The following is a 72,089-nucleotide window of genomic DNA, read 5'->3' as shown; positions in this document are numbered from 1 at the left end:
TTATTTGAAAATCACAAGCTTTCGGAGCTTACCTCCTTCGCCAGGTGAGTGACTCACTCACCTGACGAAGGAGGTAAGCTCCGAAAGCTTGTGATTTTCAAATAAAACTGTTGGACTATAACCTGGTTTGACTATAGTCTTGATGTGATGCAGTTTTGCTCTCAATGTTTATCTCATTGGCAGAGACTTATTGCTTAGTTTCCACAACTGCTGTACAACATTTGCCTAGATAAAATGCTCTGGCCACTCCAAAAGCTCATCTAAGCTGTGCCTCTCCAAGAGCTCAGCGGTACAGAATATCCAGTGAATATCTTTCCATAATCTGTGCTCCGCTTTCATGACCTGTATCAGTGGAATTCCATTTTGCCGCTTGGTGACATTGAGCATGTGCAAAAAAATGGCATCTACTTTCTTGTACTGTGCAGGTTGTCAAAATAGGATTGTTTCATATGTTTTCTTGGTTTGGGAGTGAAATAATCAGCAATGGCATTCTGAGCCTTATCATAGTCTGCCGCATTTCCAGTATCCAACTGTGTGTTAAATATATCTTGCATATGCTCGCCTCCATAATGCAAAAGCAAAGCTCCCTTTCATGTCATATTGATATGAAAACCCATCGTGATACTTGAGCCATTTTGCCCATTTCTCCCACCTTGAAGGGGCTGATATAAAAACAGAAAATGCCAGAGAAGTTCAGCAAGTCAGGCAGCGTCTGTGGAGAAAGAAACAGTTTTTTTTTAACGTTAACGTTTCAGGTCAAAGACCTTGCGTGAGAACTGGAGGATGTTAAACAGTTAAAGATTTTAAGGAAGTAAAAGAGCGGGGGGAAGGGGGGGAGGGAGGGAGGGGAGGAAAGAACAAAAGGGAAGGTCTGTGATAGGGTGGGGGGCAGGAGTGATTAAATGACAAAAGGAATGATGGTGCAAGGCAAGGAGGGTGGGAATGGGACAGGTAAAGGAACAAAAGATGGGTCTAGAGTAGCTGTAAATGGCAACAGCAGAATCATTACCAGCACCTGCTGTCCGAAAAAATGGGAGCAGTGGTTCTGATCTGAAGTTATTGAAATCAGTGTTGAGTCCGGAAGGTTGTAAAGTGCCTAAACGAAAGATGAGGTGCTGTTCCTCGAGCTTCCGTGGAGATTCATTGGAACAGTGTAAGAGGCCGAGGGCAGAGAGGTCAAAGTGGGAGTGGGACGGGGAATTAAAATGGCAAGAGACCGGAAGGTCAGGGTCACACTTGCGGACAGAGCGGAGGCGTTCAGCAAAGCGATCACCCAATCTGTGGTCTGATCATCCCTTTTGTCATTTAATCACTCGTGCCCTCCACCCTATCACAGACCTTCCCTTTTGTTCTTTCCTCCCTTCCTCCCCTTTCCCTGGCTTTGTACTTGCTTAAACTCTTTTAACATCTTCCAGTTGTGTCGAAAGGTCTTCGACCTGAAACGTTAACTCTGTTTCTCTCTCCACAGATGCTGCCTCACTTGCTGAGCTTCTCCAGCATTTCCTGTTTTTATTTCAGATTTCCAGCAACCGCGGTATTTTGCTTTTGTTGAAGGGACTGATGTTGGGCTATTGTATCACTCACAAAGGAGTTTATCCTGTAGCCATTTTACTGATTCGAGCTGCATTGTTATTTAGACGGATATGGATACCTGGGATCTTTGGTTATTGATTCATTCCAGACATCCACGAGTCTGCAGCTCAGTGGAGCCTGCGTAATGTGCAGGAATTCATCAATCCTATTCATAAGAAGGAGGCATATGACATGCATAGGCAGCTGGGATCAAGTGGATCCCTTGAAGAGTATAGAGATTGCCGGAGTAGAGTTAAGAGAGAAATCAGGAGGGCAAAAAGGGGATATGAGATTGCTTTGGCAGATCAGGCAAAGGTGAATCCAAAGAGCTTCTACAAATACATAAAGGGCAAAAGGGTAACTAGGGAGAGAGTAGGGCCTCTTAAGGATCAACAAGGTCATCTATGTGCGGAACCACAAGAGATGGGTGAGATCCTGAATGAATATTTCACATCGGTATTTACGGTTGAGAAAGGCATGGATGTTAGGGAACTTGGGGAAATAAATAGTGATGTCTTGAGGAGTGTACATATTACAGAGAGGGAGGTGCTGGAAGTCTTAACGCGCATCAAGGTAGATAAATCTCCGGGACCTGATGAAATGTATCCCAGGACGTTATGGGAGGTTAGGGAGGAAATTGCGGGTCCCCTAGCAGAGATATTTGAATCATCCACCGCTACAGGTGAGGTGCCTGAAGATTGGAGGGTAGCAAATGTTGTGCCTTTGTTTAAGAAGGGCGGCAGGGAAAAGCCTGGGAACTACAGACCAGTGAGCCTGACATCTGTAGTGGGTAAGTTGTTAGAGGGTATTCTGAGGGACAGGATCTACAGGCATTTGGAGAGGCAGGGACTAATTAGGAACAGTCAGCATGGTTTTGTGAGAGGAAAATCATGTCTCACGAATTTGATTGAGTTTTTTGAAGGGGTAACCAAGAAGATAGATGAGGGCTGTGCAGTAGACGTGGTCTTCATGGACTTCAGCAAAGCATTTGACAAGGTACCGCAAGGTAGGTTGTTACATAAGGTTAAATCTCATGGGATCCAAGGTGAGGTAGCCAATTGGATACAAAATTGGCTTGACGACAGAAGACAGAGGGTGGTTGTAGAGGGTTGTTTTTCAAACTGGATGCCTGTGTCCAGCGGTGTGCCTCAGGGATCGGTGCTGGGTCCGCTGTTATTTGTTATTTATATTAATGATTTGGATGAGAATTTAGAAGGCATGGTTAGTAAGTTTGCAGATGACACCAAGATTGGTGGCATTGTGGACAGTGAAGAAGGTTATCTAGGATTGCAACGGGATCTTGATAAATTGGGCCAGTGGGCCGATGAATGGCAGATGGAGTTTAATTTAGATAAATGTGAGGTGCTGCATTTTGGTAGATCGAATCGGGCCAGGACCTACTCCGTTAATGGTAGGGCGTTGGGGAGAGTTATAGAACAAAGAGATCTGGGAGTACAGATTCATAGCTCCTTGAAAGTGGAGTCACAGGTGGATAGGGTGGTGAAGAAGGCATTCAGCATGCTTGGTTTCATTGGTCAGAACATTGAATGCAGGAGTTGGGATGTCTTGTTGAAGTTGTACAGGGCATTGGTGAGGCCACACTTGGAGTACTGTGTACAGTTCTGGTCACCCTATTATAGAAAGGATATTATTAAACTAGAAAGAGTGCAGAAAAGATTTACGAGGATGCTACCGGGACTTGATGGTTTGACTTACAGGGAGAGGTTAGACAGACTTGGACTTTTTTCCCTGGAGAGTAGGAGGTTAAGGGGAGATCTTATAGAAGTCTATAAAATAATGAGGGGCATAGATAAGGTCGATAGTCAAAATCTTTTCCCAAAGGTAGGGGAGTCTATAACGAGGGGGCACAGATTTAAGGTGAGAGGGGAGAGATACAAAAGGGTCCAGAGGGGCAATTTTTTCACTCAAAGGGTGGTGAGTGTCTGGAACGAGCTGCCAGAGGCAGTAGTAGAGGCGGGTACAATTTTGTCTTTTAAAAAGCATTTGGACAGTTACATGGGTAAGATGGGTATCGAGGGATATGGGCCAAGTGCAGGCAATTGGGACTAGCTTAGTGGTATAAACTGGGCGACATGGACATGTTGGGCCGAAGGGCCTGTTTCCATGTTGTAACTTCTATGATTCTATGATTCTATGATTCTATGATAAGTCCTGAACTCATTCTTAATTCCACAAAATGATCCACAAGGTCAATAATACCTCAATCCCATCTTTATTCCAAAGTCTAATGTTTGTCTTTATAAACATATTCTTATTTGCAGGAAAAGTCTTTGGTTGTTACAAGTTAGCATGGTCTTTGTTCCAACAGAAAACTCAGTTTCCTCTCTAATGTCTGGATGATACCCCACAGTTCTGTTTTGACATAAATGGGATATAAACTATTGAAATGAATAGGGAATGATTTTGAATTGTATCATAATAAGTGGGTTATCACACTTTGGAAACAATGGTGGAAACAGCACAAGAAAGAAACAGAAGAAAGAAAGATTTGCATTTATATATCGCCTATCATGATTTCAGGATGTCCCAAAGTGCTTCAGAGTCAATGAAGTACTTTTGAAGTGTAGTCACTGTTGTAAAGCAAGAAACAGGGCAGCCAATTTGCACACGACAAGGTCCCACAAACAGCAATGAGATAATGACCAGATAATTTGTTTTTTGTAATGCTATTGGTTGAGGGATAAATATTGGCCCAGGACACCAGGGAGAACTCCCCCTGCTCTTCTTCCAATAGCACCCAGGGATCTTTTACGTTCACCAGAGAGGGCAGACGGGGCCTCGGTTTAACGTCGCAGGCTCTTTACATCATTTTTCCAGGCTTTCTGCCAATCTTCCCCCCAAATAACAGCAGGAGATCAGACGAACCCCCCACGGAAATCTCAAGTTCAGGCATCTATCGAGAATAATTAGGGTTGATTTCAAAGGAACGTCCCCAATACAAAGCTGTGTAATGGCTTATGCCCCCTTGAATATCCTGCTTATAATAATAACCCCATTAAATAAATAAATAAATACTCAAAATACATTTTTGAAAAGATCTGTGCTGTGTGTCCTGGTCTGAACCACAATCATTTAGATTAAAGAGTAAGGGGTGACCAGGGCTGATGTTGCAACACTCTGTTGTCTAACTCAGCTTGTCTATGTTCAGTGCCCTGTAACCAGCCTCACTGAGCCACAGACAGATGCTTCAGATAGGACTGTGTTCAAAGCTGTCTTTATGTCATTAAACATTCAAATAGCCAATCATTTGAAGTAATCTTGAAAGCAAAAAGTTCCTCTAGCTAGATTAATTTTTTTTTCGAAATTATTATTTAAGGATTGTTTATTTTAAAATGATTTTCAGCTACTGAGAAATGCTCCAGACAGGACAGCAATCAAACTGTCTTTATATTATTAAAAACCATTTTTTAAAGGAATCCCCAAGATGGACATTTCCTCAATTATTTTTTTAAAATTTCAGTTCTAGTCTGCATTTGGTTTCAATCATATTTTGTTCCTCTCCCCACAGGTTTCTCTTAATATTTCCCTACAATATTTTTGTTTCAATACTAAGTGTTAACGCATTAGGAGAAGGTGTTCTCATATGCTGTGTGTAGATGGATTTACAATTTTATAGTCCATAGCACACAGAGGAAATCTTCCTCTGACATCAGGGAAGCCTCACTAATCATTAGGCAGAGTCATTAACCCAGGGGTGTTTCAATGATCTGGACATTTCAGCTGCAGCTTCTAATTCAACCCCCTCATACCGTCAAACTTAGTCTTTTCTCCATGATAATGTCATCAATACTCACTCTTCAAGCGAGTGTATTCAAAACTAACAGACATAAACAAAAGGAATTTAAAGTTAAAGAATGATTTGAGCCATTTGATTTTGAGCAGGAGTAACGAGGCTGGCTCTTTATGCCACGGAGGGAATCTATAGTGTGATGGTTGGGTATGAGAGGCCTGTATTATCAGACTCTGCCTATGACTGGGGGAATGTGCAGTGTGCGGGGAGCCTCCGTACAAACAGCACAGGGCTCGGCACAGCTCCGATCTTTACGATAATTAGGGGCTTCCCCACATTGCAGCTAAAGCACCCGAATGGAAGCCCCAAGTGCTGAGTGTCCATTTGGAATGGATGCTTCAGGGAGGCCCATCTACAAAATTATTTCTTTTTCTCCTGGGTGGCACTCTCCTTCTGCAAGGATCACCCTTCCTTCTTCCTCATCCTTTCTTTGGCCACCAAAGGACAATCAACCAAAGGGGTCTTTGTGTCCCAAACCAATTTCCTGTTGAATGAAACATGGCAGCATTTCAAACGCAGGTGGCAGGGCTTTGGTTAGCTGCTGGCCCCTGACATTCTGACCCCAACCTCTGATTTCAACCAGAAGTGGACTCAGGGCGGCCAATATTCACCATGTCGGTTTACACTTGATGAACAGCCACTTGAGCGATGTACCATACACCAGCAAGAAGAGGAGTGGGGGAAAAATTGAAGAACGACTGGCTGAATTTAGTGTAAGGAAGGTGAATGATGGCACTAATTTTTCTCGTATGTGACAGTGCAGTGATCAAGGGGCAAGAGTGAAAGCACATCTGGAGCCTACTGTAAATAACGAGGGATCCTGCTTATCATAAGGGCTCTTGGTAGAACCTTAAGCATGTGTTTAAATGAATGCTAGAATACAGTGTGTGGCTGATTACTATTTACAGGTAGGCTCAGTGCATTAGAGCACCTTCAGGCTGTGCCACAGAGTGGGAAGACATGGCACGTTCCCAAAGTGGAATTCCTGCCCTTTCCCACTGGCGGGGAGGGAAATTCAGAAGGGGAGTCTTGTGTATCTCAAAGGGGCTGATTATACAGCAGCACTAACACAGTAACCAGGGAGCAGGCAGCCTGGGGTTTTAACTCATCTGGTTTTGGATTGTACAGTGAGCAGGCTTTCTGGAAATTACTAAGATGTAAACCAGACACTAAAAAAAAAACCCTTTTCAAACATAGAAATCAGCTTTATTTTTCCTTTTGTTGCCCCGTTTAATATTTCTGACGTGCAGTCATTAGTTACACGTTTTCGTCGTTTGGACACCAAAAAAAAAAATCAGAATTGAAACCACGGTCCTAGCCTTTATCCTGTTCTCTCTCCGGCTTTGGCATTGGCGAGACGTAGCAACCCTAAGATAGCCTCTCAGACTAGGTACGATACACAGCGTGGCTGATCTTTAAAAAAAAACACAGGGGAAAGTTCAAAACAACAGTAATTTTTATCTTCACACATGAAAAGTTAACCCTGTGATGGATGATCAGCCATATCCGTGCAAGAAATGAAAGCTGCTTCACATTACACGATGAAATACTATTTAGTGCACATTTTTTTATAACAAAGAAGTAAGTAATACAGTTACAGATCCCCCCAACCACGCGCCCTTTCATAAAGATGGCATCCCATGGCGTTATTCACTTGGAATAACATCCTGTAATATCGGCAGCACGAACGAGCTTTTAAAGTCAGCACATTTCCAGCAGCAAGGTGTTGTTTATTGTCAGGGGAACAGTGCTCAACCAGCGAGATTCCAAAATTATCCCAGTGAAAAAAGAAAGGCACCGTTTAATTTATGAAGCGGAGAGATCTTTTCTTGCCGTAGCATTGTAATTCAGAGCCTTTAATCCTTCAGTATAATCCAAACCGAATGGCCTATTCACGGTGCTCCTTCCCAGAAGTTTCGGCCCAGATCTTATTGGGTTTATTTTTGCCCATCATCCTGGAAGGTCACTCGTCCCCACACATCAAACTCTCAACCAAGAGCACAATCTTCTGTACTTTCCCCCATTTTTTCTTCCTTATCCTCCCCTCCTCTCCGGAGGGCAGCGACTCACGCTATCTTATGGTTCCATGGATGCAGAGGCCTCACCAAATTGGTCCATTCATCATGCATGAGCCTAGATAACGACGGTGGTTAAGCTAGTCAGGCATGGGGGCACTATAGAGCCACATAAGGAGATATTAGGACGGGGAAGAGGTACGTTTTAAGGAGCATCTTAAAGGAGAAGAAAGAGGTAGAGAGGCGGAGAGGTTTATGGAGGGAATTCCAGAGCTTAGGGCCTAGGTGGCTGAAGGCACGGCCGCCAATGATGGAGCGATTAAAATCGGGGATGCGCAAGATGCAAGAATCGGAGGAGCGCAGAGATCTCGGAGGGTTGTAGGGCTGGAGGAGGTTATGGAGATAGGGAGTAGGCGACATTCACTTTAAAATATCTTTCACCTTTCTGCCTAAACTGACAACAGTTTAGGATACCTGAAAATACACACCAGGCCAAGAGTCAGGATAGCACAGAAATAAAACCAGCATATTTATAATTCTACCAAAGGGTAATTCCCCGAATATCAACATCCCAACATTACACCATTCACAAACAATATAATGGTTTGATAATAATTGTCTTTTAAAATATACAATAAAAATAAAGATTATAAAACAACCTGACCGTTCGGAGGGAAAGCAATGAGCTGTGGAAAAATGGCTATCGCCTTACATCTGTTGTAAAATGCATTCTCTTTGCTCAGACTACATCACCTTAAAGGCACAGGCTGATTAGCATAATGGCCACTGGATAGCAACCAGGGGGAGCACTGGCTGATATTTGTCCTGCATCCCCTTGTTCTTAGCCCAATTATAGTGACAACCATCACAACCTCCCCCCTCCCCCATCCCCTTCTCCAACCCCCCACTCTGTCCCAGCTGCTATCGTAAGGGCTGAACCTGGGATTTTTCTGATCCGCGAGTCTCACACCTTCAAATCACCTAATGTACCCCGAAAATGTTGAAAGTCATGAAACAAGCAGGGAGCGTTCGTAATGATTATAACAATTTTATTTGGATCAACCAATTTGAACTCAAATACTTACAGGAACTCGGGAGAGAGAAATCCAGATACCACGTCCACATAGTTAGTGCACGTACAGCACTTATCAGTCATTTCCAAATCTACATTGGGCCAACATGGACCATCCCATGTAACTGCAGTAACAGGTGATACGAACAAGAACACCCGGAAAACAGGCCTCAAAGCCAACAGGCCCTTTGAGAAATCCGAATCCTTTTGCTTCACGTGGAATTTGTATTTGAATTTCAAAAATTTGAACGTCGGAATCCGGACTTGAAAGTCCGCTGATTTTGTTCGGTTCTGGTGCCAATGTTGCCCCTCAAATGGCATCAGGGACTAAAAGGTACAGGCCCATTTCATAACCACCACAGCACTGAAGCACGGGTCCTATTCTCACATTTCTGAACACACTGATGCCATATCTTGCCGCGTCAATCACACCTACTGCTTCCCGGTCTCCAGGAGCACAAACCAACATTGAGGGGGTGGAGTGGGGGGGAGGGGGAGGAGAGTTGGGGGGTGGGGGATGGGGGAGGAAGAAAACATATTAGTCCAGTTTTAGTCTGGTCCAGTCCACTGCCCCCTGTCACTAATCAGGATGTAACACCCTGAAAACACCCCATTGCATATTACTGCAGAGCTGATATGTTTTCAAATGACTTCTTCTGGAGGTTTAAAAAGAAACAAACAGTCTCAAGTAAATCACTTTCTTCCCTGAGTGCTTACAGATAAAAACCAGTTTGCAAGAGCTGAATGTTGTAAAATGCCTGCGCGTTCTGATGGAGCCCAAGAGCTTTGATTTTAATGAAAACCTCTCTATATTATCGGCTTGGCTCCTACTGGATACGGGCCATATTTGCCCCTTGAGTTAGGGTGGCTTATGACAAATCATGATGGGGAATCAATAGACAGAAGGCAATATCTGGAGAGATACCGTATGAATGTGTGAGATAAATTATTGACCAGAGGTATAGCCCAGTCTCCTCTCTCAAAGTGTTCCTATCCCATCTCACTAACAATCTGAAAGAAAATCAAATATTTTGTTTGGGCTTCACAAATATCAGCAACTTTTACTGTCTTAATGGCATTTTTATTGATTCTTCCCTTAATGGGAGCTGTATATATTTGATGTTGGTCATTTAAAGTAGATGTGAGTAATAGACTTTCCCACCCAGGATCATAAAGCAGCCCCTTGTCTGACAAGCAGTGTGAACCGAATATAAGAAGGCATTTAATCTACTGTTGCCTGCACTTATCGGGGGGAGAGGGAGAGAGGAAAAAAAATTAAAAATTAAAGGTTCCCTTCTCACATGCCCGAGTCTCGAGCAATCTGGCCATCAGCAAGAAAACAACAAAAAGACGATTGGTAGAATGACCTTGGCTGTGACATCATGTGCTGTTGGAAAGAAATTAAGCCATTAGATTGAGGCAGCAGAGGGTTATAAATCAGGCCATTTCCAATAAGCTGCCTTAGTGGTCATCCATCATTGCCAGCCCCAGCACACAGCAGACTATGGAGACATCGGAGCTGCAAAAACAGAGACATAAACAATAATAATCCCGACTTGATGTTTCAGCCCTTCAGGAAATCCAGTAACATTTTCTTTTTTTTTTGTTTGTCAGAAGTGATATTTAAAGGTTGAGAAGTAATTTATGAGCAAAGTCGATGTGTAATTGCGGTCACGAGCACACCAGAGTGGGTTCATTAAATGAAGCTATCATCAGATATGTATGATGTATAAACCACTTTAGAATACACTTTTTTTTAATCTGGCTTTTCGCAGTGTTTTCTCAAAGCCCTGATTTTCGTGACAGGAATCCTGGGCAATGGCTGTGCCTCCATTAAAAGCAACCCACTAACCTGGTTTACCACTGTAAACGCTATTTATTTACTCTCTAGGAATTGCTGCTATTTTCTTCACACTCTAAACAAAACCTGTTGCCCCCAATATTTCTCCACGTTTTTTTCGTATATTAATGATCGAGGAGCATCAGAAACTCCTAGCTTGCCAACCAGTTTAAAGATATAGCCAGGACTCTCTAATCTAATCACAATAGCCTCAGACAAAACAAAGTCAAGGGGATGAAGAAATCAAATCGGAAAATAATGCAGCATAATGTAAAAAATGTGACAGAATATTAGAGAAATTTGATTAACAAAGATGTGATTACCTAGACTAATCAACAAGCATTAGCAGGGCTCTTTTGCATCGACAGCATAGCAAGGACGTGACTCAGCCTCCTAGAATGATGGCAGTAGCATTTCTGGTCTGAAATAACACATCCATAATGTGACTATTTGTTTCTGTTTATTCTGATAGCATTGTAAATGAAGTAATGTAAAGTGTGGAATATATACAACAGCTTGTAGATTATTTCAAACAAACTGTCGAGCACTGCCAGCAATACGATTGTACAGATTTTCAGTATGTTTTTAGCCTATATTTTTCTACATTTTATGTATATACGTGTGTGTGTGTGTGTGTGTGTGTGCGCGTGTGTGCATATATACACATGCGCACATGTACATGAATTTGTATGTATGTGTTTCCCACTAGTGATGAGAGATCAGTTGCGAGACGTACTGGTCTCACTCCATTAGATGCATCAGAGTAGAAAACAGTTCACGCCAAAGCTCAGGCGCAAGAGGATCGCACAAAACCGGCCCTCTGGCTCGACCAGTGATCTAAGGGGCGTTGGTTGCCCCCCCTCCCACCCCCCAAGAGGCCGTGCAGAGGTCCTGATGAGGGCGAAGGCCTGCGGGGTCACGATAAGACGGGTCGGGAGAGGGGGGAGAGGAGAACGGGTGAGGGGGGAGCAGGAGTGGTAGCAGGCAGTGGCTCACGAGTTAAATGTGGAGGATGGGGGAGCAGTCCTGCTCCTCCTGGCTCCACATTCAGGTAAGTAAAAAAAAAAAAATGCTTTTGTTGGCGGCCTCCAACGGCCACCTTTACGAACCACTAGCTTGGCTGCCTCGAGGGCCAAGGAAAATGACCGCACCATTCACATCGCACACTGCAGTCAGACGCCATACAATTTAGCAATGGAGCCATAAACCGGCATTAGGACTTCCATTTGCATAGGCAACGGACCTAATGTATGTTTCAGGCAGGGCGCCCTAACCAAGATGGCGACCGATGCACTTCCTACGTTTGTCACGCCCGAGATCGGTGACAAAAATTGCGAGGTTGTGGACCTGTTTCGTGTCCCATAAAGCCAGGTCCAATTTCGTCCCCAGCTTCTGCTTCTTGCCAGTTATTAACAGATCCAGTACTAACAAATGCTAATATTAAAGTGAGCAACAGTGAGACGAAACAAAAGGGGCAGAAATTGGCCCTCGTTGCGCCCATTTTTCTGGTTGGAAAATGGAAGGGGGAGAAAAGGACCAATTTCAGGGCGCGCGGTCCTGTGACCGATCAACGCCTGCGTTACCGGTGCCGCCATGTTGGCGTAGGCGGCTTTGCAGTCGTTCCGGGCAGCCTCCTGGAACAAACTTTCCTTCTGTAAAGGAGGGGGGCCTAACGCCTGCTTTCGGTCTTCCCGCCGAAATTGATTGCCGATCGATGGAGCCGGTTGCCGGGATTTTTCAACGGCCGGCATAACTGCCAATGAAACGAGGCCCGAGGCTCACTTTAAGGCCGGCCTCAGGCCTCCCGGTTGGGGTTGTTGTGCTGCTGGTTGTGGACCCACAAACAGGCCATAACCAATTTCTGCCCCCCAAAAATCTCCAAGACAGTCACAATGCTCTGTACAGAAAATCTGTATCTACATCTACAGTATTGTCAGGCCCAAATGTGGAACAATACATGTGCTTCCAGTTCCAGTACTTAGCTTGGTATTTATACGAGTTTACTATTAGTTTACACAAATTAAGAGAATTTCTTTTCTTACGCAATATGTTATGTCTACTGTTGAAATATAATTCTGCTCAGGTTATGCAGAATCTCTGAATAAGCCCATTTTTTGAAAACACAAAATACCCATTTCCGCATTCAAAGAAATGTTACAATAAAGAATGAAAAAGTATATCAAAGTGTGCGCCCTCCTGGATTTTATCTGCTTATAGCTCCACAAATGCATTGTTGTCGACAGGGCATCGGGTTGCAGTCTGCTCTGCAAATTCAGGCGCAACAGAAAATGCTGCAACGCCCAGGGTAAAACACATCGACCTTCCAGAAAGCAGCGGTCAAATTCAGTCCTCTGTAGCTGAAGTGGCTTTGGAGAACCAACTGCCCCCTTTACGTGCACCAATCAACGAGTGGGTCTCTGCAGCTCCTCAGTCCGGCCTCAACTGCAGCGAGAATGAAAGGAGACAACCTTTAGGAGCACAAGCGGTCACACATGGCTGAAGAAGAGGGGGACTAAATAATCGGATCCCTCCAGCTGGATTGTTTCGACCAAAAACGTTAAAGAAATTTTTTTTAAAAAACACTGTAAAGTTGCAATGTCATTTCCAAGGACACTTAAGGAGGTGAAATTCCCCGTTTAATGAAAAATGGGGAGAATGCCTGAAGCCAGAATTTAGGGCCTGCCAATGAAATCGTGGGAAATGGACAGCTTTTGAGTCGTGTAATTTCTAAGCCTGTGGTTTTTTTAATGAGTCTATAATTATGGAGGAAAAAACAGCATTTTCTCACGCTTTTATGAAATATTTTATATGTACGTTAAATAAAATGAAGAAAAATGCCACCCACTGGCCATTTTCTCGACTGGAGTTTTTAAAAGTTTAATATAAGCCACACTTTTCTTAAGCAATGAACTGTTGGGTCAGTTTTCCCCTGAGCTCCTGAAGGCAGCGACTGTTGCTGAGGTACAGCTCCCCCCACACACCAGCCATTCTTTGACACACCTTCCAAGTGGCCATTCTCGATGCGTAAGTCTGGACGATGAATGTTAGCAGGCTGCTTGATTGTCCACAGCCAGGTTGTCCACTTACATCCAGTGTCCAGTCCAGGTCACTGGACAGGGGTTAGGAGCAGGAACACTGGGCTCTTCCCCCCCCCCTCCAACTCTCTAGTACAGGGGCAGTGGGGCCAATTGTATGTTGTTGTACCTATCAATGTCCTGACTGAGATCAGCTAGCTTAGCACAAACCAAGGATCAAACTTGGGACCCTCCTAGTTTGAATGGTTCAGTTCCGCATTGGGCAGAATATTTACCAACAGGACTAACAAGAAGGCAAGTTTGCTTATTTGTTAATTTATTGCATTATAGAGAACTATTTTTGTGAAAGTCAATAAATCCTCATTACATCTCCAACTGAAGCACAACTATTACTGTGCTGATAATATATCTGACCTTCTCCCTGTCCACATGTCTGATTTTCAAGAGCAAACTTTTGATTCAAAGTATACTTTCTGAAATGAACTGATAGCGAAAGCTCATGTAAATTGAGCACTTAGATGCTTAGGGTCGCAAAGGCACTATAAGGAAACAAACCTCATAGGATCGGTGAGCAGATCATTTTTCAATTTATGAAATGTCAGTAGGCATCATGTAATTTGTAATCCAAATAAAGCTCTCGAGAAACAACACACTGACATTCTACCATGTTTTAAAGCCATTTGAGGTTTTCTTAAATACAAAGTGAAATGTCAAAAAGTAGGTTCTGATCATAAATGTTATTAGCAAAAAATAATTCAATCCCAATCTCATCTTGTTTTCAGCTTTTAAATAATCATCTCAGGCCCAAGAGTTTGTCCTGCTACATGGATCCAGTGTGTCCAACATATCCCAGGGGCTAACACACTCATTCATAAGTGACAGTTTTAACGGTAAATATTTCAGTATATGTGTGATGTCATTCTAACTCAATATAGCTTGGCTCTCAATTATGTCCTGAAATTTATTGCTTCTATTTTGGTAAACTGAGGTGACACTACAGTAAATTAAAAAAATAAAACTTACAGCAGCGAATGTTTCTCTACACAGTTGTCAGTAACGCATTCAAGATGTGCGTCTGCCCTAATGAAAAGATGCAACACTTGCAGAGAACCACAAAAGAGCAGTTGTGTTAAAAAGTTAGGTAATATCGCACAACTGGGGCAAGGTCCTAATTACCATCAGTTTCCCAAGTCGCACAGAGTATGCTGGCGAGGGGTTAATGCTCCAAGTAGGCTTGTATATAAAAATAATGATTTCAGTTTTCTGATTCTCCTCGTGCATTACAGTATTATCCTCAACTAGCCTTGTTGAGGTTACTTGCTGAGATTTAACTCACTAAGGAGAGGATAATGACAAAATAACTGTAATTTTCAGACTGTTTAGGATTACAAAAGAAGGTTATCCGGGCAGCACCGCAATTATAGTTTGCTACATATTGTGACTACAACCTGTAACAGTTTAACCTGGCAGCGGAGGCTCCTCTTTGGTTTCGAGAGATCCAATCTGATGATTGGAATTTTAATTCTGTTTCATTATATAATCAAATCGAAACCATCCAATCAGGTGAGCGGTTATTACAAACCAGCTGTCAGGTTAAGTTGTGATAGGGTACGATTCACACAGGCCGACAGAGGACCCAAGGCTAGTGTCTAATGTGCCAGCTCTGATTTTCTTGACATTACAACATATTTTTGATAATTAATATTGTATAATATTAATTCAGATAATAAACATCCCATATCAAATATTACAAAGATCTCGGTACATCTACTCCTACATATAAACATAAGCTCTACCACATGAATGGAATAAGATATTGGATTAATCATTTTAATCTTATCAAGGACATATTTCAACTGCTAGCTTTTGTCATTTTAATTACTATCAATAAAAATGCTTTTTTATGCCAGGCAATCTGGTTTACTTCTTAAAAATTAGCTAAAGCAGGGCCCTATTGGTTATGTTATAAATACACAATGAAGAAATAAATAGCAAGCCACAACAATGTAGGGCAAAGATTTAAATATACGACAACAGTGGAAATACACGGAGACAATGGCGCAGAGGGTCAATGCGTCACACAATGTGGCATACCGAGCCATACTGAACAGGAAGGTCGCAGCTCCAATGTCTGAGCTGTACTGAGTTATCTGATCTCCCCCAGAGTAGCAGTGGGGAGCCCCATAATTGTCCTCAGTGCCCCCGGGTGATAATGGGAGGAAGGGTCGGTCGGGGTTCCCGCACCTGATCGTTATCCAGCCACCTCCTGGATTCGGCTGTTATGCACCACTGCTACCAACCCCCCACCCCCCCAACTCCCCCGCCCAACCCCCCCCTCGCCTCTCATGGCTAAATACCTTGGCGACATTCAATGACTGGGCTCACACATGACAAATGAACAAGTGGGTGAGTTACTGGTGGGCTCCTGGTGACTGTGAAACAGCAAGTTCCCACAAACAGCAATGAGATAAATGACCAGATAATCTAGTGAAGTTGGTTGAGGGGTAAAAATTGGCCGGGACACCGGGTAGAACTCCCCTGCTTTTCTTCAAAATACTGCCGTGGGATCTTTTACGTCCACCCGAGAGGGCAGGCGAGGCCTCGGTTTAACGTCTCATCCAAAGGATGCCAGCTCAGGCAGTGCAGCATTCCCTCAGTACTGGCACTGGGAGTGTCAGCCTAGATTTTCAAGTGTAAGGAATCTTACAACACCAGGTTATAGTCCAACAGTTTTATTTGCAAATCACAAGCTTTCGGAGATTATCTCCTTCGGATATAATCTCCGAAAGCTTGTGATTTGCAAATAAAACTGTTGGACTATAACCTGGTGTTGTAAGATTCCTTACATTTGTCCACCCCAGTCCATCACCGGCATCTCCACATCATAGATTTTCAAGAGAGGAGATGACAAAATTGGAGCAAAGAAAGAGTAAATTTCTGTCTTTAGCGCTCATGCGAAGAGCTTTCCGTGCTCGGAGCACATGTCCGGAATTCAGGCTCCCGCCTGGTTCACAGGCTTGCAAATTGGGCGCTTGCCTGAATTCTTAATGTGCACTCCCAGAATGGGAAGCCTTGCACGGGATCACAGAGGAAAAAATTGAACCCTGCAGTTAGAAAGTAGGATGTATTAGAATGATTACCACTGCATTTTTATTGTTGATTAAAGAGTTGTTTCAGAAGCTAATGATGTGGTGTAGAATTACAAACTGAAGAGCCAGTAATGTATTTAGTAAATGATACATTGGAAAGGAGAAATCAGCCAGTTCAATACAATAAACACGCTCTTTCCAACAAGTACATTTGTTTAAGGCCCGTTTTGCTTTTGTTCGTTAATTTAAACAGTCAATGCATGGGATATATCACTATCATTTTAAATATATTATTATTATAGTGAAATGACCACTTTGATATCAAGTAGGAAATATATTTGCAGAGCCATTTCACGGGACTGTATGAGCTACCATGTTACCCACTGTGGGACTGTGCATTCACATTGAAATCCAACTTTAAAACAAGTTCAAAAGAACTATGGAATATAATAAAAATGCTCATGTTGTAAATAAGATTTCTAATACAAACGGTGATATTAACTAGTTTAAATGCATCTTGTGGCTTTGCCACTCCAATTTTATTTGATTAGGTATCAATTGTAAAAATATGGCCAGGTAGCTTATCCGACACGCAGAATGCCAGTGAGACCCAAGCTAATAACACAAGCTCTGCGTGCGATCAAATTATTGTTCTGCTTTTTATAACAGATTTCTTGTCACTACCACACTTGCATGAAACTACTGCAGTCATGCAATGTCTTTCACCTCTGTTCACCCCACCATTGGCGGCCGTGCCTTCTGCTGCCTAGGCCCTAAGCTCTGGAATTCCCTCCCTAAACCTCTCCCCACCTCTCCACCACTCTCTACACCTTTAAGATGCCCCTTAAAACTTACCTCTTTGACCAAGCTTTTGCTCTCCTGTCCTAATATCTCCTTATGTGGCTCAGTGTCAATTTTTGTTTGATAATCGCTCCTGTGAAGCGCCTTGGGACATTTTACCATGTTAAAGGCGCTATATAAATGCAAGTTGTGATTGTTTTCTCTTTCTGCCCCCTCTATTTTTCCTTCTAACATGCCTCCTTTATCACTTCTCTTCCAAAGATGGCAACTTGAGGTGGTGTATGGTCCCAGAGGTAGAGCAGCTCTGCACTATCTCATCCAAGAAGCCATTCTTCATACTTGATTCTGGACTGTCACAACTTCAGCAGGCTATTCAACCAGGGGCCTAGCACAGTAATCCTGATCCCACCCATTTACAAAGGCACACTGTCAGCAGGGCTCATTAGGTGTCAATCAGGAGCAGGAATCCTGGCCTAATATCTCTTCTTGTCAATCCAGGGACACTGAGGCTAATCGTGGAGTCCCTCACCAAGCTGGGAACAGTATCAGTCCTCAGAACGGACATATTCACTGAGTCATCAGGGGCTATTGGCACATGCTGTACGTTTCTCCAGGTAAACCTCTGCCAGTATAATATAATTAAAATAAAGACTGTGACAATTCCAATAAACAACAATGACAACAACTTGCCTTTATATAGCGCCTTTAACATATTAAAAACCCAAGGTGCTTCACAGGAACATAATCACGATCGCATTTTATTAGTTTACATGATGATTAATCAGTTATTAACCACTGATTGAGCAACATCTTTGCTGCAGATGTTCCAGGTGCTTTATTTTGGATCCACTCAAAAAGTTTACATTAAATCCAGACTTTAGGAGGTGTAAGGGAAAGCATAAGCATATTGAATAATAATAAAATAATTTTCGTATTCCTCAAGTTGAGAGATATCAATACTGCAGAATGGAACATTTACACTCTTGTTAAAATCAAACACTCACTGGTCAGGCACAGCACAGGTGAGATGCGAAAGAAAACTTGCATTTATATAGCGCCTTTAACAACTCTGTACAGCCAATGAAGCACCTTTGAATCGACAAAGTGAAGTTCCTGCTACTCTGTCCCAACTGCCCAGTTGGGTTTGTTGTTTGCACAGTGAACAATGAAATCATAAACATGTTGTTTATAAACAGACTTATGATTTTATTAAATATAGAACACTGGGGAAATCTCCCCCCGATATGCCTTAAACCCGTTCTTGCCCCATGTGGCAAGCAGAAAACCTTAACTGGGTGGTCACAGGGAGGCAAGGAACACTGAAAGACGCCTCAGAAAATGAGTCATCCTAAGTCTGTACACTCACCTTCCAGTGGTCGAGAGAGAGAGAGAGAGAGCAGATAGAGAATGGGGGTGGTGGCAGGAGGTAAAGTAAAGGGGATAGGGAACATAGCAGAATTATTATAATTCAGTGAATGAGCTGAGGTATTGTCTCCCTTGTGCTTTCCAAAAAAAACAAATTATAACATTTTCATAAATAAACAGCACTGAAGTGATTTGAAAATTGATGTTTCACTATTAGGTTTACGAGTTATTTGTGTGGTTTTAAAAGAAACAGGAACTCTTGAACAGACTGAAAACTGGTCCCTTTGGTTATTTGCAGTAATAAATCAATAGTGCAGATGTAATCTTAGGTGTCTAGAATGCATGGGAGAGATTTTGGAGCATAATGGCTTTGGTTGTCTATTGTCATTCAGACATGAGCTGCATCAGAAAAAGGCTTGTGCGAAACTGATAAGAGTTGTTCAAAAGTGGGTCATAAATCATGAGGAAAGAGTATTTTGCTGATTTCAGACACTCGCTGGAGAAGTGATAGATACACAATTTACTTCTTATCGTATCTACTGGAATATGCTTTCTAAAAAAAAAAGCCTGATTTTCACAGATTAAACATCTTACTTTTTATACATGCTGCCGTCTGCAAGTCATGTCACTCGAGTACACACATGGAGATGGAAGCTCGAATGGTGCAGAGGCAAAGATAAATTGATCGATCGAACACAAGAACGACAGCTTCGAGAAAAGATCCATCAGCTTTAATTTATATCGTGGTTTAATTCATTTTCAAGCAGCGGAATATTTGCTGACATCTAATCCTTGCTTGTTCTTTCTTTTTTTATTAAAGAAGTGGGTTTGTAAAGGCTTGAAAGCCATTTCATTGCACCATTTTTGGGGGGTGGGGGGTGGGGGCTTGTTGGGGGGGGGGGCAGGGGGGGTGAATGGATATCTTCCTTTAAAAAACAAATCAAAATGTGATGAGGTAAGCAGCCTGCCATTTGTTTGAAGTTTTACTCCGAGCTCGGGGAAGGAATGTGAAGAAGTGCTTTCTCTCAATCCCAGACCACATTTTTCATGTAAAACATTTTACAGCTTGTCTCATTACAGCATTTGTAAAAACACTGCCTGAAAGCAGTGGTGCATAAATGAATTATTTAAGGTTTGCAGCGAATAACCATGATGCTGTGTGCGCATTCTTAATGTGCGCTAAGTGAGCCCTGGGAGGCAAATCATGGCAGACAAGGGCTATAATGTAAACTAAGTTTTATTAGCCACGAAAAGCCACAGCTATAACATTTATTAAGTAAGAAGCCAGTACGCAAAGGTCCACTGCCTTTTTGCAGAAATAAAGCAAAATCAGCATTTGTCACAATTCTTTTTTCCAAATTTATGCTGGCTTTTAAGAATTTCCAGCAGGTATTGCAATTAAAGTGGCTACTATCATTAATAAATCTGTGATTAATTTCTCCTTTTATTATTTTTATTTTAAAAATTGTTTCAACGTTATTTCAATAAATAACCCTGAGCGTTTGAGGTTCTGGCATTTACTGTGCCAATTCCATACTTAAAAAGACCATCGTACCAAAATTACAATACATCACTTGCAAAACGCACAGGAAAAATCACACTCAACACTACAAAATATATTCCATGACTATTTAAAGAAGAATAGAATTGCACTATTCATGATTAGCTCGACTGCCATCACATTTTATTTACTCCTAACATTTACCTTTATTGAGAATCTGTCACTACTATGTTCCAGTGAAAGTTAAATAATATTTATTTCTTAAATGTTTCGTCACAATATAGAAATAGTCGCTGTGTGAAATATTTGTGGCATGATAACACAATATTGAGGTTTCCAGCAGCTGAGAAAAAGAGCCTCGGGTATTTCGAGGATAGAATCGTTCAGAAATGTGACAAGAAAATTTAGACAGCCCGAAAGTCGTGTACATTTCACCTTGAAAACATTACTGGATGATGCAGTTACCCCTTCCATTTAGAAGCACACCATTCAGCCATTTAGTTCTTTTGAATAACCCGTTATCTTAGATGCTGAACCCCCAATTTGCATATCCAGTGTATGGGTTCAATCATTTGATCATTTTGTACGTTTGGGAAGAAAGTAGCTGATTGTCTTTTCTCATCTCTCTGCATGCTGGCTGCTGGACCTTTCTCTTTGCAGCTGTTCGCACTTATATCGTTTGGTCACTCCTTGCTTGCTTATCAGTGAGAAACTTGGGTGAAGGGCCAAGGGTCATAGTTCGGGACGGACGGGACTGGAAAGAGTAGGAGAGAAGATGGAGTAAATCAAGGTGCAGTGATTCGGTGACACCAATCTTCGATTTTTATAAACGGTAAAGGGAGAGAAGGTGGAGGGAGCCAAGGGGGGTCGTAGTACTGAGTTTCTGTTAAACATAATATTTTATTTATATTATGTATTATAGGAACATATTTATAATCATTAAACATGTTTTTAAGAGGAGGAAGAATTTAATATAAAATAAATGGTACAATTTTAAAGGGGGTGCAGGAACAGAGAGACCTGAGGGTTCACATATAATAATCTTTGAAGGTGACAGGACAAGTTGATGAAGCTTTTAACAAAGCGTACGGGATCCTTGGCTTTATAGAATATTAAAAGCAAGAAAGTTACACTAAAACTTTATAAAGCACTGGTCAGGCCTCAGCTGGAGTATTGTGTCCGATTCCGGGCACCACACTTTAGGAAGGATGTCAAGGCCTTGGAGAGGAGATTTACCAGAATGATACCAGGGATGAGGGACTTCAGTTATGCGGAGAGACTGGAGAAGCTGAGGTTGTTCTCCTTAGAGCAGAGAAGGTTAAGGGGAGATTTGATAGAGGTGTTCAAAGTCATGAGGGGTTTTGATAGAGTAAATAAGGAGAAACTGTGCCAACAGGCGAGTGGGTCAGTAGCCAGAGGACACAAATTTAAGATAATTGGCAAAAGAACCAGAGGGGAGGTGAGGAGAATTTTTCTTATGCAGCGAGTTGTTATGATCTGGAATTCACTGCCTGAAAGGGTGGTGGAAGCAGATTCACTAATAACTTTCAAAAGGGAATTGACTATGAAGGTGAAAAATTTACAGGGGGGTAAGAGCGGGGGAGTGGGTCTAATTGGATAGCTCTTTCAAAGAGCCAGCACAAGAATGATGGGCTGAATGGCCTCCTTTTGTGCTGTAAGAGTCTATGATTCTATGTTCTTTCGCATTATTAACAAAAGGATAGTAGCAAACAAAGCACCAGTTACATAGAGATTACAACACGGAACCAGGCCATTTGCCCCAGTCCGTGCCAGCGTCTAGCCTCCGTGTGAGGAACCAGGTGCTAATCCAGCAAGTTTTACAAAATGGAAAGCGTAACCACATGTATTGGATCATTAAATGTACTGAAATCCCAACAACTCATTTGAATACATGAATACATAGCAGAAATCAATCATTAGCAGCCTAAGAGTTAAACACTCACAAATAAATAACTATGATCAAAACTGCATCTACCAAAGCGGTCATTTAATATCTAGGGTCTACAGGGCTGGAAAAAAAAACTGAATACTGGTCTCATTACAAATAACATCTCTGAGCCACATTATTATCAATACTCCCATTTGGTGGTTTTACATCTGATAAGGTATCTTAATTAAGCACAACCACTAACAAAGCTTCTATTAGAACAATTTATGTATGGTGCTATATAAGCATTTTGCTTTCTGCAACTGTTTAAGGAATCACCCTGATCGATCAGAACAGCACCGTGGGGAGAGGACTCAAAGCAAAATACGGTGTATCTCTGGCTGGAAGTATGATGGAGATCTTGCCAGGTTGTCAGTATTTGCCTCAGTCAGCACATATAGTGTTTCTATTTGTGAAGAATCTATCTGCCATGATAATTAATGCACTTGTCAAGGTTATGTACTTAACGGGAAATTCACAGTCAATTATAGATGGTCAGATATGTCAACTCCGATTGGTTAAATACCACTCCAATATACAGAATAAACTCACAAGACTTGTTTCAATACTCAAAAGCAACTCTGCCTCATTGTGTCGGTGAAGAATTATTTCATCAATGAATTTCCACCCATCAGGATCAGTTAGGCATTTGATTTTCATTAATGGTGGTTCACAGAGCATTGGGGATGTCCAATGCCACCGGCCGAGGGATTAAGGTTTTGAATGGGTTCCATTTCAGGGCTGGAGTTCACCAACTCCGACTACTGACCAGGAAAGGGTTGTAGATAAATTTCCCACAGGCGCAATACAAGACAAGGATAGAAGACAAAGCAATAAGGAAAATACTAAAGCAGTTGGCTTGCATTGTGTGAAAATCAGCCTTGTAGGTGCTCCACACTATTGCACCGCACTGATATACTGCAGGATAAAAAGCCCATGAGATTCTACAGTTTTAATCATACCATCTGTTTGTTTCCTATTGTGATTATTATAAATCATAATAATGATCATACTACCATAAAAAAAACTGGGTTAAACAAAGTCTTAACATGGTCAAAGGTAGCCACATGTTCAGGGAATTAAAAAGAAACATACAACTGAATTTTTGCTTATTGTGATTATTAACGATATTGGATAATAGTTGGCACTGAGTTACAAGACGGTGGGGTCAATTTTGGTCTGTAGCTCAGATTGGGCTCTCGATGTCCATCCGATGATGTCGGCAGGAGGCCAGACAGCAAGATGCTGGCCAGAGCACCCCAGTTTTCTGATGCGGCTAGCGAGATCCTTGTGGAGCAAGTGAGGAGCAGCAAACATGTTTTCTCTCCTTCAGATGGGTGACGGTGGAGAGAGGTGGCTGGGCAGGTCAATGCCAGCAGCATAGCTTCTAGGACCTGGCTTCAGTGCAGAAAGAAATGTAATGATCTTACCAGAATTGCCAACGTAAGATACCTCTTTACATCTCTCTTACTCTCTACACAGTCCTGCAACACCAGACTTTAGTCCCAGCACCAGCAAATCTTTCCTCCTCCGCTTCACAAGCCTCTCGTTTAATTGCAGTGGGACACTTCACAACATTTCCTTCTACTTGCACTCGCACACTCAACACCTGCTACTGCTCCCATAATGACTTCCCCCTTTTGCCCACACCTGCTTTTTCCTCTCAGCATCTACACAAAGCTGAATTGCCTCTATCATCTTCAGAAGTTTTCAACAGGGCACACACTGACCCACTCCCACTCTTCTTGCAGGAGAAGCTGGCACACAATTGGAGGTTGACATCAAGGACAGGAGTAGGTCTCATCATGTTGCACACGTTGACTCCAACGGAGGAGGCCGCCATCGAACATCATCAGCAGAGGGAGGATACACCCCTCTGGAGAGGACGAGGCCGGAGGTCACACACAGCAAGGTGTTTGGGCATTCTCCCTTCTTTTTCTCTTTCCATTTAACTCGCTAGCTCAGACACTCACACGCACCAGCATGACAAACAGCCGTAGGAGATGTGGTCAGGGGAGCGGAGACTCGTGAAGAATCACGGGGGGGGTAGAAATGCGTCGTGTGGGAGGTAACACAAAACGGGCAGGATGGCTCCGTCCACCGGGTATACGCCCCGTCCTACACCCGGTTCCAATGACTGCAATATTGAGCGGGCGTGTAACTGGGGGCCAAAAGCCACCCCGCCCATTTGCGTTACTGCCCCCACGACGAATTTCTACCCCAGGCTGCCTTTGCACAGGAGCCAATGGCCCCAACAAGGCATCTGGGTCTGGGGCTCTGATGTTATTTCCTCCTCCTCCTCCCCCAGTCATGACAAGAGCCCAAGCTGAGACCTTAGTGGGGCAGGTGAACAGCAGCAAAATTTAAAACTCTGGAGGGGGTCTCAAGAGGGACGTTTAAACTGGGATGTCGGCCCTGTGGATTTGTAGCCCGTGGATTCAGGCGGTGCCTTATTGCTAACCATTGAAAAATATGCTTTCTTCTTCTGTTACTCTAGGTGATCAAGAGGAGGCAGCGTTAGAGTTCAATGACCAGCTCCAACTGAGCACCTCACGGTGCCCACAGTACCCACACCGACAAAGGCAAACACCAGGACACCAAGGGGTCAGTTAGTGCACTGAAGAAGGGAGCATTTAGAAAGAAAGAAAGACTTGCATTTGTATAGCACCTTTCACAACCTCAGGACATCCCAAAGAACTTTACAGCCAACAAAATACTTTTGAAGTGTAGTCACTGTTGTAATGTAGGAAACGCGGCAGCCAAATTGCGCACAGCAAGATCCCACAAACAGCAACGTGATAACGACCAGATAATCTGTTTTTTAGTGAGGGATAAATATTCGTCAGGACACCGGGGAGAACTCCCCTGCTCTTCTTTGAATAGTGCCCTAGACTCTTATACATCCACCTGAGACGGTAGATAAGGCCTCGATTTAATGTCTCATCCAAAAGACGGCTCATCCAACTGTGCAGCACTCCCTCATTACTGCACTGGGAGTACCAGCCTTGAGATCTTGTGCTCAAGTCTCTGGAGCAGGTCAGTGCAAACTCCAAAGGTGAGCGTGCTACCCAATGAGCCAGAGCTGACAACGTAGAAGCATAGAGCGCAAGTGAGGAGGAGCAAGCGCAGGTGCAATTAGAAGAGGCACAACCTACTGAGCAGAGAGTCAGCTCCAGGGCTCCAGCAGCTTTGTTCAAGGCTGCCGATGATCCGTCCCACCAAGACCGTGGTCGCAATGTGCAGCTCATTATATTGTTCTACAGGACTTGTTCTTGGATGTCTCAATGGGGCCAAGTAGCCATGGCTGCAGTTGCTAATCCTTCAGCCATCCATCCAGTTTTTGTGGCTCTTGAAATAATGGCGGGACTGTGGATTGGTATAAAATTAAAGAATCACAGCAACTGCCAGGGTAGCAGCCAATCACAGGGATGATTCTGTCACTTACCCAGTTGCTGAAGTAGGGAGGGAGGAGCATAAACACCGACATGGACCAGATGGGCCAAAAGGCCTGCTTCTGTGCAGTACATTCTGTGTAATTCTATGTAATATTCATGGGATGGTACCCCTTTCTTTCATGAAGGAGGTAGATTAGAAGTAGGGGCCGGTATGGTCACTTGTCTCTGGTTTCGATCGCCTGAGGTGGGGGGTCGGAGAGGGATTTTCCAGAGTATTTTTTCCCTGGGTTTTTTCTCTAGTTTTTGCCTCCAAGGAGATTACATGGCTGTGGGGGAGGGGTGGGGTAGGAGAGAGAAGGAGATGAGAGGTAGGGGGGAGGAGAGGGAGGATCTGTTTAGTCAGGATGTTCCAGCCATCATGGTGTGGGAGGCTTGATGGACCAGCTGGTCTTTTCCTGCCCATTAATTTTGAATGTTTGTATGTCTGCACCCTGTACATTGGAGAATTCAACCAGAGGCTGGAAGGAAAGGTCACTTTCGTGTTTCCACGGGGAAATAAACAAACTTACCAGCATCATCAAAGAAAGCATTTGACCTGCATGATGCAATTGTGCACTTCAAGTTGGAGACAGGGGATTGGGGGGAGGGAGGGAGACTGGGGAATGGGGGAAGAGAGGGAGTGGGGAATGGGGGAAGAGAGGGAGACTGGGGAATGGGGGGAAAGAGAGGGAGACTGGAGATTGGGGGGAAGAGAGGGAGACTGGAGAATGGGGGAAGAGAGGGAGACTAGGGATTGGGGGGAAGAGAGGGAGACTGGAGATTGGGGGGAAGAGAGGGAGACTGGGGAATGGGGGAAGAGAGGGAGTGGGGATTGGGGGGAAGAGAGGGAGACTGGGGAATGGGGGGAAGAGAGGGAGACTGGGGAATGGGGGAAAGAGAGGGAGACTGGAGATTGGGAGGAAGAGAGGGAGACTAGGGATTGGGGGAAGAGAGGGAGACTGGGGAATGGGGGGAAGAGAGGGAGACTAAGGAATGGGGGGAAGAGAGTGAGACTGGAGATTGGGGGAAAGAGAGGGAGAATGGGGAATGGGGGGACAGAGAGGGACACTGGGGAATGGGGGGAAGAGAGGGAGTGGGGATTGGGGGGAAGAGAGGGAGACTGGGGAATGGGGGGAAGAGAGGGAGACTGGGGAATGGGGGGAAGAGAGGGAGACTGGGGAATGGGGGGGAAGAGAGAGAGACTTGGGAATGGGGGGAAGAGAGGGAGATTGGGGAATGGGGGGCAGAGAGGGAGACTGGGGAATGGGGGGGAAGAGAGAAAGACTTGGGAATGGGGGGAAGAGAGGGAGACTGGGGAATGTGGGGGGGAAGAGAGGGAAAATGGGGGTGGGATGGGGCCTAGCATGCCCTGCAGAGCCGGGAGCAGCAGCAGCGATGCGGTGAAAGGGAGTGGTGCTGAGAGACGAGCAGGAGTAAATGGGCGAGTGAAACTTGGGGACCTTACTGTGGGTAAACAGTGAAAGGTTATTTCCACTGGTGGGCAAGTGGGGAGCAAGTGGTCGGAGACTGAGGATTTTCACTGGAAGAACCAAGAGGGAAGAGAGAAGAAAGGTTTTTGAATTGAGGGCTATTAGACCATGGGATGCTTCACCACAAGTGGCTATTGAGGCAGAGATTAGAACATCATTTAAAAGGGAATGGGATAATTATTTGAAAAGGAGGAATATAAAAGGATCTGGGTGGAATGGGGTTACAGGAAAGAGCACCAGGATCAGGGGCCAAGTGGCCTCTTCCTGTGCTGTAATTTCTGTCATTCATTAAAACTTTCCTTTATTGAGTCCGATCCCAGGGAGTGGTTTGGGAATGTTAGTACTGAGCTGTGTCTAGGACGATGTGCCCTGGGAGAGGTGCCCCAAACACCAAACCCTCTGCCCTTTGTGCGATCTCCCGGTTTGGTTCAGGTCGGTCTGTATCGGTCAGTTTTGACGTGTGAAGTCCAAGTACAGGATCGGCTCTGACTCAGGCTCCCAGTTCGGAGTTGTCGCCTTAACATAGAACTGGAGCCCATGGAGATAGGGAGAGAGATCAGACCTGTTAAAAGTGGCATCAGCCTGACCGTACCTTGTGCAGTGCAGGGGGATTCTGGCTGTCGTTATTTCAGGGTGAATATCAGCGGGTTATAGGATTACTACTAGTTACAGGTAGAATAGACTGTTCGCAAACTTGCCGTCCTATTTGACCCTGAGCTGAGCTTCTGTCCCCATATCCGCTCCATCACCAAGACCGCCTACTTCCATCTCCGGAACATCGCCCGTCTCCTCCCCTGCCTCAGCTCATCTGCTGCTGAAACCCTCATCCGTGCCTTTTTTACCTCTAGACTGAACTATTTCAATGCCCTCCTGACCGGCCTCCCACCTTGCACCCTCTGAGCTCATCCAAAACTCTGCTGCCCTGTATCCTAACTCGCACCAAGTCCCGTTCTCCCATCACCCACTGTGCTCGCTGACCTACATTGGCTCCCGGTCCGGCAATGCCTCAATTTAAAATTCTTATCCTTGTTTTCAAATCCCTCCATGGCCTCGCCCCTCCCTATCTCTGAAACCTCCTCCAGCCCTACAACCCTCCGAGATCTTTGCGGTCCTCCAATTCTGACCTCTTGTGCATCCCCGATTTTAATCGCTCTGCCACTGGCGGCCGTGCCTTCAGCTGCCTAGGCCCTCAGCTCTGGAATTCCCTCCCTAAACCTCTCCGTCTCTCTCTCCTCCTTTAAGACACTCCTTAAAACCTACCTCCTTGACCAAGCTTTTGGTCACCTGTCCTAATATCTCCTTATGTGGTTCAGTGTCAAATTTTGTCTGATAATCGCTCCTGTAAAGCGCTATATAAATGCAATTTATTGTTGTTTTTGTCATTTTTTGGGGGGCATTATACCTATTACTACCAGTTATATATGGACTATCAGTGAGTTATTGTATTAGTGTTGGTTGTGAGGGAAATCTGAGTGTTACCAGTATTATTATTAGTTATCGGTGCAATTTCAGTGAGTCACCATTAGTTAGCGGTGGAATCAATGTCCTCTCCCATCTCTGGTTCCCACCCTGTGAACCCCTCCCTCACCCATGGTTTCCCCTCTCCCCCTGCTCATGGGCGGCCTCCTGCTTCTCCGAACTTCTCGCACAACAGCTGCTGGCAAGAAAAAGCACAAGCAAAAATACTCAACTACAGGGGACCCAACTGCTCGAAGGCAAACGTGATAACATTCGCAGACGTCACGTGATCAGCCGATGTCACATGTCCAGAGTCACCGATCCAATTTTATTTCAGCTGTTTGCCAACCCATTTTTAAAAAATATTTTGCTGATTTAAAAACTGCAGAAAAGTCATGCATGACATGTTATAAATCCATCTCAAAAGTCTCTCCTGGTCAAAAGGGTACAAATCTCTCAGGAATATATAGTTTAAAAAGTTTGAGTTCAGCATGGCGAGTGCCATAAACAGGACCTGATTTAGTGCATACCTGAGCTGTCCACTGACATGACAGTCACAGGCCGTCCAGCTCAGGCTGCAGGTGTTCCTGGGCCCGATGTTTTATTCAGTGTTGCGAGTGTTTTTGTTATTCTAACCCTTTCGGTATGACGGTATGTCGTGCCATTGACGTTGTTACTTTGCCGCCTGCCAGCATTCCAAAAAAACAAAATGTTTCGGTTGCCCGTCAGCTGCAGCTGTAAAACTACGAGACGGCCTGTAAGCCTCCCATTGAAGGAAGATTGAAATAAACCAGACCAAACCTCTTCTGTCTGCAACATATTCACCAGAAAGCTCGAGCTGTGTGCACGCGTGGTGTGATCTCTGCTGCTCTTAATTCATTCTTTCTAAGGCCCTTGAAAACTGTAGAATTCAATACCTCCTTCAGTCTCCCACAGTCTAAAGGCTTACAAAAAAGACAAGCTCCTAGCCATAACTTCCTGATTTCTCTTATTTCCGACTTTTTTCAACCTTAGTTCTGTTCAGCACTATGGGCCTCAATCCTTCACCTAGCTTTTTCAATAAAGAAGCACATTATCCACCATCTTTGACACAGCACAGAGATATACCTACTAAGCTTTCGTGGGAAGTTATTTTTTCCTTTCCTTATGTTACCAATTTTCTCTCCCCTTCCCCCATCCTCCTCTCCTGCAGGTGTTGACCACTTGCTGAGGTGAGTTACGTCGAGTTACGTCGAAACTACAGCACAGAAACAGGCCATTCGGCCCATCTGGTCTATGTCAGAGTTTATGCTCCACACGAACCTCCTCCCTCCCTACTTCATCCCACCCTATCAGAATCTATCCCTGCGGTTCGATGGGTGCCATTGCTCAAGTGGCCATTCTTCTTGTTTGAGCCAGAACAGTTGAGAAGGCCATTTAATCCCAGTGAATCACAGGCGAGCCATCATCACCAAAATGTAGGCACTTGTGCCTATCCAGCAAGGGTCACTGCATAGCAATTAGGAGAGGAGAGTCTGGCTGATGTCCCATCCCTCGCAAACAGGCCATTCAGTCCAACTGGTCTGTGTTGGCATTTATCCTCCACAGGAGCAGTAGCCTTAATCCCAGGTGCCTGCCTTGTTCTCATATCTCTTTATTTTTGCTTCCTTCAATGACTTATCGAAATTATTCTTAAATGTTGACATGATCTCTGTTTCCATCACTAAATCTAATAGTGCATTCCACAGTCGCACAACACTTTGTATAAAAAAAGTTTCTCCTGCTATCTGTCCTAAATCTCTTAGATTTAATCTTATATCGATGTCCCTTTGCTCTACTCCCCTCAGATCACTGGAAGCAGTTGGTTTCTATCTACTCTGTCCTAACACTTCATAATTTTAATCATCTCTATCAAGTCACCTGTTAATCTCCTCTAATCTAATAAAATCAGCCCCAATTTTTCAAGTCCTTCTTTGTATTTGTTGAGATCAATTAACTCATCCCAGAATCAATCCTATGACCCACGGAGGATATTTTGTTTGAAACATTTTTTCCTGTCCGGGAGACGGTTGTATAAAACTGAAGGAACTTTCAGCATTTTATAATCTAACATAAACACAAGCTACTCGAATCCCGCCTATGAGACACGATTTTTATTTCCACTTGTGTGCAGCTCCAACAACGCTCAAGAAGCTCGACACCATCCAGGACAAAGCAGCCCGCTTGATTATCACCCCACCCACCACCTTAAACATTGGGCTCCATTTTAGCACCCGCTATCGGGTGCGTTCCTGGCTGGGGGGGCTCCGAAAATCGGGGAATCCCAGAGCGGGTCGGGAGCCCGGCTCCAACCCGCCCACTTCCGGGTTCCCCACAGACGTGCTGACGTGTGCGTGCAGCCCCCGCATGTGGGAATCCCACAGGCAATTAAAGCCAGCGGGGTGCCACTTGAGAGTATTTATTCTGTCATTTCAGGTCATTAACAGACCTGATTAAGGGAATATGTCAGGAGGGGTGGGATTTTACAAACAACTGGGACTGTTTCCCATACTGGGGGAAACACTCCCAGTTGAAATGGACGTGTTGCAGCCATCAGCCTGTGGCAGCTGCAAAGGTCCATTTGACAGGTGGGGGTGGGGAGACCCTCACTCATTGCAGGAGGCCACTCTGTCACTTGGGACAAAGTTTGGCCTCCACCACCCTCCTCCTAACAATAAAACTCACTAACTTGCACACTTACCCCGGGGTCCAGAGACATGTACCTATCTTGCGGACCCCCTCAGATGTACATCTTCCGGATGGGGGCCGCCGTAGCTGCAGTCATGACCTCCTCGGAGGGCGAACAGCATCACCAGCCTCGCCGGCCACGCCGTCCACCTCTGACCGTGGAGCTCCACAACACAGTGCTGTGACACATCCACCTGCACAGCAGGAGGGAGGGCAACCGCAGAGAGAGATGCATCGCAGAGGGCACTACCCTCGCCACAGGGTCCACAGACCGAGGCTCAGCTTCCTGGACCTCTCTGAGCAGCAGTGCACACGGAGGCTCAGAGTCACTCGACATGTAGTCGTGGACATCTGCAGCCTCCTTCATGGTGAGCTGCTCCCGGCTGGCCCGAGCACCATCTTCTTACCTGTCGCTGTCAAAGTCACCACTGCCCTCAACAACTACTCCTCCGCATCCTTCCAGGGTGCCACCGGGGACATCGCCGACGTCTCTCAGTCGTCTGCACAAAAGAGCCCTGCAAATACACCTACACCACTCTGCAGTGACACAATGGGTGACATCAGTTGTGGGTCTTCATTGTGATCCTCAGGAAAGGGTATTATTGCACAAACAAGACAAGATTCACAAAGGCGTGGCAGTAGTGGTGCCAATATAATATGTGATGTGAGTTGATCAGAAATAAAATATAGGTAAACACCATGACAAACCCTCAAACACCCTTGTGCATCCCCTTCATGCTCACGACACGTTTGCCTTTCGCTTCCTGCCACTACCTGTGCTGCAGCCACAGGGCACGCATCACATATGTGCAGTAGGCAGCATAAGGAAGTGGGCGGGTTGGAGCCGGGCTCCCGCCCCGCCCCGGGATTCCCCGATTTTCGGAGCCCCCCCCGCCAGGAACGCACCCGATCGCGGGTGCTAAAATAGAGCCCAATGTCTTTCAAAAATTAATTTTTGTGAGTTTATTTTTAACCTGGTAAAGCAGGGCAGACTCCAGCAACCCTCTAAGTTACACTCCCAACATACGACTCCAGGTGAGACGTGTTATATGATTCCAGACAGTTTTGAACAATTACCAACCTCGTCTAATTACATCATCAAGTCGCTGCAATGTGGAAATTTAGTGCAATGTCAGACGTTCCTGGGGCAAACAGAGCCACGTGCTAATATCTCAATACCGTAAGGTCAAATATTATACTTCAACACCTTGCTTCTCTCTTTGAAATCAAGTGCTTCACACAACGGAATTTCATATTTTGTTATTTTACCAGTTTGTATAAATGTATGGGAATATAAAATGAATTTAAAAAAAAATGTGTTTGGCTATATGACCAAGAAAATGTGGTGCCGAGGATTATTTGAGAAAATGGGAGCAATGTCTCCTCAGTAATATCACGTTGTAAAGAAAGGGGAACTGTTCTGCTTTTATTCCTCAAAAAGGAAATTTCCTCTACAAACTGTTCTCGCCGTAAGAAATTAGGGAGTGAATGACGATCAAAATGGGGATTCACATTCACGTTTTCCCAAAGGAAGGTCTCATAAATATTCTGCATTTGAATGCTCAAAGCTCTTCAGCTGTTCAAAATGCAATGCTTCCCTCTCCTCCACTGCCTATTGGTTCTACTCAATGATGTGCCATGGAGTGTTAGGAGACAGATTCACATTCTTGATTTCTTACGCGCTAAGCTCCCAAACCCAGATGTGGTGTTGGGCAAGGATGCCCCCCTCTCCCCTCCTCCCCCCTCCTCACCCCTCCCCCTGCCCCGCCCTCTCCCTCCCTCCCCAAATGTTTCTTTAAAAGGGAGAGAGGGACAATTGGAGGGAGAGTCACCCCAAATTAGAGGGAGTCGCTCCTGAAAGCTCTCGGGCAGCTCCTAAGAGCCAGCTCAAGAAACTCATTAGCACAAGAGCGGGAGCAGAGCATCTGCCTGCCCTTTCAGCCAGCGACTAGCATATGATCAGCTCTGATGGCGGCTTGAGGGAAGTCTCCTCAGCTGAAGGTGCAAGCACGGTGAAAAGAGGAGGAAATGAAAGAAGCTTGTTGTGAGATGTAATGTAGCAGCGAATCAAAAGTTTTGAGGAGAGAAATATCCAAAGAGACATTTTAGCTTTTGCCTTTCCGGCATCCAATGTTTGTTATGGAAACTGTATAACTACCGTTCAACACAAGGGACATTGTATTCGAGTTGAGCTTGTGTCATGAAACATGATTACCACACACTTCAGCTGCCTGGGCCCTAAGCTCTGGAATTCCCTCCCTAAACCTCTCCGCCTCTCTCTCCTCCTTTAAGATGCTCCTTAAAACCTACCTCATTGACCAAGCTTTTGATCACCTGTCCCAATATCTCCTTATGTGGCTCGGTGTCAAATTTTGTTTGAAAATCGCTCCTGTGAAGCACCTTGGGACGTTTTACTGGGAATTTCCAAACTCAAAGCCTTCTTAAGGGAAAAAAAAATCACATGTTTTATTTGAATGATTAGTGTTCGATAGGAACAAGTTAAAAGTCTGGTGGATTCTTATTAATTACAGCATTTTGAAGCTGACTGAGAACTGTAGAGACCCATACTGCTCTAGAACAGTAATTATAAAACCAGTATGGTTACATAAGGTGCAAAGGGATAATAATGTGTATGACTCAGGAAACTAATCAAAATTTGTTTATATTAGGAATGTATATCTGTGGAAATGACTGCAAAAAAATCAATTCTTAGCAAATACAATGTGAAAACATTAATTGAAATTAATATTTACATAGGAACAAGAGGAGGCCATTCAGCCCCTCGAGCCTGTTGCGCCATTCAATTAGATCATGGCTGATCTGTATCTTAACCCCATCTACCCGCCTTGGTTCCCTAACCCTTAATACCCTTGCCTAACAAAAATCTATCAATCTCAGTTTTGAAATTTTCAATTGACCCCCAGCCTCAACTGTGGGAGATTCCCACTCCCCTTTGTGTGAAGAAGTGCTTCCTGACATCATCCCTGAATGGCCTAGTTCTAATTTTAAGGTTATGCCCCCATCTTGTTCTGGATTCCCCCACTGGAGGAAATAGTTTCTCTCTATCTGCTCTATCAAATCCTTTAATCATCTTAAACACCTGAGTCTGTTTTTTGTTATTTTTATTTGAGAAACCCAAGGCTCCACCATACTCACTCCTTCAGTGAAGAGAACTTTCCTTCAGCTGCCAAAGCCCCTCATTGATCAATCAACAGAAGCATCCTCCTGATGGGACAACTTGCACCCCAATCTGAAAATAGTATTTTCTGCTTCTTTGCAGTATTCAATCCAGTAAAAAGTTACCAAGGCCCTATCAATAAAGATGGAAGTGCCAAAGACAATAAGGACTGGGATTTACACTTGGATCTTTCTATGGGAGTCCATTGCACCATGACAAGAGATTCCAGCCTGCTACCCCCATTTTTCCCCATAGCCCCAATTCCATCCTGCTCGCCAGTTGCTTACTCAGGCTGAACCTGACAATACGCAACTTTGATGCCCTACTCAACCATCAAACCTCAGATCCAACCCATCAACAAAACCCTGAATTTCCACCTCCAAACATTACCCATCTCCTTTCTCCATCCCTTCCTCCTCCACCCTGAACCACTGCCAATACACTTATTCTGACTGTTCCTACCTTCAGGCGTGAACTTTCCATGCCGTTTTTCCAGGGTTCTGAGGCCCACCCTTTAAAAACCGCCAGCTTTTCCAAAATGTCTTGACCCACATTTTATCGAGCACCAAATCCTGCTCTCCCCTCACCCCAGTCCTCACTGCCCTCCATTAGCTGACCATCCCTGATATATTAACTAATTGTACTCGTTTATAAATCTAGACTATTTTGTAACCCACCCCCCTCCCTCTGCTCCACAGTTGGCTGCAGAGCCTTCTGCTGTCACAACTCTGCACTCTGAAATGACTTCCTAAAACCCCCTATGCCCTGACACATCGCTCCCCGTCATTAAAAGCCTCCTTAAGTCTTTGACCACTGGACAACTAGAGTCGAATTTTAAAAAATGAAATAAAGCAACATTGTGTTTTTGTTGAATGGGCAGTCAGTGTTAACAAGTCAAACAAATATACTCAACGTCTGAATCAAGAAGCAAAAATACATCAATGTCAAAAAACAAATAACAAAGTATGAACATCAGGAGCCTGCAATGAGCAGGACTCAGCCATTAGGTAATCACCACCAAAGGCAATTATGCTGCCATTGTTTTGTAATGGAGGCACATTACAGGACTCTAACATACACACAGGAAAATTTGATGATTTGACTGTGGAGCAGAGTGTATTAAATTTCACTGCCAAAGGCCATCTGGGTCAGAACTACTATAAGAGAAGGAAGCTCTGTCAGAATAGTAGTCACTTAAAAAAAAAAGACTCGTTGATATGAACAGAAATGAAGTATGTGAAAGAACCATCACTGCCTAAAATGTCGAGACTTTGTCAACATTTTTCACCATTGGGTACAATTTGCAACATATATGAGTGCTTGGATAACATGCATGTACAATAAAATTGCATTTTGAAAAACAAAGACCAGTTCAACCACATGTAATCAGGGCTTCAACAAATAAGCACTCTCAGCTTCTCAATCAAAAAGTAGGAATGTTAGCCAAGTTTCTTTTTAAAAAGCTTCGGTTCTTACTGAAGGAGAACTCTATAATGTGCTGTAATTTTATTAACTTGAACCCATGCTTTCCTTAGTGTCCCTTCCCCTCAGCGGTTTGCTCCCAACCATTAAATTCAGTTGTTAAAAAGGGTTCCTGTAATGGATGGGAATCATGTCAAAAAGTTTAGGCCCTCGCTGAGGAACTGCTTCAAAAAATGTACTTGAACCATTGCTTGCAATGCTAAGCAACAAAATGATAACTGTTTTCGCACAATCTCTATTTGTTCTCATTGCACATATGGATTGTGATGTGCAGCTACACTGTTCTGAAAAGCTGCTTGTTAATAGCAACAACGCAATACAATGAACAAAACAGTACTATCGTGAATACATTGCCTTTTTTTTAAAAAAACCTAAAAAAAAATGAATGGATGCATTTCTTTACCATTTCTGGTCTGGAGCACACAAAACTTGCTTTTCTTTCCTCTTGGCTTGAATTACCAAGTGGAGTCTGACCCAGTAAACATAAATGATTATATGGCAATTTTCCTACTTGAGGCAGATATTATGTGTATATAAGTTGGCCAGGAGGGGAAAGGTCACTCGCACCAACCCTCTAGTGGCATGTCAGCTTTGAAGGACAAATCACAGCAGTGGAATGAAATCAAACGAAGCTGTGGCTGCACTGCCCTTAGGAAGTGAGCAGCTTGCAAAGGGTTAACCTGATTCAAATAGGACTCCATTAAAGAGACAGACCGAGTTGTTCTCTATAAAGGTACTGCTTTTTGTTCTCCCTCTCTCTTTTATATTTATATATTGCTAGATCAGTTTTATAATTAATGATACTCTGCTTGTAGAGTGTTGCAGTTATCATCTTTTGCCAGGAGTAATCTGCTTGGAGCTGCTCACATTAATCCATTCACTGCCACTAACCTCTGAACTCATTTGGGGGGCAGCTAAGCTTTATGATTCAATGGTTTATGGGTTACACTATCATCTGGTGCACTCTGAAGTCTTTTACATATTTTTCTTGACCTTTCAACTGCAGACTATTATTTTGACAGCTATCATTACTGCAGAGTCCTGGGCAAGCATAAAATGACTTGCACAAATGGCAGAGTGGCCAAGAAGTTGAAAATAACACACAAGCTACTCCATCTTTCCCTTGATTAAATTGAAGCCATACCAAGTTAGGATGCTTGGTGTGTTCTAACTAAGTGTCAGGCCACATTAGTAATGATTCCACAGTCAGAATGCTTCAGACAGGGAGTGATGAGGTAAACAAAAATAAAATAAGAGGATAAGTGAATTCCACCAACTAGATCAGAGGAAGATTATCTGAAAGTAATTACCAAGCCATTGCAATAAATTAAACACGAATGGATAAATTAATGAATAAATAATTTTTTATTACTGTGAAATTCACATGAAGAAAACATTAAAATATTTTTATGTCAGGCACTGAAAGGAAGCAGATTCTAGTAATAAAATTATAATTAGGGTTGTGGAAAGGATACCAAGCATGATCGGGCATAACTCCAGGGTAGGTAGGTCAGATGAAGTCACAGAAATATATGGACTGTAATGGCATTATAGTTTCTTTTTGCTGATGCACACCATTAATTACGAAAGGTTTCCCAAACATTGTGATCAGTCGGAATGAATACTGGCCCTGATATTTACGGGGAGCGGTTGGGGGGAGGGGGCTCGGGAAACCCGGAAATCTTGGGAACGTTGAGGTCCTGTCGAATTTAATGGCAGGACCTGATTATCATTTTTTTTTTATTCCATTTCCTGCCCGGCAGCCGGCCAGATTGACAGGCTGACCGGGAGGGAAAGCCAGCAGTAGATATCGACCTCAATATCTCCTTTGCATTTCGTACCTCTTCCTTTTATAATGTTCTCCCCTTTTCTGCCCACCTCTCCAAAAGATGGCTTTCTCTTGCTCTTGTGTGGTTTTCTGGCCCCAGCAGTTCTCTCTTCCTTCACCCAAGTGACCGTTTTTTGTCATGTGTAAGCCGACACCATCAATGCCAGAGGACTATTCAACTGTGGAGGACTTCACAGTCAAGCTCTATTCTGGTTTCACATAATGTGGACGTGCATGTCGTTTCCAGCACTGGATAGCAATCAGGACTGGGAGCCCTGGGTGATCTGTCCCCACACCTTGGGTCTTTGAAGTCAATTGCCTTTGTTACCTCTAGACTCAATTATTCCAATGCTCTCCTGGCCGGCCTCCCACCTTGCACCTTCCGTAAACCTGAGCTCGTCCAAAACTCTGCTGCCCGTATCCTAACTCGCACCAAGTCCCATTCACCCTTAACCCCTGTGCTCGCTGACCTACATTGGCTTCCGTTCCAGCAACACCTCAATTTTAAAATTCTCATCCTTATTTTCAAATCCATGGCCTCGCCCCTCCCTGTCTCTGTAACCTCCCCCAGCCCTACAACCCTCCCAGATCTCTGTGTTTCTCCAATTCTGGTCTCTTGAGAATCCCCGAATTTCTTCGCTCCACCATTGGCGGCCGTGCCTTCAGCTGCCTAGGCCCAAAGCTCTGGAATTCCCTCCCTAAACCTCTCCGCCTCTCTACCTCTCTCTCCTCCTTTAAGATACTTCTTAAAACCTACTTCTTTGACCAAGCTTTTGGTCACCTGTCCTAATATCTCCTTATGTGGGTCAGTGTTAACATTTGTTTGATAATCGCTTCTGTGAAGCACCTTGGGACATTTTACTACATTAAAGGCTCTATATAAATGCAAGTTGTTGCTGTTGTTATAGCACATCAACTACTGCCTTGATTGAGGACAGATAGAGTCATAGAGTCATAGAGTTATACAGCACGGATAGAGGCCCTTCGGCCCATCGTGTCCGCGCCGGCCATCAAGCCCTGTCTACTCTAATCCCATATTCCAGCATTTGGTCCGTAGCCTTGTATGCTATGGCATTTCAAGTGCTCATCCAAATCCTTCTTGAATGTTGTGAGGGTTCCTGCCTCCACAACCCTTTCAGGCAGTGAGTTCCAGACTCCAACCACCCTCTGGGTGAAAAAGTTCTTTCTCAAATCCCCTCTAAACCTCCCGCCTTTTACCTTGAATCTATGTCCCCTTGTTATAGAACCCTCAACGAAGGGAAAAAGCTCCTTAGTATCCATCCTATCTGTGCCCCTCATAATTTTGTACACCTCAATCATGTCCCCCCTCAGCCTCCTCTGCTCCAAGGAAAACAAACCCAATCTTCCCAGTCTCTCTTCATAGCTGAAGCGCTCCAGCCCTGGTAACATCCTGGTGAATCTCCTCTGCACCCTCTCCAAAGCGATCACATCCTTCCTGTAGTGTGGCGACCAGAACTGCACACAGCACTCCAGCCGTGGCCTAACCAGTGTTTTATACAGCTCCATCATAACCTCCTTGCTCTTATATTCTATGCCTCGGCTAATAAAGGCAAGTATGAACGAGCATAGTTCAATTTATAAGTTAAAGAAGGTGGCTCTCCCATGGCTCAGTGAGCTAATGCAGTGAGCAGCTGGGCCATAGAGTTAGAGCTGTGCTAAGTTAGTGAATATCAGCAAGAACTGTGGTTGGGTGCAGCAATTGGCTTTAGTAACCCTGGATTATGGATTGGTGGGGACAAGATCGGGCCCTGACCCACATGGTCCAATAGTCCACCAGCACTCACTGCCAAGCTCACAAATGAATAATGCCCACTTCTGTGCGGTATTGGAAGGTGGCAAGTGCCTGTAGAACTGTAACCATCAGGAAATTGCTGGCTAAAAGGAGCCATGATGTGGAGATGCCGGTGATGGACTGGGGTGGACAAATGTAAGGAGTCTTACAACACCGGGTTATAGTCCAACAGCTTTATTTAAAATCACAAGCTTTCAGAGGCTTCTTCCTGACGAAGGAGGAAGCCTCTGAAAGCTTGTGATTTTAAATAAAGCTGTTGGACTATAACCTGGTGTTGTAAGGCTAAAAGGAGAAGAGAAGAGGGGAGGAGAGAAAGTTACATTACAACAGTGACTACACTTCAAAAGTACCTCATTGGCTACAAAGCACTTTGGGAGGTCCTGAGGTCATGAAAGGCTCTATAGAAATGCAAGTCTTTCTTTCTCTTTCAGAGAAAACTGGTATTAAAAAAAAAAGAGAGTTTGGGAAGGATAACCAGAAAGGAACGGTGTGTATTCCTGGTCCGAGTAATTTCCTCCACTTGTTGTGGTTGTAACCGATATCCCTGGCAGAGGCAAGTCCCAAACACACAGCAAACATCAGAGCTACTGCTTTCAAAGCTGCAGCAACCCATCTACTTCTTTAAAGTCAACAGCATTCACCAATAATTAGTAAAGATTCTGGTTTAAATTTGTTTGAAAGAAAGAGAAAGAAAAAAAGAACTTGTATTTCTACAGCACCTTTCACGACCTCAGGGACGTCCCAAAGCGCTTTACAGCCAATGAAGTACTTTTTAAAGTGTAGTCACTGTTGTAACGTAGGAGATATTTATTGAGATATTAAAGTAGAAATTTTGCTGAAGTGAATTTGAAGTGATTTTTTTTCTTAGCTTGATGCACTGTTAACCATGGAGCCAATGCACTTCAGGCAAGGAGATACAAAGCCACGTCCATTCAGTTTTCAATCTGAGTGCAGGTTGCACATTTGAAAAATGTTTTTGTGAATAATGTGGGTATGTATTTAACAGGTAGCTTACACAAGGCACAAGGAACCCACAAAGATATGGATCTCTAATGCCTTTGGGAGGTCCGATCTTCAATGTTAAAGTATGCTGCTCTCAGTAGCGGTCTTGATCCAATGTAACCTTCAATTGACAGAATAAGCAGGGCTAGCTTTTACTTGATGGCCCAGTGGACAACTGCACAGTGCAGTGCAGTACTGTATGATACAGATCAGAAAGCACCATGTGCAGTTTCCAGTCTGCTTTGTTAGCTATCTCGACGTGCAGAGGACACAGATTTAAGGTAATTGGCAAAAGAACCAGAGGCGAGATGAAGAGAATTTTTTTTACGCAGCGAGTTGTTCTGATCGGGAAAGCACTGCCTGAAAGGGCGGTGGAAGCAGATTCAATAGTAACTTTCAAAAGGGAATTGGATAAATATACTTGAAAGGGATAAATTTGCAGGGCTATGGGAAAGCCCAGAGGAGTGGGAATAATCGGATAGCTCTTTCAAAGAGCTGGCACAGGCACGATGGGCTGAATGGCCTCCTACGGTGTTGTATCATTGTATGATCTCAGCTGGGGCAACAATTGACTAGAGAACAAGTTTCTATCTTTGCACCATTGGCAGAGAGCCGCACTCATCAATAATACGTATCAGAAATCTGCGTCCATGACCATTCATTTAAATGGTTGGAAAACTAATATACCTCAGTTTCTGATCTATGCTGCCGGAGGGTGAGGCTCCCCACTGGGAGCATGAACAGAAAATTTACCTAAACGCCTAAAGGGGTTAATGATGGCGGGGGCGGGGTGAGAGGGCTAAAGATCATAGTTATGGAAAATATTAAAGCAAGAGAAAAATGTTTGAAAATACTTTTTCCAGATTTGTTTTTGGGCGGCAAAATTGATCAAAGGACACCAGCTCGTGTTTGTAAAAGGCAAGTCGTGATTGACAAATTTATTAGAATTTTTTAAAGAAGCGCCTAATCGGATAGATAAAGGGAATGCAATAGATGTAGATTTGGATTTTTGGAAGGCTCTCGATAAGATGTCTCGCAGGAGGCTTGTTACAAAAATTCAGGCCTCTTTCTGTGCTGTAAACCATTATGGTTTTACAGGGATGACAATAACATGGTTAACAACAATTCCAGTAATATCATTACAAAACAATTGGTTCTCAGTGGGTATTACTGAACAGAAATGTTTGTACAATGATGGACCATGAATTTCAATCTTTGCACTGAATATACGCATTGAGAAACAGAAGTATTTCCTTGCACTCAATCCACTCATTGACAACAGGGATAATGCTTCATACTGAACCTACTCACCGAGAAATTGAGGCAGTCCTTCACACTCAATGTCCTCACTGAGACGCAGGAGCAGATCCTCGTAACCTTTAAAAACCTCCCCAACACCCATCTATTTGACCAAGCTCTCAGTCACCACTTCATGGCTCACCATCCACTTCCCCTTGCACCCATTTGTGAAACGCCTCGAGACATTTCTTTACGCTGAAGGTGCATTTTAATTGCAAGCTGTTTACTATTTTCAGTGCTTCTGAAGCATGATTACTTCATGGCTTTTCTCCCATGGACTAGACGCCATCAGCAAAATTCAGGAATAATAGCCTAGAAGTTACTGTTGGCGACATCATCAGACAAACGCTAAATACGTTTGTATGGTGTTTCTTTGCCCGCTATCTAACCTGGTGTTAAAGTAGCAGACAAAGCAACGTCCTACGTACTCATAGCATTTGTCCGGTAATAACTGCCAACAGTAATTTCTTTTGCGATTCAAAAATAGATTAAAAGCAGAAACTAAAGCCTACAATTTCATTAATGGGGTTTATGATCAGTGTGGACACGAATTTTTAAAAAGCAGCAGCGTTTTACATAACAGCAGTGATATTTTGAAATATTTGAGGGATTAAAAGCCATTCACTTGTACTCAGTGTTTAATTTCCCCCCTGGCTAGCTCTTAAGGGAGAATTAAGTTGTCCTCAGTGCACTGAGCAATCAAACACAGACTGAATCTCCTTCACTCTTACTCAAAGACAATTGCCATCAGCTCATTTGAATTTGTTCTAGTGATCAGACGCTTTGGTGGCCAAGCCCACAGGACAGCTTTAATGACGTTGGTAAATTATTGGGTCAGCCAGAAACACCACAAAATGTAACATCACTCCAACCGAAATAAACGGGGCAGCCAATCCGCTGCTGCCCATTTTCCGCCTTCGCCGTAAGTTAAAATCGTCCCTTGAATGTTCCGCACAAAATTACATAATGCGGCAATTTTCCGATTTTTGCACGCTGGGGTACACGTTGGGCATGGAGGGCACCGTGCCCATTACTCAGTCTGCCCATTAATATTAATGGCGGGCTGAATATGGACAGACTATCGCCATGCTCAATCCTCCGGTGTATGCTTCCAGTAACTTACATTTAGATAATACCTTTAATGCAAGGAAACGTTTCAAGGCACTGTACAAATGGCTACAAGGGAAACAGACACTGAGCCAGAAAGGGAGAGATTAGGAGGGGGTGACCAAAAAGTTTTTTTTTAAAAGGGTGAAGAAAGAGGTAAAAAGGGGGAAAGATTTAGGAAAGAATTTCCAAAGAGCAGGATCGGGGTGAAAATTCTGCCACTGGTGATGGGATGGTGAGATGCCAGAAAGCCTAAGTCAGAGGATTGAGGGAGATACGGGGCTAGAAGAGGTTGCAGAGATAAAGTGAGTCAAATCTATGGAGAGATGCTTTGGAGAGCAAAAGCAGGAAAGTCATCCTCACATCTAGATTTAAAAAAAAATAGTAATACTTATTTTCTCCTTCATCAATTTTCTTCCCTCCCCTTTTGAGGATGTTAAATCCTTGCACGGGCACCAGTTACTCTCTGGCACCAAGTGGGTCACAATTAATTTTATGCAGAGCCATTGATTTAGGTGGAAGACTGAGGAAGCGAGACTGATGTGCTGTGACACCCCACATCATCATCGATTATCTCTGTAGAAGTTTGCGTTTTTGCCACAAGGGGGGAAAGTATAATTCTACTGATTTTTATTGACGTAGCTTCACATTATTGGAAATCGGACTGCATCTAATATTTACGACTTTTATTACCATTTGGCTCGCCCATCACGGAAGATCATTTTGTTTAACTGTGAGTTCCTGCTGTTTAATTTTTTTTCATTTCTGCTGTCTGCAGCGCTGAGTCCATTTTAAAACCACCCGCCCAGTCGCAGCAGGTATACTCTCAGTAGATGAAAAATGCCTGCTTCTTTAGGGCAAGCTAACCACCGGGCAGGATTTAGCCATGGATTGGACACAGTCAGCAGCAGGTACTGGGCAGGACACAGAATGGGGGGGGGTGCGGGGGCAGGATACAGTTGGCAGTGGGCATCAGATTGAGACTGAAGCAGGAGAATTTCACACACATGCTGGACTACAGACAGCACCAAATAAACTGGATCATATTTAAATCACAAACTCCAGGCTATTATTGCAACAATGTCAGCAGCCAATGAGGGGAAAATGGCCGTATTTGCAGGTCATGCTAAGAAGCTGAACTCAAGTCAGTGAGATAGTTTAAGGGTTGGAATGCTGTACCAGGCCACTTTAACCACTGGTGCACAGATCAGTGTATCGGAGGTGCTTTTTATGCTCAAAACTTAGCACCGGGGGGAGCAGTTACTCCGCAGCTCGCCCTAAGTCGTCACCTGCTCGTGCATGGGCCTTAACAGTTATTGTCAGCGAGCTGTTCGACTGTGGAAATCATCACAGCTGAGCCTCACCTTGTTCTCTCACCTGATGTCCATAAGCACGCACAGTCAGCAGGAGGTGGAGCGGGGGTGAGGGGGGAATGAATAGCTTTCAGGAGCCTGTACCCTGGCTGATTTCCCCCTCCCTAACCTAGGAGTGCTCACGTCAACTCTAGGACTATACCGTGGCCCCTGGCCAAGATCGGCATAGACCAAGAATTGAACCTGAGACCCAAATGAGAGCTGATTATTGCATAATCAATGATAAAGTCTTAATTTAAAAAATATAATTGAAAAGCCATTTGCTCTAATTATTCAAAAACCACAAATTCCACAAGTCCTGCCATGTTCCTGATTACACCATTTTGTTGTCCAAGTAAAATAGGTTTAGATACAGTTGTCTGAACCACTTTCCCTATTAAAACATCTTAGGTTTTATTCTTCATAACCAATACAGAATGATGGATATTTGAGGAGAATTACAGGCTTGCACACAGTTAGCTCAGGGTCAGTATGAGTGAGAGACACCTATGTGTATGAAATTTGTTCCATTCCCATCCCTTGTTTTACATGACCTATAAAAGCTCGTTTCCTTACCACCCTTTATTAAAAACATCTGGAATTGTGTGAGGGCGAGGAAATAACAGTGGCAGAGAGAGGAGGGAGTTATAACAGAGAATAGAGGGGACAGAACACCAGAGATGAGACATCAGAATGGAGAGCTGTGATCAAAGGTGAAACACGGCAAGGAGTCCATCAGCAATGATCGGCCGCTTTACAGGAGGACAAACAGGGTCATTGGAATTCTACTTTCATTTCACATATTATTTTCCAGGAATAAAAATAGAAACAGTCGCAAATGTGCACTAGGTCAGAACTGAGAAAGGATCACAGCCAATTTATTAACCTATCTTTCTCATTCAGATACTGACTGCACTGCTGTGTCTTTCCAGCACTTTCTGTCGTTATTTCAGATTTCCTGTACTTACAATGAATTTTTCCTCCTCCGCCATTCTCTCTCCAGAGGGTGCACTTTGCTCTGGTGCTGCACCAAGTGACAGGGGGTTTGCATAAGATTCCTTTACGTTCTATTTTAACGCAATCGTAAACCTTTAAAATAGCGCACACATTTTAAGTGAGTGTGTTGAGAACAACAACTTGCATTTATATAGCACCTTTAACGTAGCAAAACATTCCAGGACGCTTCATAGGAGCGATTATCAATCAAAATTTGACACTTAGCCACACAAGGCGATATTAGGACAGGTGACCGGAAAGCTTGGTCAATGAGGTAGGTTTTAGGACCATCTTAAAGCAGGAGCGAGAGATAGAGAGGCGGAGAGGTTTAGGGAGGGAATTCCAGAGCTTAGGGCCCAGGCAGCTGAAGGCACGGCCGCCAATGGTGGAGCGATGAAAATCGGGGATGCGCAAGAGGCCAGAATTGGAGGAGCGCAGAGATCTCGGAGGGTTGTCGGTCTGCAGCGGTGTACTAGCAGAGTGAACTAAATCCCCATATTGTTTACTTGAGTGCAATAACTTGGCAAATAAACAATATTCTATATTATTGATAGAGTGGAATTCTTTTCACAGAAATCGGCCACGTCTTGTGAAAATGCATCACTTCCATTTTTTTTCCATTTGCTGGCTTTTTAAAAAATTACTTTATTATTATTATAATTGACAATGCATCTATAAATGCAGTAGGAAACCACTAATATAAAACAAATGTATCTTTGGAAGGATTACAGCTGTTTTTAAACAGTGAGGAGAATATTTTCAGTTTGGACTCAAAACGGGTGCGATATTGGCGATGGGCCCACACATGGCCAGAGTCGGGAGACCTGAACTATTTTCAGTTTCGGGACTGGTTTAAATTTTTCTGGTGAACTACGGGCGCCAAATGGAGACTACGCTGCAGCTCGCTGGAAAATTGTCCAGCTTCTGCATGGAGCCAGCCGACAGGTAGAGTGACGAACGGATCCCAGGCTGGGGAGGGTGTTGGGGGATGGGGGTTGGTGGTGGAAGAATGGACCATCAGTGAGCCGGAGGTTTTGTCTGAGTCCAAGAGCAGCTCTTCCTGTCCCCGCAAAAATCTTTATATAAAAAAAAAGAAAATTTCGCTCTTTCGGTGTAGCCTGCAGTGGTGCCTTTGAGAACCTCTGGTTAGACCTCCCAACGCCTGGAGAAGGTGGGACGAGCACATCCTACACGTGCTCCAGCCATTTCTCCACGAAAATTGCAATCGGGGTCCTACCCCCGACATGGGACCCCAATTTGACTGTTTAAACCGGAGTGCTGGGCGTCCATTTGGAGGCCCGGCTGAAATTCGAATCAGGCGGGAAAACTGGTGCACGAGGTCCCCACCAGATTTCCCTCTGACGGTCGCCCATTTTACAAGCGAGAAATACGCAGCCAGCAGATGAAAATCCTCCCCCTGACATTCTTTAAGGAAGAGGTTGCTGCAGAGAACTTGCAGAAAAATCATGTCAAAAAAAATTGCTAACTTATTACAACACTCATTGCTCTGTGTTAATATTTTGTCTGAGCTTTATTGTACTGAGAGTTTAAAGGCTCCTGCTCCAATATCTGTTTTGACCAGCATGACTAATTTTATGAGCCATACCAGATGGTTGGCTGTAGTTTCATCAATGTTATGAATAGATTGTCTCTAAACGGATAATTTTTGTTTTGTTTTGTTTTATCCTTCGCAACTGAATTGTTGGAATGGTTAAAAATTGACCACATCTGTCGGAACTGAAACATTAATGGACCCTGATGTTCCCTGCACAGCCAAGGATAATTTACCTGTACACACAGGCCATGGCAAACATTGAACTTTTCAGTCTCTTTTAGTGGCTCGTTACTAGTAAAAGAGAATTGATACACATATCCCAATAAAGCATCAAATAAATGCAGTCCTACACCGTTGGTTGCCTGTGTTTGGGTTTAGTTGAACCCAGGCAGGGTGGCAGTTAAGGGGGGGTGGTGGGGTGGAGCCGGGGTGGGGGGAGGGGAGGGACGGGTGTGAGGGGGTGAGGGTGTTACAAATGGTTTCAGTGCCCCTTGAGCCCATGACAGGGCGAACCGAGCAGAGTTCAAAACCAGCTGGCAGCTCCTGTGGGATTGTACTTCAGTGTAACTCAATACCCTTCAGGAGAGGAGGGAGGGAAACTATGTAGATGTTGACTCACAAGAACAGGAACAAGGGTTTGCACAGAGAAAAAAAAGGTTTTGTTAGTCTGATCATTGACAACCTCATAGTTTCACGGTTGGGGAACGGAATCCCTTCAAACTTAATTATTACATTTACAGGTTTACAAAAAAAAAACTAAACGTTTGATGAAAAATCAAAAAAAGTGTTTTTTTTCTAACGTGCCTTTTGCAGGAAAGAAACAACTCAAAGGATTTATACCATCAGATGAGTGAAAATTCTGCAATAAAATCTTTGTCCGCATGCAATAGCGATTGTGAAATTCATTATTGTTCAGTCAACACATCTACGTTAAATTGTTTGGATTGAGGTTCTGCTTTTACCATCTGAGACCTTCAGTAGCATTTTTGCACTGAAATTAAACAAGAGTTGGCTGGAACTAACTATAATTGATATTGAAAGCATTGAAGTACAGAAAAGCTCGACAGTATCGTTCCTCTTGGTGACTTCTAAAGTTAACAACATCTTCAGTTCTGTGAAGTGTGTAATCAAACGCATCCCCAAAAATCAGAATTCTTTTTAAAAGGTTTTTTGTGCTTGCATGTGTAAAGCAGACATTGATATCAAGTCATTTATTTTGTTTTTACAACAAATTATAGGGACCGAGATGCACTTACAGTGTTTATGTTCTCTTATCTGTCCAGGTTCCAGGAAATTTCTGGATGGTTAGCCTACAAAATGGTGCAAGAGATTTCAAAAATAAAGGTGACATGATTACCTGTTTCTTGTTTGTTCATAGGTGACTGTGAGTGAAGAAATATCGCAAAATTTTACACACTCATCTAATCTGACTCTGAGGTATGGATTGTTCAAAGTTTGCAGATTGCCATTCACCCCACCTCCCCAGATCATTATTTAATGTAAATATGAACAAAGTAACCTGGCACTGGGTGGGCAGCATTAATATGAAAGATAATTCATAAAACATGTTGGTGTTTGTGATGTTCATAAAAAGGAACGGTTGGATTTATTGCAAGTAAAAAGACTACTGTTTTTGTTAACACAGCAGGATATTCTATTTGCAAGGTCTCACTGTGAACATTGAACATATTTGTCATTGGACTGTTGCCAGTATTAACAACTTTCAGAGGAGATTCTGCTTCTGGATTTCTAGCTTTTACCACCACCATGTTTGTAAACAATTTACATAATTTAAAAAAATAATAATGAAAGTAATAACTGCTATATTTCTTGAGCTGCTATTCTATCTGCTATTTTTACTTCTGGAAATGTTCACAAGGGCTAGCATACTGAAGCATACAAATTGCTGAGTGCATGGATTTTACATGTAATTAGTTTTCCAGCATTTCAGTTTGCAAACATATGTGTTTGACTAATAATAATAAAAAGGTACTAGAAAGCATTAGAAATTAATTAAATTGCAATGGAATCATTAACTGTGAAAAATATTTGATACTCCTATACTGATAATAGTAAGGGATTCTACATGTGCAGGTTCGTAGTAATAGAGACCGAGAATAAAAGCTACCAATTCTCTGTTTGCAAACGCGATAGGCACTATGGGCGGACTGAAGTCTGAAAACAGTGAGGTTTTCTTTGTTCTGCTGGGATTCAATGCTGGGAGATATCCACTGAAGTCTCTTTTCTGTTTTTCTTGTGCTTCTCTGAGGCATGATTTTTGCACCCCTATTTCCCTTCTTGGTCCTACTCCTTCCTCGCTCCCTCCCCCTGATCCTAGCCCTAAAGTTTTGTCTCCCCGCCTGTGATTTTGGTTTCCTTCTACCTGCCATTTTGATCCAAAATGGCAGCCAAAGCTTCAGTATTTAAAGTCTTATGGTTGAAGCTTTAAAGATACAAAATCCTGGCTTCAGTTTAGCCTTCATATATACGTAGATATATGTTGCACACACATTTAGATTACAGGGATGAGCTATTTAGTTGCTCTGCATATAGTAGGGGACGTGGTCCATGCTTTATTAAATAAAATAAGTGAAATATGAACTACGTCAAATACCCGTATTGTTTTAGTGAAACCTTGCAGTACAGCTGTAATGAAGCAAGCTCACAAGGCCAATCTCATTCTCAGTTGCCAATGCTTGGGTACCCCCTACTGGGCTAAAAGGTCACAGGCCCGACTACTTTCACAGACAAGTGCAAGACACAGGAGACTGACTATAACAAATCATTACTGCACTTGCCTTAAATGAGTGGAAGTGAGAAAATTACACTTGGATTCGGTGAATGTGGTAAATGTAAAAATTCTCATCAACGACACATTTCCTTTCAAGTAATTTTATGGACAGTATTGAACCCCATGAAGTAATGCACTCTCCAGATCAAAATCTTACAAGCTGTTTAGTTTTTTTTTTGACTCATTCTCAAACATTTTGAAGAGCTATTTTGCATGATCAAAAAAGGAAGTACTGAAAGAATGATATTTTAAAATATTTTTTTCTCTGGTTTAATAATTAATGGATAATAAAGAGTTTTTGAATATTTCAAAGGCATTAAGCAATTAAATGCCTTTTTATTATCACTGTGTGGCTACAGTCAGCACTGTGCTAAATTACTCTCCTAGGAAAAGACGCTTACAAAATATTTTGCTCATGTTGCTTCCTCTAGCTTTGTACAATATTAAACAATGCTTTGGATAAGATTAGGTGCACGACAGGACACATTACCTAACACCTAACTCATTGGTGTTCCTCTTCTAAATTTCTCCCCGCCTGAAGTACACTTCCATAAATTCTGCCTGGCCTCTGGTCTCCCAGTCAGGTAGGCAGTCTTCATAAGCCTGGACAGTAAAAGTTGGCAAGCTGTTTCATCATGTGGGCATCACAGCCTTGCCCAATAATACCCTCACCAGCTGTCCAGGTAAGTATACCTTCTAGCGGAAGTCGACAGATAGTCATCAGGTCCGGGAACTCTGCCTGGTTTCCCCATCTCCCGGACCAAATCAACTGTAGTGCCCCTACTATTCACTTCTAATGTCTAATATAACCCGGTACCTTTGAGTCTGCAAAAAAAAAATAGGTTACTTTATTCTAACAGCATAACATATTCGATGAAAAATTAAATCAGTTTCCTGCATGTCATTTGGGAGCTACTGCATTTGAAATCACAGCTTTCGATTAACAACCATTTCACTGAACTCCACGATAAAGATATTATTAACAGTGCTATTCTGCTGCATAATTATCACTAAATTTCATAGTTCACATAAAAAAAAACACGCGAGTACAGCCTTACAGCTTTAATTAGTTAGTCTCTTAGCAGTAGAGGTCAGGCAATTATCATGTGTGAACTCTCAGCATGAAATATATGATGTGGAGATGGAATTTGTAAGCACTTCCATCAGTTATTTTTCCGCACAATTCAAGGATTCACTGAACAAATCTTTAATGATTTCTGATTCTGTCAAATGTAAAAAAAAATTACCCTCGTCTGTAATCAGTTAATTAAACCCACATTCTAAATAAATAGAAGGGTACAGTACTATTTATGGCTGATGTTAGTTCTGTAGCATTTTTTAACACTTCAAGGAAGAAAGAAAACAGCAAAGCTATTGAAGCAAATTGCCTCTGCCTTTCCCCTAAAATAAATGTATCAGTACAGTAACAAACTCTATCACGCACAGTCAGTCATATGTTACTTTTGTATTGGGTTTAGTATCAAGCTATGGAATCCAGCTCCCAACAGTCAGTCTTGGAAAATCCAGCAAGTTTACTTTGAAATTGTTACCAGCTACCTGAGACCCATGTGTCAGGAGCCAATGGCGCTACCACAGCATAACTCAATGCAAAAGCAGCTAACACCACAGACATGCCAGCCTCAATTTTCCTGGCTATACCTTAATGTGCCAAATCTCAGTTTGCTCTTAAAATAGAAACATAGAATGGTTTCTGCACAGACGGAGGCCATTTGGCCCACTGAGCCCGTGCCGGCTCTTTGTAAGAGCAATCCAGTTAGTCCCATTCCCCCGTTCTTCCCCCGTAGCCTTGCAATTTTTTTTCCTTCAAGTATTTATCCAATTCCTTTCTGAAAGCCACGATTGAATTTGCTTCCACCGTCCTTTCAGACAGCGCATTCCAGATCTTGGTTAGCAATCAAGGGGGCCGGAATTTCCTCCATCCAACTTACACCAAAATTATGCCGATCTTGTCGACGGCAACTTATGCCCGAAATTTCCTGAGAATCTCATTAACATATGCCAGAAAGTAAAAGGCGGGGTGAAACAAGCAGAAATCAGCGTAAACAATCGGGGTCCCGAGAAAAGTCCCTCTTTATCTTATTGATGTTACAAAAATTAAAGTTTGAAGCCATCAAACCATCGTTTACGCACATTAAGTGCAGCATGTTTACGAAAATGCAATTGTGGAAGCTTTTCTCTTTTTAAATCCAGATGCCACAAAAAAGCATTTAAAGATATAGAAAATACAGTGGAGGTCTCAGTTAGGAGAAGTAACAAAAATTTTTGCAAAAGACCAGAAATCATGATTACAGCTCCAGCTGCGCCTAAAGTTCAGAACTGGCATAAATACAGGAAACTTGCATTCTCGAGTCTTTTGCAGAGGAGGTAGAGCTACGTTAATGAGCTAAGCGGGGTTTTGGTGAAGTAACTCAGGGAGCGCTGCAAATGATCGAGAAAATCCGCGCACAGCGATGTCTCAGCGCAAGAGTGGCGTAAATCAGCTATCCGCAAATTCCCTTGGGAAAAAAATGGCGGTAGTCTGCTCTTATGCAGTAGGTACAACAAAACTTTCCAGGAAATTCCGGGTCCTTGTGTCCACTTGTGTTTTATATAAATCTAGTATAAACAACTTGTCCACGCTGGCCTATTTGGTATACTAGCAATCCACCATACTTGTTGTCAGGCAACCAGTCCTTTCTAGTCTAACCTCCAACCCCTCTCTCATCACGACCTATCATCTCTCCCTGTTTTATTGGTCCTATTAATTTGTGTTTCTCTGTGGTCAGTGTTTCTTTGAATGTTCCTATTTTGTTCCTCCTAAACTCTAGGCCAATTTGCACACTCTTCCTCCTCACTGTGTTGAAAGCAAGACTTACCACACCATCTAGTATGATTCTTTCCCAAGGTTTCAAAACTGAGGATGTTCTTAACTCATTTAATCTTTTATTCCTCCTACAATCTACAAGCTTTTTAAACTCAAACCACCTAGCCGTTGCTTCTTGATTTATATTGAGAGCAAATTTCGTACAAGAAAGTGATTTTTATGTTTAAGGAACTGTTTCACCAAAATGAACAATTCAGCCTCTGATGAAACGTGGTCACTTTTACCCATTTAGTTTTGGTCTCCATTTTCCAGCTTTTATCAGCACCAGGATATGATGTCATGTTCATTAGCATAAGTCACGAACCTCATTTCACTGAGGCAATAAACTTGAATTATCTCAGTTAAATTCTGATTAGGTGTCTGAAATACTGTGGTAGTAAATTCTGCGATTGTGTTTCGGAATATGAAGCAACTGAATAGTAAGACACTTACTGCCACTTTAAGTCTAAAGCGCCTTGTCACCCAATAAGCTGAACGTAGGCCCACGTTTTTCTAAAATGGCTAATATTTAATATTAATATAGTACTAAACTGTAAATTATATCACTATAAACCAGAGCTAATAAAACACCTGAGAAAATTATTTTTCCTCAGTTTTGAAGCCCGAGTTATAGTAGATGTTATGATAAGTCTTGGTTTCAACCGAGAAGGTGGCAGATGGAGTATAATGTGGGGAAATGTCAAATTATCCATTTTGGTAGGAAGAATAGAAAAACAGAATATTTTTTTTTAAAAGGTGAGACACCAAGGAAGGTTGGTATTCAAAGGGATTTGGGTGTCCTTGTACACAAATCACAGGAAGTTAACATGCAGGTACAGCAAACAATTAGGAAGGCAAATAGTATGTTAACTTTTATTGCAAGGGGGTTGGAGTATAAGAGTAAGGAAGTCTTGCTGCAATTATACAGGGCTCTGGTGAGACCACACCTGGAGTACTTTGTACAGTTTTGGTCTCCTTACCTAAGGAAGGATATATTTGCCTTAGAGGGGATGCAATGAAGGTTCACTAGATTGATTCCTGGGATGAGAGAGTTGTCCTATAAGGAGAGATTGAGTAGAATGGGCCTATATTCTCTGGAGTTTAGAAGAATGAGAGATGATCTCATTGAAACATATAAAATTCTTAGGGCGCTTGACAGGGTAGATGCTGAGAGACTGTTTCTCTTGGCTGGAGAGTCTAGAACTAGGGGTCATAGTCTCAAGATAAGAGGTCGGCCATTTAGAACTGAGATGAGGAAAAATTTCTTCACTCAGAGGGTTGTGAATCTTTAGAATTCTCTACTCCAGAGGGCTGTGGATGCTCAGTCATTGAGTATATTTAAGATAGAGATCGATAGATTTTTGGACACTAAGGGAATCAAGGGATATGGGGATAGGGCAGGAAAGTGGAGTTGAGGTGGAAGATCAGCCATGATCTTATTGAATGGCGGAGCAGGCTCGAGGGACCGTATGGCCTACTTCTGCTCCTACTCCTATTTCTTATGTTTTTATTTGGCTATGTCTATAATTACTATAAATATATAAAGACTCCTTTTGTTCACTATTGTCCAATAATATTTCATTAACAACTACAACTTGCATTTATATAGCACCTTTAATGTAAAAACACCCCAAGGCGCATGAGAGCCAAAATCAGCTGAAAACCGAGCCAAAGATGGAGATATTAGGAAGGGTGACTAAAACTTGGTCAAAAAGGTTTTAAGGAGGTTCTTAAAGGAGGAGAGGAAACTGGAGAGGTGAGGTTTAGGAAGGGAATTTCACAGCTTAGGCCCTAAACGGCTGAAGCCACGAGTGCCAATGGTAAGGCAAAAGGAGTGGAGGAGGCACAAGAGGCTAGAGTTGGAGGAATGCAGAGTTCTCAGAGGGTTGTTGGGCTGGAAAAGGTTACAGAGAGGGGCAAGGCCATGAAGGGATTTAAACATGAGGATGAGAATTTTACATTTCAGGCTTTGGGGGACAGGGAGCCGATATGGGTCAGCACTCACCGCGGTGATGGGTGAGCGGGACTTGGTGCGAGATAAGATACATGCAGCAGGGTTTTGGATGAACTGAAGTTTATGGAGGCTGGAAGATGGGAGGTTGGCCAGGAGAGTGTTGGATTAGTCAAGTCTGGAGGTGGCAAAGGCATCAAAGACGGTTTGAGCAGTAGATGGGCTGAGGCAGGGGTGGAGACAGGTGATGTTACGGAGGTGAAAGTAGGCAGTCTTTGTAATAAACAGGATATGGGGTCAGAGGCTCAGCCCGGGATTAAATCTGACGCCGAGGTTGCGAACAGTCTGGTTCAACCTGAGACAGCGGCTGGGGTGAGAAATGGAATATGTAGCGAGGGTATGGAGTTCACAGCAAGGGCGAGAAACATGACTTCGACCTTCTCAATGTTTAACTGGAGGATATTGCAGCTCATTCAGGACTGGATGTTGGACAAGCAGTCTGACAACACAGAGGCAGTGGAGAGATAGAGAGAGATGGTGGTGAGGTAGAGCTCGTGTCGTCAGCGTACAAGTGGAACCTGACCCATGTTCTTCAGATGGCGTCACCAAAGGGCAGCATGTAGATGAGGAAGAGGAGGGGGCGAAGGATAGATTCTTGGGAGACTCCAGAGGTAACGGTGTGAAGACGAGAGGAAGAGCTATTGTCGGAGATTCCCTGGCTACAATATTATCAAACAGCCTTCAAATCTGTTGAAATTCTCTCAGACAGGACTAAATGCAACAAGACTTGAGCTGTGTCAGAGGCACCAGAAGACCGATGTTTTACCTCCAAAATGACCATAAATCCTTCCAAAGATACTCCAATTATCTCCGGTATACATACTATCCACTCAGCTCTTAATCAAATTCTGTAAGAAGCATGAGAAAGACATTGATTACTGAAGGGCTATTCGTCGTAGGTGTTAAAAGAAGCAAAGCATGTAATGTACAACTAACACAACACCCACATCCTCGTTAAGTGAGTTCAGGGCCAAAATTATCTAATTGCTACCTAAACCAGCATTTTCAGCATACCTATTTACATTGTACCTGTCAACACCTAATCACAAAGAATCACGATCAGGGTTGAGCTGGGAGTTGGTTAAGTTCAAACTGTGTCTCCCAAAGTCAGGAAATAGAAATTATTTTTAATTCACCGTGCACCCTTCACATCAACTAATTAAATTCATTAAAACGCATTTTTATAGTTCTTTGGAGCCAGTCAGTGTTAAATTCTGCTCCATGCTCCAGCATCCATAAGGGATGATTTGCTATTGAGACAAAACAGCCGACATCTGACTGACTACCCTGGCCTCCACTGACACTTCCCAGTGCTTTTAGGTGCATCCAATCAGGATTTCCATCTGGAAACCTTTGGGTCATTGGGCTTCTGAAATTGGGCTCATCCTATTGCAATTCCAGACATATTCTTAAAACTACTGTCCTGAATAAGTAATAGGCAGGATCAATCAATGTTTTTAAGCAGCACTGGGAGGCTGGACAATTTTTGACATTAAGTGAAGTGAAAGGAACAAAACATTATTGCTGGTTGTCATGTGGAACAGGTGCTGTTATTATCGTTTCTCACACTCCATTGTTATAGTCAGTCAGCCTTGTATAACACGACTCAAGATCAGTAACACTGGATGAGAACAGGCCTGTTTCACATGGCTACCAACCACTGCACTACATTTCTCTGCACTTTGACTTACCCATGGAGTAACAGCGAGGGGAGAAAGGGCAGGAAAATTTTGCACACTGAATATTGTCCTTTCTTCCCTCGGGCCTGGATTTAAAGGAATATTATTTTCATGAAATTACAATTTGACGAACTGGTCTTTTTTTTTGGTCGGGAAGGAAGGAGAGACAGAAAAGCTGTCCATCATTTTCATCATGGTGGGGTCGCATGAATGATGCCATCCGATGCAATTCACCGCATTGCGTTATCCATTTGTAAAGAAACAAAAAGAAAGATCGAACACTTCTTCATGAAAACATTTTCGTGGTCGAGCTTCCACTTGTTTCCGCCAGTAATATCGGCGCAATCCAGGCGGAAACGTGAGTGAGCTTCGCCCAAAAGCATTCACGTTCATGTTTTCCGCCATCTTTTACGCTGGTTTAAGATTCAGTTCCCCTGAATCAGGCTTTTAAACGTAGACATATTTGACTGTGCAGTGAAAAGGGCTATTTTCTATTTGCCCTTAATACCAATGTTTCCAAAAATGTTAAGAATCTGGAACTGAGAGGTAATAAGAACATAAGAAATAAGAGCAGGAGTGGGCCATACGGCCCCTCGAGCCTGCTCCGCCATTCAACCAGATCATAGAATCATAGAAAGTTACGGCGCAGAAAGAGGCCATTCGGCCCATCGTGTCCGTCCCGGCCAAAAAAGAGCTATCCAGCTTAATCCCACTTTCCAGCACTTAGTCCGTAGCCCTGTAGTTTACGGCACTTCAAGTGCTCATCCAAGAATTTTTAAATGAGTTGAGGGTTTCTGCCTCTACCTCCCTTTCAGGCAGTGAGTTCCAGACCCCCTCTACCCTCTGGGTGAAAAAATTTCTGCTCAGCTCCCCTCTACTCCGTCGACAAATTACTTTAAATCTATGCCCCCTGGTCACTGACCCCTCTGCTAAGGGAAATAGGTCCTCCCTGTTCACTCTATCTAGTCCCGTCATAATTTTATATACCTCAAGTAAATCTCCCCTCAGCCTCCTTTGTTCCAAAGGAAACAACCCCAGACTATCCAATCTTTTCTCGTAGCTAAAATTCTCCAACCCTGGCAACATCCTCGTAAATCTCCTCTGTACCCTCCCTAGTGCAATCTCTACCCCAGAGGGCTGTGGGTGCTAAGTCATTGAGTATATTGAAGACTGATAGAGATAGATTTTGGACACTAAGGGAATCAAGGGATATGGGAATAGGGCGAGGAAATGGAGTTGAGGTAGAAGATCAGCCATGTTTAGCATCTTTGAACGTAGATAAATCGCCAGGCCCGGATGAAATGTATCCCAGGCTGTTAAGAGAAGCAAGGGGGGAAATAGCAGAGGCTCTGACCATCATTTTCCAATCCTCCCTGGCTACAGGCGTGGTGCCGGAGGATTGGAGGACTGCTAACGTTGTACCATTGTTTAAAAAGGGAGAAAGAGATAGACCGAGTAATTATAGGCCAGTCAGTCTAACCTCGATAGTGGGCAAATTATTGGATGGATTCTGAGGGACAGCATAAATCGTCATTTAGAAAGGCACGGGTTAATCAAGGACAGTCAGCATGGATCTGTTACGGGAAGGTCGTGTCTGACTAACTTGATTGAATTTCTTGCGCAGGTAACAAGGAGGATAGAGAATTCCTCAACCCTCTGAGTGAAGAAATTTCTCCTCAGCTCAGTTTTAAATGGCCAAACCTTATCTTGAGACAATGTCCCCCAGTTCTAGACTCTCCAGCCAGGGGAAACAGCCTCTCAGCATCTACTCTATAAAGCCCTCTAAGAATTTTATATGTTTCAATGAGATCGCCTCTCATTCTTCTAAACTACAGAGAGTATAGGCCCATTCTACTCAATCTCTCCTCATAGGACAACCCTCTCATCCCAGGAATCAATCTAGTGAACCTTCATTGCACCCCCTCTAAGGCAAGTATACCCTTCCTTAAGTAAAGAGATCAAAACTGTACATAGTTATCCAGGTGTGGTCTCAGCAGAGCCCTGTATAATTGCAGCATGACCTCCTTACTCTTATACTCCAACCCCCTTCCAGTAATTCCCTGTTCTATTCACATCAGCATTCAACCATTTTCACCAGCATGAATACAATTTAGTAAAGTGATTTTACCCGAGCAATAACAGATGAGATTATTGGAATGTCTGGTGGGATTAGCGTTGCCTGATGGAAAATTTACTTTAACTCTCTGCACAAATACTGATACTTTATTCAATGTGTGTGATTATGAATTTAAAATATTAGCAAGGATCCCTTTATGACTCAGTTACTCAGTGTGGAACTGAGTTATATGGACCAGGAAGATCTCAGGATTGATCCCTAGTCTATGCTGAGGTAGCTATTTCCACCTGGGCAGTAGTGGAGGTATTACAATTGGTCTTAATGCTGCTTGGCCACGGAGAGGAAAATCAGACCATCCCATTCTTAAGTGGTATAGAATCATAGAATCATAGACGTTTACAACATGGAAACAGGCCCTTCGGCCCAACATGTCCATGTCACCCAGTTTATACCACTAAGCTAGTCCCAATTGCCTGCACTTGGCCCATATCCCTCTATACCCATCTTACCCATGTAACTGTCCAAATACTTTTTAAAAGACAAAATTGTACCCGCCTCTACTACTGCCTCTGGCAGCTCGTTCCAGACACTCACCACCCTTTGAGTGAAAAAATTGCCCCTCTGGACCCTTTTGTATCTCTCCCCTCTGACCTTAAATCTATGCCCCCTCATTATAGACTCCCCTACCTTTGGGAAAAGATTTTGACTATCTACCTTATCTATGCCCCTCATTATTTAATAGACTTCTATAAGATCACCCCTTAACCTCCTACTCTCCAGGGAAAAATTCTCAGTCTATCCAACCTCTCCCTATAAGTCAAACCATCAAGTCCCGGTAGCATCCTAGTAAATCTTTTCTGCACTCTTTCTAGTTTAATAATATCCTTTCTATAATAGGGTGACCAGAACTGTACACAGTATTCCAAGTGTGGCCTTACTAATGTCCAGTACAACTTCAACAAGACATCCCAACTCCTGTATTCAATGTTCTGACCAATGAAACCAAGCATGCTGAATGCCTTCTTCACCACCCTATCCACCTGTGACTCCACTTTCAAGGAGCTATGAACCTGTACTCCCAGATCTCTTTGTTCTATAACTCTCCCCAACGCCCTACCATTAACGGAGTAGGTCCTGGCCCGATTCGATCTACCAAAATGCATCACCTCACATTTATCTAAATTAAACTCCATCTGCCATTCATCGGCCCACTGGCCCAATTTATCAAGATCCCGTTGCAATCCTAGATAACCTTCTTCACTGTTCACAATGCCACCAATCTTGGTGTCATCTGCAAACTTACTAACCATGCCTCCTAAATGCTCATCCAAATCATTAATATAAATAACAAATAACAGCGGACCCAGCAACGATCCCTGAGGCACACCGCTGGTCACAGGCCTCCAGTTTGAAACACAACCCTCTACAACCACCCTCTGTCTTCTGTCGTCAATCTAATTTTGTATCCAATTGGCTACCTCACCTTGGATCCCGTGAGATTTAACCTTATGTAACAGCCTACCATGCGGTACCTTGTCAAAGGCTTTGCTAAAGTCCATGTAGACCACGTCTACTGCACAGCCCTCATCTATCTTCTTGGTTACCCCTTCAAAAAACTCAATCAAATTCGTATCCAGTGAGTTCTCCTGGAAAATGCACGTGTGTATGGATGTTTGGTGAGGGCAGAATCAGGCTTTGGTCTAACAGCCTCTGTGGTTGAATAGCCTGCACACTCTCCCAGCTCACAGAAGAAGAATGGCTACTACATTAGAGGTACTTTAGGGCAATCAACACCTGTGCAACCAGGAAAGGATTCGGAACGTACACTGGCTGCTTAGGTGAGCCGCAGGGAGGCTGAACATTGTGAAATGTAATGCTAACAATGGCTAGAGGCAGCGTTACAACAACTTTCACAAAAAGGTAGAGTCTGCTGACAGTACTATCCATGGAATGGACATCTGTACACAGGAGGGATAATGCACCCTCTCTTTTTACAGTATTTTATGGAGCACTTATGTAGTTAGTCTGTATTCTAAACATGTTTCTGTTTAATATCAATTGGCAATCTACAGAGAGAGAGACGACAAGGCAGGAAATGGACATTCCTTGTCTTCATTTATTGCAATCTGTTGCTGACAAGTAATTTCACGCGGTCATAATCTGTGCAGTACCTGAGTCACTCTTACCCACAGTCACTCAATGTGTGCACAAGACATTTTGTTTGGTCAAAAATGCCCTTACGGTGTTTTTCACTCTTAAAGTTAACTTTTCCTTTCTCGGTATGAAAGGTTTGCTTAGTCTAGGTGCTTGTTAAGCCAGTAAGTCTGTTAGACTATTGGCGCCTGTACTGGCCGCTTAAGAACAAACTACAAAAAATAAATTTCAACTTATTCACCATTTTAACTCATTCAAAAACTTTAACTGAAACTGTTTAAATTACACTGCTACAAAATTGCTTCCCCGCTGTTCTGGTTTCACTTAAAATTACTTTGGGTTCGATTGTGTCTAAAACTGCACCAATGACTCAGTTAGTTAAGGAGTTGAGCAGCTGAGCTGTCGGTTCCAGGAAGGTCCTGCGTCCAGTCCCTTTCTGAAATGAATTATCTGATCTCCGCCTGGGGCTGTAATAGAGACAGCACAGTTCATCTCAGCATTCTTGGGTTAGGGAGGGAAAAGCAGTCAGAATTCCCACTCCCGATGGCCGTCCAGTGAACCCTGTTTGAAGGCCGCTGTTGAGGACAAGATCAGACACGGTTGTGTTGCCCTCTCCCTGCAGTTGAATAGTCTACTCGAGATCACCGTCAAGGATGACCACCTGGGTGAAGTATTGGAGGGCACAGAGTGTCGTTGGACCGTACCTCAGCAAGGTGTCAATGGCTCTAATGGAACAGGGGATGGGGAAAAAAAAACAAATGCAACTGAATCAAATGATTTGCGGCCTCCTTTTACCCAGGGGCACCCATTTCCAGTGGCAAGAAGCTGGTGGCAAGACTTGAGCCTTGGGTCCGCTCATATCAGAAGACTTGAGGGGGCCAGTCAGCAAGATGAAGAAGGGTCAACAGGTGAATGGCTTTCCCTTTCTGTCAGAACCCATTAGATTTTCAGGCCCAGAGACCTTCTGGCTGCTGTTCATCAAATGAAGACCCCAAGGACAGCACTTATACAGCGCTTTTAATGTAGTAAAGCATCCCAAAGCGCTTCACAGGAGCGATTATCAAACAAATTTGACAACGAGCCAGATAAGGAGATATTAGGATGGGTGACCAAAAGCTTGGTCAAAGAGGTAAGTTTTAAGGAGCGTCTTAAAGGAGGAGAGAGAGGTAGAGAGGCGGAGATGTTTAGGGAGGGAATTCCAGAGCTTAGGGCCTCAAGGCAGCTGAAGGCTCAGCTGCCAATGGTGGAGCGATGGGAATCGGGGATGTGCAAGAGACCAGAATTGGAGGAGTACAGAGATCTCGGAGCTCCCACAGCTGCACTCCTCTTTCTGCCCCCATTTCCCATGCAAGGCCCTGTGAGAGGGCAGCCCTGCACCAGTGATGGATGGGAAGTGGGGGGAGGGTTGCAATCAGACCATGCTAATGACTGGCCTTTCCAAATTAAAGCACACCTCATCCTGAACAGGTGTAGCCTGCCTGTCCCTCATCCAGGCAAGTGGAGGTGGGAACAAGATCAAGGGCAACTACCAATATATATAAAAATTGCCTCCACAAAAACTCTTTCCAAGAGTTCTGCAGAACAGAAGGATCCATAAAGAAGATGGGATCTGTAAAGTGCCTCACAGAAAACCAACATTTTTTCCACCTCAGGTTGCGCTTTGGCATGACTGGAAACTAACCCAAGTATAATGGCCTTTGGCTACGCTTTGGAAACATGCCAATCACAGTATTTCATGTTTAAATGGTACAAGATGAAAGAAGGCATGACAGAGAACAGCAGGCACCAGGATCAGATTCTCCGCACCTGCCACAATGTCACAACTAAAACGGAAGGACATGGCACGCTCACTTGGCAATGACTATTGGGGAACAGGCTCCACAAGCTGATGACATGAAATTTCCTGCCTTCCCACCTCCCATCAAGCGCCCAATGTCAGGCCTAACAGCTGCTAGGAACTCGCCTGCATAAATTGAAATGTACTAAATGTGGCAGCCATGGGAAATCCCGTACAATTGGCTTTTGGGCTCCACTCTGGTTGAGCACCCAGGCTGGAAAATCTTCATTACAGATTCAGTTTGAAGGATGGTGAAGAAATTGGCTGCAAACCAGGATCTTTCATTGACTGACAGGGACTCAGATGGACTATGATGAAACTGCCAGGACTTAGACATGTACCCAGTATAAGACTACCAGCAACTCAAATACATGAGCTTCATGAAAATACCAAGCCTTAGATTCTTTGGTCACTGTGCGAATAACAAGACTCAGATACGAACCCACCGTGAGACTGCCAGGGGCTCGGATACTTATCCACCATGAGGCTTAGAGGTTGCCAAACCCTCCAGGAATGACCTGGAGTCTCCAGGAATTGAAGATTAATCTCCAGGACACTGCTGCCAGCATAAAACCCGAGAGAAACATCATAGGGGCATTAAAAAAAAATTGTGTTCTTCTTTTCATTTTCTTTGAACACTTTTGCTTATTAGTTATCAAAATATTGGAGATGGGAAAAAAGGCTGTTTGACTGAAAGTCAAGAATCATCCAATTGGATGATTCTGTTTGTTTCCCGATTGGCCGTGGGAAGGCCGAGCGTCGTGAGGGTGGACGCGTCGGGTGACCAATGGGAGGAGAGCGGGGGCGGGGTGGTTGGCGGCAGGAGGTCATGTGATGAAACCTCCAGGAATACATCCAACCAGAGTTGGCAACCCCTAATGAGGCTGCCAGACCAGGGAGCCAGATTCAGACCAACTACCGAGGATTAGATATATACCAACAGACCGATAGATCTGACACGTCGCTGCTTTCTGCTAGACTGCATAAGAAAAACATGCAAAACACAGTAAACAACCACCAAAAAAAAAACCTCACAAAACTCATCAGGAAAAGCAGCCACAGCTACTAAGTCTCACCTCAGTACGACAAATATCTGACCGGGAAATGAGGTGAGACATTTGAGGGAAGGAAAGAGTGAAAAATTAGGAAATAACTATCAAATAACAATAATAAGATTTGAGACATGATCAGAATGCTTGGATTTAATGACAGTTTTGTATTTCACTGTCACCTATCTATTATTTATATATAAAGTGCAGCTGTGTGTAACTTGGTGTGTCCCTTTAAGGTCACAAAATGTAATTGCTGTGCCTTCTTGAGGTCAATTAGAAGCTGATTGCTCTTAGTGGAACCTCAGGTCAATGAAACTGGCTGTCTTCTTTTTAAGTGTGACTCCTAAAGTCAATTAGAAGTAATTTTCTGTTGCATGGGGATTTCTCCATAGATTGAAAATGCCTGGCTTTATTTTCATTTTAAAAAAAATGCAATCTGCAACGGAGGGTGATGTCTGGAGGGTGACGAACGTGTACCTGGTGCGAAACTTTTATACGCACAGATATACCACACACATATACATATAATAGGGAAATACATCATTTGAACTGCATATCATGGAAATTATTGTTGGCAATTAGCAGCGGATAAACTATCAACATGCTCTCACCCACCAACGGCATTCTGCCCACTATTTTAATGAGGCGTTAACCTGTTTAATATAAATGGATTAATCCTCATGTTAAAACGGTGGACAGAGGAACATCCTGTGAACTTGTCAAGCTTTTGCCTGTTGACATTACCAACAGTAATTTCCAGGCTCGTACGGTTAGAGATGTGTACATTCCACAGCGCAACAGTTGAGAACCAGGCATTCTGAACGTTTTTGCATATCTCCCCTAAAGTCTAACCTTTTTAAAAGCACCAGCATTTAAAGCTTTTTGGCAGCATTGATTTTTGATCAAGCTTAGCTGCTGTTTCCTCACACCTGCCTCGTACCGTGACACAATGGGCTGTCAGCTTTAAAAATAAATATTACATGTAGCCAGGACTCGCGGACACCATGGGAATTCCTGTGCGCATGAAAATAATTCTTAGAATTTGTAGAGGGATCAAGCCAGCGTGGCCTGTCCAGGTCCCTCCCTCGGTGGATGTGAGCACTCTAAAGGCATTTACATTCAGGGAGTGTCACTGATCACATTTGCAAAGTGCTCCCACCGCCAACAGCATTTTGCGATGTAAAGGTTCTGACCTCCAGAGACCTGATGGCACCAGAGAAGCACATTTCCTCACTTGAAGCACTGAGGAGCTGGATTCCAATTCCTTTAGCTATGACAATCATGGGTCGCCAAACGGCCTTGATTAGGAGCGGCAGCACCAGCTAAAGTTAAAAAAAAAGGGGAGGGTGGCACACTCAGATTGCAGGTCTCCGTTTGAGCTGCGCTCCCCCGACCCCTTATGAGAATGTAAAGGCCTTAACTCGGTAGCAATGGGTTCAGCATGCTCTAGAAGGTTGATGGCCTTTCACTATAAATTAATCAAGGTAATAACTACTTATGAAAGAAATTATTTCTTAGCAAAATAATATTGCCAACGGAAGATTTACATACTTTTAGGCTGCGCTTAGTTTTTCCACAGCGAGCGGGAAAATAAACAGTAAGCCGACACAAGACATATCTGGGAAGCTTTTGGAGCCGAGAGTCCTGTAGTACAGACAAAAAAAAAAGCAGAGATAATGTGCTTATTTCACAAAGTGAGCATTCCCTGCATTCCCTGTGTTAATGTTTAAGGTCAGAGTTCAGGTTTCACTAAAGCTCACATTGTATTCCAGAGACACACTTCCCTAAAGTGCACCTTCTTCAATCTGCGGTCATAACAGCGCATCGCAGTGGAGCTGGGGAAGTCTCCATTTACTTAAAAAGATTTATTGAACACTTTTTTTGTCACTCACTGCATCATCATTTAGCGCTCTAAATGCATTGGCCATTATTCAGGCGCAGTTTGTTAATTCTTGTTTGTGTCTTCGACGTGCAATGGAATATCCACATTCCAGAGGTTACTCTGCTATTCTTCCCAGGGAATGGATATGTGGTAAGTGCCTGTTTCAGTTCAGTTGCAGTGTCGTTGCTCAGTTGCATTCTTTAAGCCTTAAATACTTTCAGGGCTTTTAAAGGTTTCCCTTGGAACATTCTGGGCTGTTGTTTAATATTTCCCACACTGCCTGCATTTCTCACTGCAAGAGGTTTCTATAGGGGCAATGGTGGCAAAGTGAGCAGGTAATTATATTCAATGCCAAAATAATTTAAATATTCCAAAAAGGCCAGCAGTACATTTCATATAATGGCATAGGAAAGAAAATCTAAACTAGAGTAAAATACATGGGCTTAAATCTGCAATGGATCTAAAAGAAATATTAACAATGACTACAAGTAATCTATAGATATATTAAAAAAATTACAGATGCTGTGGCCCTGTTTAGTGTGCCGTATAAAGTTAACCAATAAGCATCTGTATTGGTATGTCTTTACATTATTTATTTTAAAAAATCCTATTGATGATGTGCTATATCTTTATAAACTAATGACCTGCTTACATTCTATTTGTGGATAGGTCAGAATGTATTTTATATGTTTAGAAACTGTTGAATTTAGCTTTTCTAAAAAGAAATTCCACGGATTTCATAATTTATATTTTGAGCATCAAAGTAATATTTGACCATCAAAGGTTTCAAAGGAAAATAGATTTTTGGTGCCAAGTCCAAGCAAAAATCTGGAAAAAAAAAAGGCAATTTCATTCCTCAAAATTTCTGGAATTGGTAAATTTTAAAGGAGACAAACTGCACAAGGCCTATCGAGTCCAAGCGACCAATGCAAGAGACACTGAATGTATCGGCGGGTGTATACACGTCAATTCTAATTGGGCCGGTTTGGTTGATTCAGATTGAGCTGGGATTTGTTGCCCCAAGAAAACCTTGCAAATATGCACTGGGACATCCTGCCAACCTTTGTCTGTCCTGAGCATGTGCAACGTCACTTTATTACCACTGAAATGTTTTTGTCCACCTGCATTTCACAGTTTCAGGTGTCAGTGCCTGAGCTGCATAATTGGGAAGGGGGTCGAGAAAATCCACTCATGGAAAGACAGCAGAGTTGACTCAAATGAGACTGGCAGTGAAGACAATGGAAGAGATCACATCACACTGTCTTAGCCTATAGGGATGTTCAAGAGAATTTGCACATCCCTGATTTTCATCGCTTCACCATTGGCGGCCATGCCATCAGCAGCTTAGGCCCTAAGCTCTGGAATTCTTTTACTCCAACCCCCTTGCAATAAAGGCCAACATACCATTTGCCTTCCTAATTGCTTGCTGTACCTACATGTTAATTTTCTGTGTTTTGTGTATAAGGACACCCAAATCCCTCTGAACACCAACACTTCATAGTTTCTCATCATTTAAAAAATATTCTGTTTTTCTATTCTTCCTACCAAAGTGAATAACCTCACATTTCCCCACATTATACTCCATCTGCCACCTTCTTGCCCACTCATTTAACCTGTCTATATTCCTTTGCAGATGTGTCCTCCTCACAGCTTACTTTCCCACCTAGCTTTGTATCGTCAGCAAACTTCAACACATTACACTCGGTTCCCTCATCTAAGTCATTAATATAGATTGTAAATAACTGAGGCCCAATCACTGATCCTTGTGGCACCCCACTAGTTACAGCCTGACACCCTGAGAATGACCCGTTTATCCCTACTCTCTGTTTTCTGTCCATTAACTAATCCTCTATCCATGCTAACATGTTACCCCCAACCCCATGAGCCCTTATCTTGTGTAACAACCTTTTATGTGGCCCCTTATCGAATGCCTTTTGAAAATCCAAATATACTACATCCACTGGTTCCCCTTTATCTACCCTGCTAGTTACATCCTCAAAAAACTCCAGTAGATTTGTCAAACAGGATTTCTCTTTCATAAAACCATGTTGACCCAGCCTAATCATATTAGGATTTTCTAAGTGCCCTGTTACTATGTCCTTACGTCCTTAATAATAGAAAGTGGTTAAAATGTGGAACTCGCTACCACAAGGAGTAGTTGAGGTGAATAGCAGAGATGCATTTAAAGGGAAGCTAGATAAACATATGAGGGAGAAAGGAATAGAAGGATATGCTGATAGGGTGAGACGAAGGAGGGAAGAGGCTTTTGTGGAGCATAAACACCGGCATGGACCTGTTGGGCCGAGTGGCCTGTTTCTGTGCTGTACATTCTATGTAATTCTATGTAATCCATACAGACCAGGAAGGGCCCAGGTTTAATCCCTGATCTGCACTGAGGCCACTGCGGTTGGCGCATGAGACTTGCCCAGTGGTTCAAATTACGCATGTGAATTTTCTAAGGAACAGAATTGAGTTTGGGTGTAATGATCCCAATGGTCAAATAGCCTGAGACCACTCACTAACCAGGCTCAACACATGAAGAATAGCCACTTGGGCTCGGTGACAGGGAACAATGAATTAGCTTCTTTAGGAGAGGGGGGAAGATAACTGGAAAAATTGCTCCAAGTTTTAAGAGTTGTTTCAGGACCTGTGGAGAAAATGTCCTCTGTGTGTTGTGTGCAATGAGTCTATAAGGGGTAGAAATTAGTATGCGTTGAACCCATTTTTCGGATGTAAAATAGTTGCAACGCATACCAATTTAGCAATGGGATGGCCTACACCCCTCTGCGCAGATGTTGGTCCCACTGCTAGATTCCTGGTGCCCTTTTTTTGTACGTCCTGGGCAGACACTTAAAACAGGCCCCTTAAATATGTAAATTAGGGGCCTAACGCTCCATTCAAACATGAGTTGGCGATGAGCGGGACAGGTGTTCGGCCTACCCTCTCAGGATTCTTCAGGGGCCTCCACGGTCGCCAACTCCAGGTTATTTACATTCTTGTTTAAAAAAACAATCCTGTGGAGCCAGGAGGAACAGGAGTGATCCCCCGACTCCACAGGGGTCACAATTCCCCCCACCCAACCCCCCCCCCCCCCATCTTGGGACTTAACCTGAGGGGCCATTGCTGGTGAGGCAGGCAGCCCGACATCGATGTCTTCGCTTGGGCATGTGCTGCCCCGTGGAAGCATGACCAGCCCCGGGAGATTGCGCCCAGGAAATCGGCCCAGACTAATTTCTAGGCCCAAATACCTCCATAAAGAACATGGTTACAAATTCCTTATGCGCAGCCCACAGAGAAAATCCCAGATTTTAAGAATTAACTGTATCCGTTTTGTCACAATCAAACGCTCTATTCAATCCTGTTTCAATAAAAATAGTCTAAACAACTGAATGATGTATTAGATAATTAATACTTTCTGAGTCACCACCACGAAAATCATATGGGGATAAAGTGAATTCAAATAGAATCTGCAGCCTACCTACTCCACTTAATGGAATTGCTGTTATACAAACCAGGTACAGTAAATGGCACCTTACACGATGTCATAAAGTCTCAAAACAACAAAAATATATCTACGCAATGTCAAAGTTCAGACAGGAATTAGCTGCATCAACAGGGAATGACATTTAATTAGAGAAAACATTTCCAACACTTACCTAATATTTGACCAGTGGGTTTCTCAAGTAAAGATGGATCCTCGGTGTCATATTCAATTAAATTTATCTCGGCAAAATTGCAAGCTGCTCAATTCCTGGTCTGTGCTGAGTTTCGATGATTTCAGCTGGAGTGGCAGTAGTGGGGGGGGTTTACAATTGGCCTCACTGTCTCCGGGTTAAAGAGGGAGGAAAAGTTAGCCATTGTTCCTTTGTCTGATGATTATCCAGTGACTCCTGGTGGGCCGTTTATGTGCGGATCACTCTGGTGAAGACGAGGGGGCTTGGCTGAGATGTTGACTAAGTGGCCAACACTTCCCCTCAAGTCTCACACATGGTCACTTGGGCGGGGTACCATGGCACTGCCAGGTACTGCGGCATTGTACCCTAGCATGAGTTCATGCCATCAGGAGATGAAGGGAGAAAACTAGAAAAAAAATGATCCCTCTTCCCCTACCCCCCCCCCTCCAAAATGTCAAAAATCAAGTTTTAAATAATCATAAATGCGCAAACATTCATCAATAATTGAAACACATACAAAAACAGTAAAGATTGGAGAAATCTCTCATTGTTTAAAAAAAAGATTACTTTGAAGTCGCTTGTTCAATAGAACAATTGAAATATTAATCACCAGCACCTTTCTTTTGCAATGAGAAAATATGGATTAAGCATAAGTGAAAGACGTTATGTAAAAGGTAAAGCAAGATTCGAAATGGAGCATAAGTTAAAGATACTGATAAACAGGTAATTACTGCACAATGCAAGCTGCTGACGAGTAGCGTACGTGTTCAGGTCATATACACACTACATTGACAGTCCAGTCACTGCAGTTTTCACAAAGTCACTAACATTTGTTTCTCTGCGTTTAAATGAGCCTCTCTCTTGTTTGCCTTTTTTATTTGGAATCAATATTCATTAAGAGAAATGGTTTAAACATGCACACAATGCGACTGATGTGAAATAGGTACTCACCCTGGTAATTCTAAACAATAAATTCACGTCTAACTTTAAACAGAATCATTAATATACTGCTATAATGAAACTGAAGTTGAAGATCTTTGCAAATTATAATAGATGATACTTTGCAAATGCAGACCTACTCGAAATACATTCTCAACACTAAATTAACACCGATCCCCATGTCAGTTAGTTGGACTGTAACACGTGAGCAATTGATTTTCTTATTTTCAGCTGTCAGTCCCGCACCAAAGAATGAGTTTTAATTCTGGACTGTTATTAAAGTGCTTGCTTAACAGGCAGAGAACTGGAACCATTGCCAGTGTGATGCAGGAGAAGCTGTCCTACTGAATGACACCTGTCATGCCATGATAAATGACCCTCCCAGCTCCCCAATCCCCTCCTCTGTCACTCAGGTGAGGGCCATTAATCTTCATCTTGGACAGTCAGCTTTGAGCTGCCATGATTGGATGTGTCTGCAAGCATTTACCAGCAAGATGCGGTGCACAATGTGAAATTCTTATTGTCAGAATACACACGCATTAGCATAATTTATTATGATTCACCCAAAAAAGCAAGTGGGGGATAGATGTGATTAGACAGATGGAGTGTAGGCCGTGGCTGGCAGTTACCGAGACCCCTACAGTGTTTGATGAAGAGTGGAACATCCTACAAACCAATCAAAAAGCTGGCAGTTCAATTACAGAGTAATAAAGGGACATTCATCATTCAATTAAGCACCTGTCATGCTTCACAAAAGGGAAAACTTCTAACCTGAGACTCGGGGGAGAAGACGCTACACTGGGATGCATGGAAGTAAATGAAAAAAGGACAAAGTCAATTATTGGGCAGCTAGACAGGGGAAAATGTTAAAAAAAAAAGGGAAAGCTCTCCCTAGGCAGGAGTCAGATAGAAAGTTATAGGCACTGGAGGGATGAAAATAGAGCCTTTAAGCTAACTTTACCACGACCATGTGAATGGGATCGCTTCACTTGCCGAAACACTTCTGGGATTGAACTGTTGGTGATGAGCACGGGGAAACAGAGGACAAGAGTAACAGTGATGGACAGACCAGAGGAAGGGTGCAAACTATCAGGAATAAGGAGGGATAAATTATTGATGAGCTGAGGGGGGCCCGATAGAGAGTGCTCATTAATATCATCCTGAAGGTTCATTAAGTACGGTACGCTGTCTTCCTTGCGTGGTTCCTCCTGAGCCCTGATGAGGCAGTAAGCATCTCAGCTCGGATGTCAAAACTTTGGGCTTTTTTGCTGTGCCAGCTGCTTGCTAAGCTGTAAGGCCTCGGCCTAGTGGATCTGGAACTCATCTTGATTCCCATGCCTCCTGCCCTAGGTCCCTAACCGTGACAATAAGACCTAGTGAATTATATATTAAGATAAATGATAATTGCTCTGGTTTTACCATCATTTAATGAGACCCATAAATTAAAAAAAAGAAATATACAAACAGTACTTTGCAATACCGCCTACTCTTTAAACATGTTGGTGTCATGAAATATAAAAGTCCCCATTCTAAAGAAGAAAAAAAACTTTAACTAACTGTATCTGCCTGTCACTGTGCAATATTTCTTAGCCTCTTACACTGGGGTTTTTGTGAGAATTTATTCATTTCTTGAAAGACATTACCATTTTAAGTTCGGTAAATTGTAAAGAGCCCTTGCATTAAACACTCCTTCAACTTTCAAAGCTGCATTGGTGAAATCCAGGAACAATACTACAGCAACAACCACTGCCTCTTCAAATCAATGTAGTCTACATCGTTGCTGCACTCTGATACCTCACATAATGGGACTTGCTGAAAGCATTACATTCATTCAATTGTGAAATGGAGAGAGGTGACCACATTGGCAGATCCTGTGTGCTGACTGGTTTGCCAAAATGTAACTTTTTTTTTAAAATACAGTCTTCTACTCGACACATGGACTCTGAATCTCCACCGAGGCTCTCCCGATCTCCCACCGTCACTTTTGTTGGCAGGTTGGTGGAAACCCTGGAGAGATGACGTAAACGGCCATTTTTTTTTTTTGCCATGCTGGACACATGCACATTCACGGGGCACAGTACGTTTATGGGAACGAGAAGATCACCGGGAATTACAGCAAATTACAGCTTCTGCCCGGATGAAATGGATTTCGACACCTGTCCAGAAATGTACCAGTTGCCGACTGTTCTAAACGTCATCGTTCCAGACACCCCCAAATCCGCAGAAAAAAAGTTTGTTGCTTTGTGGGGCTTCCATTGTGCCTGCCCCTTTAAGATGGCCAGTCGCCTTTAAGGCCCCAGAAGGACTATTAACTTCCTGCCTGCACCCATGTACACCTGGTGTGTGCCTATATTATTTAAATTAGGTCCAACAGGAAGTTG

Source organism: Heptranchias perlo, chromosome 8, assembly GCF_035084215.1.
Source record: "Heptranchias perlo isolate sHepPer1 chromosome 8, sHepPer1.hap1, whole genome shotgun sequence".
NCBI classification, from domain to species: domain Eukaryota; kingdom Metazoa; phylum Chordata; class Chondrichthyes; order Hexanchiformes; family Hexanchidae; genus Heptranchias; species Heptranchias perlo.
The sequence above is the reverse complement of the archived record's forward strand: the minus strand, read 5'-3'. Positions refer to the sequence as shown.